The sequence below is a fragment of the Lampetra fluviatilis genome, chromosome 48 (genome assembly GCF_964198595.1).
Source record: "Lampetra fluviatilis chromosome 48, kcLamFluv1.1, whole genome shotgun sequence".
NCBI classification, from domain to species: domain Eukaryota; kingdom Metazoa; phylum Chordata; class Hyperoartia; order Petromyzontiformes; family Petromyzontidae; genus Lampetra; species Lampetra fluviatilis.
The window spans coordinates 8,830,892-8,902,980 of record NC_136322.1 but is presented as its reverse complement, the minus strand read 5'-3'; the positions used below and the strand labels follow the sequence as shown (position 1 = coordinate 8,902,980).

The following is a 72,089-nucleotide window of genomic DNA, read 5'->3' as shown; positions in this document are numbered from 1 at the left end:
GTCTCTGGGTCTCTGTGTGAGTCTCTGTATGTGTCTAAGGTCTTTGTGTGAGTCTACGGGTCTCTGTGTGAGTCTATGGGTCTCTGTGTGAGTCTATGTGTCTCTGTGTGAGTCTATGGGTCATACACACTACACTACTACACACATTACACACACTACACTACACCCACTGCAGGCCTTACACACACACTACACACATTACACACTACATACACACTACACACACACTACACTGCAAACTACACACTACACTACATACACACTACACTACACTGCACACTACACACATTACACACTACACTACACACATTACACACTACACTGCACACTACACACACTACACTACACACATTACACACTACACTGCACATTACACACTACACTACACACACATTACACAATACACACACACTACACACATTACACTGCACACTACACACAGACACTACACACACATTACACACTACACTACGCACAGACACACACTACACTGCACACTACACACACATTACTCTACATACACACACATTACACACTACACTGCACATTACACACACATTACACACTACACTACGCACAGACACACACTACACTGCACACTACACACACATTACTCTACATACACACTACACACACATTACACACTACACACACATTACACACTACACTGCACACAGACACACACTACACTACACACATTACACACTACACTGCACACTACACTGCACACTACACACAGACACTACACACACATTACACACTACACTACGCACAGACACACACTACACTGCACACTACACACACATTACTCTACATACACACACATTACACACTACACTGCACATTACACACACATTACACACTACACTACGCACAGACACACACTACACTGCACACTACACACACATTACTCTACATACACACTACACACACATTACACACTACACTGCACACTACACACACATTACACACTACACTGCACACAGACACACACTACACTACACACATTACACACTACATACACTACACACAGACACACACTACACTGCACACTACACACATACTACACGCTACACTACACACAGACACACACTACACAACTCCGAACAGTACGGTTGGATACGTACGGCACGAAAGAAGTTCCACGCAAAGATGACAAAGCTTCCCCCTATAGCCTCAACAGGCTGTTGGGTCAAGTGCTGTTAGCGAGCACCTATTAGGGGTGGGTGGCCAGCACCACGCCCGGCCGCCTTTGTCTCTCCGCCAGTGGCGATGTTCACTACGCCGCACCGGGTACTCGTTTGAGGCTGAGTCGATCTAGGGGAGACCCAGGACCGGTTCTGATAATCGTCATCACTACCAATACTACCACCACTACTACTACCTACACTATCACTACCACCACTACCACCACCACTACTACTACCACCACTACTACTACCACCACTACTACTACCACCACGACTACTACCACCACTACTACTACCTACACTATCACCACTACCACCACTACTACTACCACCACTACTACTACCTACACTATCACTACCACCACTACTACTACCACCACTACCTACACTATCGCTACTACTACCACCACTACTACTACCACTACTACCTACACTATCGCTACTACTACCACCACTACTACTACCACTACTACCTACACTATCGCTACTACTACAACTACTACTAACACCACTACTACTACCTACACTATCACTACCACCACTACCACTACTACCTACACTATCACTACTACTACTACTACCACCACTACTGCTGCTACCTTACACTATCACTACCTACACTACTACTACCTACACTATCACTACCTACACTACTACTACTACCTACACTATCACTACCTACACTACCACTACTACCTACACTATCACTACCTACACTACCACTACTACCTACACTATCACTACCTACACTACTACTACTACCTACACTACTACCACCACTACTACTACTACCTACACTATCACTACCTACACTACCACTACTACCTACACTATCACTACCACCACTACTACTACTACCACCACTACTGCTGCTACCTTACACTATCACTACCTACACTACCACTACTACCTACACTATCACTACCACCACTACTACTACCTACACTACTACCACCACTACTACTACCTACACTATCACTACCTACACTACCACTACTACCTACACTATCACTACCTACACTATCACTACCTACACTACCACTACTACCTACACTATCACTACTACTAACACCACTACTACCTACACTACCACTACTACCTACACTACCACTACTACTAACACCACTACTACCACTACTATTACCACCACCACTACTACACTACCACCACCACCACTCCCAACACCACCTCACCTGGTCGCGCCTTGTCCTCACATGAGATGTTTGTTGATTCTGTCTCTCTGTCTGTCTCACTGTGTGTCTCTCTGTGTGTTTGTCTCGCTGTGTGTCTGTGTGTGTGTCTGTCTCTGTGTGTGTCTGTCTCTGTGTATCTCTGTGTCTCTGTGTGTATCTCTGTGTCTCTGTGTGTATCTCTGTGTCTCTGGTGGCTGTGTGTGTGGAGTCGGCGTGGACTTTGCCCGCCCAAGGCAGTAAAATAGCAGCGGGAACATCGATTGATGACCAATCAAGACCACCACCACAACTACCACCACAACCACCACCACCACAACCACCACCACCACAACTACCATCACCACCACTACAATAACCACCACCATCACTAAAATCACCAACACCACCACAACAAACACAACTACCACCACAACTACCACCACTACTGCAACCACAACCACCACACCTACCACCACCACAACTACCATCACCACCACTACAATAACCACCACCATCACCACCACAACAAACACAACTACCACCACAACTACCACCACTACTGCAACCAGGACCACCACAACTAAAACTACAAGCACAGACACACTGCCTCTACCCCTACCACTCACCCCGCCTCTACCCCTACCACTCACCCCGCCTCTACCCCTACCACTCACCCTGCCTCTACCCCTACCACTCACCCTGCCTCTACCCCTACCACTCACCCCGTCTCTACCCCTACCACTCACCCTGCCTCTACCCCTACCACTCACCCTGCCTCTACCCCTACCACTCACCCCGCCTCTACCCCTACCACTCACCCCGCCTCTACCCCTACCACTCACCCTGCCTCTACCCCTACCACTCACCCTGCCTCTACCCCTACCACTCACCCCGCCTCTACCCCTACCACTCACCCCGCCTCTACCCCTACCACTCACACTGCCTCTACCCCTACCACTCACCCCGCCTCTACCCCTACCACTCACCCCGCCTCCACCCCTACCACTCACCCCGCCTCTACCCCTACCACTCACCCCGCCTCCAACCCTACCACCACTCACCCCGCCTCCACCCCTACCCCTCACCCCGCCTCCACCCCTACCACTCACCCCGCCTCACCCCTACACTCACCCCGCCTCCACCCCTACCACTCACCCCGCCTCTACCCCTACCACTCACCCCGCCTCTACCCCTACCACTCACCCGCCTCTACCCCTACCACTCACCCGCCTCTACCCCTACCACTCACCCCGCCTCTACCCCTACCACTCACCCCCGCCTCTACCCCTACCACTCACCCCGCTCTACCCCTACCACTCACCCCGCCTCTACCCCTACCACTCACCCGCCTCCGCCTCTACCCCTACCACTCACCCCGCCTCTACCCCTACCACTCACCCTGCCCTCTACCCACCTACCACTCACCCCTGCCTCTACCCCTACCACTCACCCTGCCTCTACCCCTACCACTCACCCGCCTCTACCCCTACCACTCACCCTGCCTCTACCCCTACCACCACCCCTGCCTCTACCCCTACCACTCACCCCGCCTCCACCCCTACCACTCACCCCGCCTCTACCCCACCCCCCTACCACACTCACCCCGCCTCTACCCCTACCACTCACCCCGCCTCTACCCCTACCACTCACCCCGCCTCTACCCCTACCACTCACCCCGCCTCTACCCCTACCACTCACCCCGCCTCTACCCCTACCACTCACCCCGCCTCTACCCCTACCACTCACCCGCCTCTACCCCTACCACTCACCCCGCCTCTACCCCTACCACTCACCCTGCCTCTACCCCTACCACTCACCCCGCCTCTACCCCTACCACTCACCCCGCCTCTACCCCTACCACTCACCCCGCCTCTACCCCTACCACTCACCCCGCCTCTACCCCTACCACTCACCCCGCCTCTACCCCTACCACTCACCCCGCCTCTACCCCTACCACTCACCCCGCCTCTACCCTACCTCACCCGCCTCTACCCCTACCACTCACCCCGCCTCTACCCCTACCACTCACCCCGCCTACCTCCTACCGCTCTACCCCTACCACTCACCCCGCCTCTACCCCTACCACTCACCCTGCCTCTACCCCTACCACTCACCCCGCCTCTACCCCTACCACTCACCCTGCCTCTACCCCTACCACTCACACTGCCTCCTCTACCCTACCACTCACTCTGCCTCTACCCCTACCACTCACCCGCCTCTACCCCTACCACTCACCCCTGCCTCTACCCCTACCACTCACCCTGCCTCTACCCCTACCACTCACCCCTGCCTCTACCCCTACCACTCACCCCTGCCTCTACCCCTACCACTCACCCTGCCTCTACCCCTACCACTCACCCTGCCTCTACCCCTACCACTCACCCTGCCTCTACCCCTACCACTCACCCTGCCTCTACCCCTACCTCACCTCACCCGCCTCTACCCCTACCACTCACCCGCCTCTACCCCTACCACTCACCCTGCCTCTACTACCTCACCCGCCTACCCCTACACTCACCTGCCTCTACCCCTACCACTCACACTGCCTCTACCCCTACCACTCACCCCGCCTCTACCCCTACCACTCACCCTGCCTCTACCCCTACCACTCACCCCGCCTCTACCCCTACCACTCACACTGCCCTACCCCTACCACTCACGCCGCCTCTACCCCTACCACTCACCCCGCCTCTACCCCTACCACTCACCCCGCCTCTACCCCTACCACTCACCCCGCCTCTACCCCTACCACTCACCCCGCCTCTACCCCTACCACTCACCCCGCCTCTACCCCTACCACTCACCCCGCCTCTACCCCTACCACTCACACTGCCTCTAGCCCTACCACTCACCCCGCCTCTACCCCTACCACTCACCCCGCCTCTACCCCTACCACTCACCCCGCCTCTACCCCTACCACTCACACTGCCTCTAGCCCTACCACTCACCCCGCCTCTACCCTACCTCACCCCGCCTCTACCCCTACCACTCACCCGCCTCTACCCCTACCACTCACCGCTCTACCCTACCACTCCCCCTACCTCTACCCCTCACTCACCGCTCTACCCCTACCACTCACCCGCCTCTACCCCTACCACTCACACTGCCTCTACCCCTACCACTCACCCTGCCTCTACCCCTACCACTCACCCCGCCTCTACCCTACCACTCACCCCGCCTCTACCCCTACCACTCACCCCGCCTCTACCCCTACCACTCACACCGCCTCTACCCCTACCACTCACCCCGCCTCTACCCCTACCACTCACACCGCCTCTACCCCTACCACTCACACCGCCTCTACCCCTACCAGCTCACCCCGCCTCTACCCCTACCACTCACCCCGCCTCTACCCCTACCACTCACCCTGCCTCTACCCCTACCACTCACCCTGCCTCTACCCCTACCACTTACACTGCTCTACCCTACCCTACCTCACACCGCCTCTACCCCTACACTCACCCTGCCTACCCCTACACTCACCTGCCTCTACCCCTACCACTCACACCGCCTCTACCCCTACCACTTACACTGCCTCTACCCTACCACTCACCCCGCCTCTACCCCTACCACTCACCCTGCCTCTACCCCTACCACTCACCCTGCCTCTACCCCTACCACTCACCCCGCCTCTACCCCTACCACTCACCCCGCCTCTACCCCTACCACTCACCCCGCCTCTACCCCTACCACTCACCCCGCCTCTACCCCTACCACTCACACTGCCTCTACCCCTACCACTCACCCTGCCTCTACCCCTACCACTCACCCCGCCTCTACCCCTACCACTCACCCCGCCTCTACCCCTACCACTCACACTGCCTCTACCCCTACCACTCACACTGCCTCTACCCCTACCACTCACCCCGCCTCTACCCCTACCACTCACACTGCCTCTACCCCTACCACTCACCCCGCCTCTACCCCTACCACTCACCCCGCCTCCACCCCTACCACTCACCCCGCCTCCACCCCTACCACTCACCCCGCCTCCACCCCTACCACTCACCCCGCCTCCACCCCTACCACTCACCCCGCCTCTACCCCTACCACTCACCCCGCCTCCACCCCTACCACTCACCCTGCCTCTACCACTACCACTCACCCTGCCTCTACCCCTACCACTCACCCTGCCTCTACCCCTACCACTCACCCTGCCTCTACCCCTACCACTCACCCCGCCTCCACCCCTACCACTCACCCCGCCTCCACCCCTACCACTCACCCCGCCTCTACCCCTACCACTCACCCTGCCTCTACCCCTACCACTCACCCTGCCTCTACCCCTACCACTCACCCCGCCTCTACCCCTACCACTCACCCCGCCTCCACCCCTACCACTCACCCCGCCTCCACCCCTACCACTCACCCCGCCTCTACCCCTACCACTCACCCCGCCTCTACCCCTACCACTCACCCCGCCTCTACCCCTACCACTCACCCCGCCTCCACCCCTACCACTCACCCCGCCTCTACCCCTACCACTCACCCCGCCTCTACCCCTACCACTCACCCCGCCTCTACCCCTACCACTCACCCCGCCTCTACCCCTACCACTCACCCCGCCTCCACCCCTACCACTCACCCTGCCTCTACCCCTACCACTCACCCTGCCTCTACCCCTACCACTCACCCCGCCTCCACCCCTACCACTCACCCTGCCTCTACCCCTACCACTCACCCCGCCTCTACCCCTACCACTCACCCTGCCTCTACCCCTACCACTCACCCCGCCTCTACCCCTACCACTCACCCCGCCTCTACCCCTACCACTCACCCCGCCTCCACCCCTACCACTCACCCCGCCTCCACCCCTACCACTCACCCCGCCTCTACCCCTACCACTCACCCCGCCTCTACCCCTACCACTCACACCGCCTCTACCCCTACCACTCACCCCGCCTCTACCCCTACCACTCACCCCGCCTCTACCCCTACCACTCACCCTCCCTCTACCCCTACCACTCACCCTGCCTCTACCCCTACCACCCACCCCGCCTCTACCCCTACCACTCACCCCGCCTCTACCCCTACCACTCACCCTCCCTCTACCCCTACCACTCACCCTCCCTCTACCCCTACCACTCACCCTGCCTCTACCCCTACCACTCACCCCGCCTCTACCCCTACCACTCACCCTCTACCCCTACCACTCACCCCGCCTCTACCCCTACCACTCACCCCGCCTCTACCCCTACCACTCACCCTCTACCCCTACCACTCACCCCGCCTCTACCCCTACCACTCACCCCGCCTCTACCCCTACCACTCACCCTCTACCCCTACCACTCACCCTCTACCCCTACCACTCACACCGCCTCTACCCCTACCGCCCACCCCGCCTCTACCCCTACCACTCACCCCGCCTCTACCCCTACCACTCACCCTCTACCCCTACCACTCACCCTCTACCCCTACCACTCACCCCGCCTCTACCCCTACCACTCACCCCACCTCTACCCCTACCACTCACCCCGCCTCTACCCCTACCACTCACACTGCCTCTACCCCTACCACTCACCCCACCTCTACCTCTACCACTCACACCGCCTCTACCCCTACCACTCACCCTGCCTCTACCCATACCACTCACCCCGCCTCTACCCCTACCACTCACCCCGCCTCTACCCCTACCACTCACCCCGCCTCTACCCCTACCACTCACGCTGCCTCTACCCCTACCACTCACCCCACCTCTACCCCTACCACTCACCCCACCTCTACCCCTACCACTCACACCGCCTCTACCCCTACCACTCACACTGCCTCTACCCCTACCACTCACCCCACCTCTACCCCTACCACTCACACCGCCTCTACCCCTACCTCTCACCCCGCCTCTACCCCTACCTCTCACCCCGCCTCTACCCCTACCACTCACCCTGCCTCTACCCCTACCACTCACACCGCCTCTACCCCTACCACTCACCCCGCCTCTACCCCTACCTCTCACCCCGCCTCTACCCCTACCTCTCACCCCGCCTCTACCCCTACCACTCACCCCGCCTCTACCCTACCTCTCACCCCGCCTCTACCCCTACCACTCACCCTGCCTCTACCCCTACCACTCACCCTGCCTCTACCCCTACCACTCACACCGCCTCTACCCCTACCACTCACACTGCCTCTACCCCTACCACTCACCCCGCCTCTACCCCTACCACTGCCTCTACCCCTACCACTCACCCCGCCTCTACCCCTACCACTCACCCCGCCTCTACCCCTACCACTCACACTGCCTCTACCCCTACCACTCACACCGCCTCTACCCCTACCACTCACCCCGCCTCTACCCCTACCACTCACCCCGCCTCCACCCCTACCACTCACCCCGCCTCTACCCCTACCACTCACACCGTGTGTGTGTGTAGAGGTGGTCGTTATCCTGTTCTGCGCTGTGAACGATGGAGTGCAATTATAGTGGAGATCTGTGGAAAAGAGCATCATGGCTCATCGGATTTCTCCAGGATAAGACTCTGAGTGTGTACATGATGAGTGTGTGATTGAGTGTGCAACGTTGGTCCGATCCACGCACCCGACCGACCCGCCTCACAGTTCCACACAACCAGTTCAAATCCACACGGCTGGTGCCCTCCCCCCCGACTCGAATCGGGTAACTTTTATTCACGCGCGCTCTCTAAAAGTCTGTCGCGATGAAAACAAACACGCGACAGACGGAGACGATTCGAGGAGGTGACATCGACGAAGAAAAACACTCGATAAACATTTACAAATGGAACGATCCCCGCAGAGGATCGCCAACGCAACAACAGGGCGGCCGGCAAAACATCCGCAAGGGCGAGCGAGGAGGAGGAGGGGGGGGACGTGGCGTCCATCACCGCCGGCGCTGGTCACTGCCACGCCCAGAGGTCGCAAGCGGGTTTTGATTCCTTACCCCCCGTACCCGGCCGCACCAGGGTCGCAAACGGGTACCCGTACCCGGCCGGGTAGGGTACGGGTATCGGGTACCCGATTGCGACCTCTGGGATGAAGCCACGTTGCAGGCGCGGGTGGGTTGATTCTAGGAACTTGAATTGTTCACTACGTACCCTACCCGAAATGAGTGACAAACGGTGACTCACCAGTGACTCACGGCCTACCCGTACCCGGCCGCACCAGGGTCGCAAACGGGTACCCGTACCTGGCCGGGTACGGGTAGCCGGGTATCGGGTAGGGTACGGGTATCGGGTAGGGTACGGGTATCGGGTATCGGGTACCCGGTTGCGACCTCTGGCCACGCCGCAGGAAAGACGCTCGCCCACCGAGACCCCGGTGAGCCGCCACCGTGGGCGGCAAAGGTCGGCGGATCGGGACGCGGAACCGGGGGGGGGGCCCCTCGTTACCCGCGGGTCTGGAGGAGGGGAGGAGGGGGGGAGGGGGGGGAGGGGGGAAGCCGTGACCTCGGAGAAAGAAAGAAAGTGATAAAGTTTTAGAATTAAAAAATCCGTCGGTGAAAAAACAAAAAAAACCCGCGGGTTTCGGGAGCCGCGCGTCGTCGTCGAATTCACAGGCCGCTGTCGCTCCCCCCCCCCTCGTGCCCCCCCCCTCGTGCTCCTGCCCCCCCCCCCCTCGTGCTCTCGCCCCCCCCCCCCCCGTGCCCCCCGCCGTGCCCGCCCGCGTGCATCGCGCAGTTTGCAATTCAACAACAACAACAACAACAACAAAAACGGGCTCTCTCTCCGTCACGGTTCGATGTCGCCGTGACCTTCGGTTGCCGATCACCGTAAAAGTGCCCGGGGCGTGTGCGGACGTCAAAGTGTGTGGGGGGGGGGGGTACGGTGAGCGACAGGCGGGCAGGCGGCCGGGTAGGCAGGCAGGCGGGTGTCTTGGTCGCCCCGTTGTGTTGGTGGCGCGCTAATCCCCGCCGCTGTGCTAAACCTCGCCACCCATCAAGGTGGCGGAGGCCGAGGCTTCAACTCCATCGGCGATGTTCACCACCGAGGCAAAGCTGGTTCCTCCCCCCCCCCCCGCCGCCAACACCCCTGCAGCCTGCACAGGCTGTTTGGGGAAAATTGTCGATTGAAAGCTTCTTTCGTGACTGCAGCAGGGATTCATCTTCTTGGTTCTTTCGGTAAAGTCATCACGTAGAAGGGAAATAATAAAATAAAATAAATAAAACATAATAAAATACAATTGTTTTTTGTTATGTTTAATTTTTATTATTTAATAATAAAATAAATAATAAAATAATACGAATAAAACAATTAAATACAATTCTCACGGCGTTTCGGCCACAACGCAAGCAGCCGTCCTCAGGTGAAGAACAGCGTCAGGTCTGTCTTCCCGACAGACCTGTTCTTCACCTGAGGACGGCTGCTTGCGTTGTGGCCGAAACGTCGTGAGAATTGTATTTGATTATGTTTTATTTTTATTATTTAATTATTTCCCTTTGTGAGAATTGTATTTTATCATGTTTTATTTTTATTATTTTATTACTTCCCTTCTACGTGACGACTTTACCGAAAGAACCAAGAAGCTGTTGGGGGAAAGTGCCGTTCCGTGGCGAGCTGCACCATCCGACAGATCCGACGGGGCAGTGTTTGGTGCACGACGCAGCACCCCGTACACCTCCTTTGAGGCCGAGTCGACCTAGGGGAGGCCCCACTGGACCTTTTGTTCGGATGACCGTCACCTGGGTTCGTTGTCCCACGAGCAGGGAATCGAACCCGGCTCCTCGGTGATTTCGTGGCACGCTAACCGCTGCACTAATCGCTGCACTAATCGCTGCACTAACCGCTGCACTAATCGCACCGCCTCACCACGGCGGCAGGGACCAGGGCTCGAACTCCAGGTAGGTAGGTGCCCGGTCACGGCAAGCCTCCGATGGGTTCGTGGCCGAGACCTCACCGGTGCCAAATAAAACATTTTTTACAACGCCGGAGTGAATCAGTGGACGCCCAGACCCAGGGCTCGAACCCAGGCTCTCAGCGACAGCGCTGGCTTTGTGAGACAGCTTCACACAGCATCGTGAACTCTGACAAACACAGACCCAGGGCTTGAACCCAGACTCTCAGCCACAGCGCTGGCTCTGTGTGACACAGCCATCGTGAACTCAGACAAACACAGACCCAGGGCTCGAACCCACGCTCTCAGCCACAGCGCTGGCTTTGTGAGACAGCGTCACACAGCCATCGTGAACTTTGACAAACACAGACCCAGGGCTTGAACCCAGACTCTCAGCCACAGCGCTGGCTCTGTGTGACACAGCCATCGTGAACTCAGACAAACACAGACCCAGGGCTCGAACCCACGCTCTCAGCCACAGCGCTGGCTTTGTGAGACAGCGTCACACAGCATCGTGAACTTTGACAAACACAGACCCAGGGCTTGAACCCAGACTCTCAGCCACAGCGCTGGCTCTGTGTGACACAGCCATCGTGAACTCAGACAAACACAGACCCAGGGCTTGAACCCAGGCTCTCAGCCACAGCGCTGGCTTTGTGTGATAGCGTCACACAGCCATCGTGAACTCTGACAAACACAGACCCAGGGCTCGAACCCAGGCTCTCAGCCACAGCACTGGCTGTGTGACACAGCCATCGTGAACTCTGACAAACACAGACCCAGAGATCGAACCCAGGCTCACAGCAAAAGCGCTAGCTCTGTGTGACACAGCCATCGTGAACTCAAAACAAACACAGACCCAGGGCTCGAACCCAGGCTCTCAGCCACAGCACTGGCTCTGTGTGACACAGCCATCGTGAACTCAAAACAAACACAGACCCAGGGCTCGAACCCAGTCAATAAGCAGTGCCGGCCCAATGCCTCACAAAACAGCTACTATCATCAACACCCCCCCCCCCCCGCCCCCCATCAACTCACGAAAACAGCCGGACAGAAAGTCGTGACCCCGTCCCTGGGCTCCAACTCAGGTTTACTCAAGCGGCAAACAAGAGGCCGGGAGCCCTTCAACCGAGGCCCCTTGCAACGTCGCCGTGATCCAGCGCCAGAGGTCGCAAACGGGTTTTGATTCCTTACCCGTACCCGGGCGCACCAGGGTCGCAAACGGGTACCCGTACCCGGCCGTACCCGTACCCGGCCTGATTGCGATCTCCGTCCAGCGTCTCGGCGCAAACGCAGAGGGCGTCAAACTGCAGCTCGGAACACGGCCGCGACGACGAACCCTCAGCACCACCAGCACCACCACCTCCTCACCGCCAACACCACCACCGCCAGCACCACCACCACCACCACCTCCTCACTGCCAACACCACCACCGCCAACACCACCACCACCACCACCACCTCCTCACTGCCAACACCACCACCGCCAACACCACCACCACCACCACCACCACCTCCTCACCGCCAACACCACCAGCAGCACCAGCAGCACCACCAACACCACCACCTCCACCACCTCCACCACACGTGGATTCCCAAACCCGGTCTCCTCCTCCTCACTGCCAACGCCACCACCAACACTGCCAGCTCCACCGCCACCACAACCGTCACCGCCACTACCGCCACCATCACCGCCACCACGCGTTGCCTCCCAAACCCGGTCTCCTCCTCCTCTACGAAAACGGCACATGGGCACCCTCCCCCCCCACCCCCTACCCACCCTCCCCCCCCCACCCCCTACCCACCCTCCCCCCCCCCCACCCCCCCACCCCCCCCTAGTGCTTCTTGCCAAAGACGTTGGCGAGACGGCCGCCGTAGCCCTGCGAGGTCGTCGCATTGCCGGTGCGACCGGTAGCGCCGGCGCCGGCAAGCGGGGGACTGTGCCAGACGGCGGAGCTGGTGCGCTTCAAGTAGTGCGCCTTGCGCTGGTAGAAGATCTCCTCCAGCATGGGGGCGGGGATGGGGCCAAAGAGGACGTCCAGGTTGGGCGGTGATCTGTACTGCACCTGCAGGGACTCCTTCAGCTGGGTGTCTGCGGCGCACGAGGCACGGGGGGGGGGGGGGGGGGGGGGGAGGGGGGGTGGTGAGGGTGGTGAGGAGCGGGGAGATGGTGAGGAACGGGGTGGTGAGGAGCGGGGTGGTGAGGGGAGGTGAGGGAAGGGTGGTGAAGGGTGGACGGGGAGAGTGAGGGGAGGTGAGGGGGGGAGATGGTGAGGAACGGGGTGGTGAGGAGCGGGGTGGTGAGGGGAGGTGAGGGAAGGGTGGTGAGGGGCGGGCGGGGAGCGTGAGGGGAGGTGAGGGGGGGGGGAGAGAGGGGGGGATGGTGAGGGGGGGGGGAGAGAGGGGGGGATGGTGAGGAGAGGATGGAGAACGAGAGGGGGGGAGAGGGTGAGCGTACGAGTGGGTGGACGGGTGAGCGAGCGAGAGAGCGGTCGAGTGAGAGCGAATTTGCAATGGGGCGGTTGAGTGAGTGAGTGGGTGGTTGAGTGAGTGAGTGGTTGAGTGAGTGAGTGGGTGGTTGAGCGAGTGGGTGGTTGAGTGAGTGAGTGAGTGGTTGAGTGAGTGAGTGGGTGGGTGGTTGAGTGAGTGAGTGAGTGGTTGAGCGAGTGAGTGAGTGGGTGGTTGCGTGAGTGAAGTGGGTGGTTGAGCGAGTGAGTGAGCGGGTGGTTGAGCGAGTGAGTGAGAGAGCGAACGGGCGTGTGAGTGGTTGAGTGAGCGAGCGAGCGGGCGAGTGAGTGGTTGAGTGATTGGGCGAGCGAGTACATGTTTGAGGGAGTGTGTGTGAGTGAGCGAGCGAGAGGATGAGCGAGCGAGTGTGCGAGCGAGTACGTGTGTATTTGAGCGAGTGGTTGAGCGAGGGAGCGAGCGGGCGAGTGAGTGGTTGAGTGAGGGAGCGAGCAGGCGAGCGAGCGAGTGGTTGAGTGATCGGGCGAGCGAGTTCATGTTTAAGTGAGTGTGTGATCGAGTGAGCGAGCGGTTGAGTGAGCGAGCGGGGGCGGGTGAGCGAGTGATCGGGCGTGTGGTTGAGCGAGCGAGCGTGTGAGCGTGTGTTTGAGCGAGCGGTTGGGCGAGCGAGAGGACGGGCGGGCGAGCGATTGAGCAATTGGTTTGAGCGAGTACATGTTTGAGCAAGCGTGTGAGCGAGTGAGTGAGCGAGCGAGCGAATCCGCGCGTGTCTGAGCGACCGAGCACCTCGTGCCCAGGAGGGGATGGGCTTGCGTGGCTTCGACTCGTCGTCCGTGGAGTCGTCGCTGTTCAGTTCCATGCCGTACGTCTCCAACGACTTGGCTCGCGGCTGCCTCTTCGTTGTCCTGGGGGCGGTGGCGGCGGCGGCGGCGGAGGTGCCGGGAGGGGTTGAGTTCTGCCCGACGTTCAAACACGTGCACACGCGCGCGTCAACGTACGTGCACACACACACACACACGCGCGTCACACACACGCGTCACACACACGTGCACACGCGCGCGTCAACGTACGTGCACACACACACACACACGCGTCACACACGTGCACACGCGCGCGTCAACGTACGTGCACACACACACACACACGCGTCACACACGTGCACACGCGCGCGTCAACGTACGTGCACACACACACACACACGCGTCACACACACGTGCACACGCGCGCGTCAACGTACGTGCACACACACACACACACACGCGTGTCAATACACGCATGCGTCACACGCACACACACGTCAATACACACACACAGACACACGTCAATACACGAACACAGACATGTCAAAACACGCATTCAATAACACGCGGATACACACACACGTCAACACACACAGACACGTCAACACACACAGACACATCAATGCGCACACACACGGACACGTCAATACACACACAAAGACAGACACGTAAACAACAACAACCGCCGTTCGTCACTAAGTGGCGGTGACGTCACCACGACGCTTGTGCCAGGCTAGGTGCACCTTGAGGCCACGTGAAGTGTGGAACGCCCGCTGGCAGGAGGTCACGGGGCAGACCCAGCAGGTGCCACGGGTCGACTGAGTGAGATGACCGAGATGACTGGCTGATGCACCACCCGTGCCCCCTACTGTGCCAACTTGCTGCGCTTTAGCCACCCGGCGCTCTGCTCATTGTTGTGAGCGTCGCTCCTCCGCCCTCCGTTGTTGTTGGAGGGCGACTGCCTCCAACTGCCCAGCAGCAGCGTCCTTCACGAGCCTCCTCCACAGAGGCCGATCTTGACACCGCTGGTACCAGTCATTGGCAAGTCCACTCAGCTCCACATCCTCCTGTACCACATCACTCCATCTCTTCTCCAGCCCGTGCCGCGCCCGTTTAGCCCCCTCTATCCGGCCGAACAAAAGCTGTTTAGGCATGCGGTGGCTGGGCATGCGGGCTACATGACCCAGCCAACGCAGCCTTGCCTGCCGGATAAGCTCACCGATGGGACTTTGCCCAGATTTTTCAAGTATTTGTGAGCTCCTCACACATTCCAGCCTGGTTAAACCCAGGATGGATCGTAGGCAGGCCAGCCTAAATGTTTCCCATCGGCGAAGATGCTCCATTAGGGGGGTCCACGTTTCGCAAGCCTAGAGAAGAGAGGGAATGACCGTGGCCGAGAAGACTTGAAGCTTCGTGCGGAGCGACAGACCAGGTAGCTTCCACACAGCGTTACGCAACCGATGAAAAGATAATGCCGCTCGACTGATTCTGAGTGAGACCTCTGCTGTCAAACCGGAGCACACTGCCCAGGTATGAGAAACTCTCCACTCTCTCCACAACTGCCCCATCACCGATTGGGAGTTGTGGAGGTGGACTGCCTGATGGTACAAAATACCCACCTCTTAGTGGCACGCTCCAGTTTCAGCAGCAGCGTCTCCAACTCCTCCACTGAGTGAGCGGCAATTACCAGATAATCGGCATACATAACGTGGTTGACCAATAGGGAGACATCCCTTGACCGCACCCGGGCATCGATCAGCCTCGCATTGTATCTGTCCCAGATGGAAATTCCTCTGGTACAGCTATTGAAGGCTTCACGAACTACGTGGTCGAAAAAGATGTTAAATAATGTGGGAGCCAGAGGACATCCCTGTCACACCCCAAGGTGAACAGGGAATGGCTCCAACTCCCGGCCACGTAGTTTTACCCTGGCCCGCTCACCATCATGAAGGTCCTGAATGATCGTGAGCAGAGGGTCAGGAACTCCGAAAGCACGAAGAACAACCCAGAGCCCAGGCCTACTGATGGTATCATAGGCCTTGACCAGGTCAATAAAGCAGAGATGTAGGTCTTGTTGGAATTCCCTACACCTCTGCTGTAGCAAACGGACAGAGAATATGGCATCTGTGCAGGACCGCCCTTTCCTGAAACCGCATTGAGACTCCACAAACCTCTCCTCAGCGTGCCTAGCAAGGCGATGTTGAATAATCCTTGCCAGGACCTTTCCCGGCACACTGAGGAGTGAGATGCCCCTGTAGTTGTTACAGTCTGTGCGGTCCCCTTTCTTAAAGAGGGGGACCACCAGGGCATCCTTCCAATCCTGCGGAACCCGTCCAGTGGCCCAGACTGTTGTTATGATGTCATGTAGGGCAGTCTGTGCACAAACGCCACCCTCCCTCAGCATTTACATTGGGAGATCATCTCTGCCCGGTGCCTTTCCTGGTCTCAGACTCTGGATCGCCTTCAGTACTTCCTCAACGGATGGCATCTCAACCAGCCACTCACAGGGGGTGACTTCTTCCAATATTTGAGGCACCGCAGCCTCGGCAGGGTCATCCCCACTTTGTCCCACGTTGTTATCCAGGCTGAGGGATTTCCCCTCCCCAAGGACTTCACAGAAATGCTCAGCAAATCTTGCAAACCTGTTCCTGGGGGTCGGAGATTGGATCACCGTTTTTTTCCTCTAATGATGGTAATAGGTGTGGCGCTGCAGGTTACTTTTTTGATGGAGTTAAACAGGGATTTGTGATCGCGGGCCACTGAGGCAGACTCCATCTCCTCAGCAACCCGCGACCACCACCCATCCTTGCAGCGCCTCACGGCTCTCCGAACCTCCCAGCGAAGGCTGCGGTAAGCCTCCTCATTCTCCGACGTGGGATGCTGTAGCCGATGAGAGTGGGCCTGTCGCTTTTTCTCAGCCAGCCTGAGGTCTGGACCGTGTACCCAAAGCAGCCATTGCAGCTGCATGAGCCACAGTCCTAAACCTCGCCCATTTCCGCTCGGCATCAGGAGGAGTGGGGGATGATGCCAACCCCAGCCGCGAGCGATGATGAAATTCTCGTCAACAAACACACACACACGTCAACACACGTCAACACACACACACACGTCAACACACACACACACGTCAACACACACACACACGTCAACACACACACACACGTCAACACGCACACACACGTCAACACACACACGTCAACACGCACACACACGTCAACACGCACACACACACACACGTCAACACGCACACACACACACACGTCAACACGCACACACACACACACGTCAACACGCACACGTCAACACACACACGTCAACACGCACACGTCAACACACACACGTCAACACGCACACACACGTCAACACGCACACACACGTCAACACGCACACGTCAACACGCACACGTCAACACGCACACACACGTCAACACGCACACACACGTCAACACGCACACACACGTCAACACACACACACACACGTCAACACACACACACACGTCAACACACACACGTCAACACGCACACACACGTCAACACGCACGCACACGTCAACACACACACGTCAACACGCACACACACGTCAACACGCACACACACGTCAACACGCACACACACGTCAACACGCACACACACGTCAACACACACACGTCAACACACACGTCAACATGCACACACACGTCAACACGCACACACACGTCAACACACACACGTCAACACACACACGTCAACACACACACACAGACACACGTCAACACACACACGTCAACACACACACACGTCAACACACACACGTCAACACGCACGCCGACATCGTCGCCGCTGTACGGCACACACCATGGTCATGGTGACGTTGAGGGGGTTTGTGTTGAGCACCCGGCCGTCGTTCTCCCTTTGCTGCTGCTTGCTGCTGCTGCTGCTTGCTGCTGCTGCTTGCTGCTGCTTGCTGCTGCTGCTTGCTGCTTGCTGCTGCTTGCTGCTGCTGCTACTTTCTGCTGCTGCTTGCTGCTTGCTGCTGCTGCTGCTGCTACTGCTGCTGCGAATCATGAGGAGGAAGAGAAATCATCACATGGAGGGAGGGAAGGGAGGGAGGGAGCGGAGGGACGGAAGAGAGGGAGGGGGGGGGGGAAGGGAGGGAAGGGAGGAAGGAAGGGTGGGAGGGGAGGAAGGGAGCGGAGGGGAGGGAGGCAAGAGAGTAGAGGGAGGGAAGGGGAGGGAGCGGAGAGAACGAGGGAGGGAGGGAAGAGAGAGAGGGAGGGGGGGGAATGGAGGGAAGGGAGGAAGGGTGGGAGGGGAGGAAGGGAGCGGAGGGGGGAGGCAAGAGAGTAGAGGGAGGGAAGGGGAGGGAGCGGAGAGAACGAGGGAGGGAGGGAAGGGAGGGAGGGAGTGGGGTAGAGAGAGAGGGGGGGGGGGGAAGGGAGGGAAGGGAGGAAGGAAGGGTGGGAGGGGAGGAAGGGAGCGGAGGGACGGAAGAGAGGGAGGGGGGGGGGAAGGGAGGGAAGGGAGGAAGGAAGGGTGGGAGGGGAGGAAGGGAGCGGAGGGGAGGGAGGCAAGAGAGTAGAGGGAGGGAAGGGGAGGGAGCGGAGAGAACGAGGGAGGGAGGGAAGAGAGAGAGGGAGGGGGGGGAATGGAGGGAAGGGAGGAAGGAAGGGTGGGAGGGGAGGAAGGGAGCGGAGGGGGGAGGCAAGAGAGTAGAGGGAGGGAAGGGGAGGGAGCGGAGAGAACGAGGGAGGGAGGGAAGGGAGGGAGGGAGTGGGGTAGAGAGAGAGGGGGGGGGGGAAGGGAGGGAAGGGAGGAAGGAAGGGTGGGAGGGGAGGAAGGGAGCGGAGGGACGGAAGAGAGGGAGGGGGGGGGGAAGGGAGGGAAGGGAGGAAGGAAGGGTGGGAGGGGAGGAAGGGAGCGGAGGGGGGAGGCAAGAGAGTAGAGGGAGGGAAGGGGAGGGAGCGGAGAGAACGAGGGAGGGAGGGAAGGGAGGGAGGGAGTGGGGTAGAGAGAGAGGGGGGGGGGGAAGGGAGGGAAGGGAGGAAGGAAGGGTGGGAGGGGAGGAAGGGAGCGGAGGGACGGAAGAGAGGGAGGGGGGGGGGAAGGGAGGGAAGGGAGGAAGGAAGGGTGGGAGGGGAGGAAGGGAGCGGAGGGGAGGGAGGCAAGAGAGTAGAGGGAGGGAAGGGGAGGGAGCGGAGAGAACGAGGGAGGGAGGGAAGGGAAGGGAGGGAGTGGGGTAGAGAGAGAGGGGGGGGGGAAGGGAGGGAAGGGAGGAAGGAAGGGTGGGAGGGGAGGAAGGGAGCGGAGGGACGGAAGAGAGGGAGGGGGGGAAGGGAGGGAAGGGAGGAAGGAAGGGTGGGAGGGGAGGAAGGGAGCGGAGGGGAGGGAGGCAAGAGAGTAGAGGGAGGGAAGGGGAGGGAGCGGAGAGAACGAGGGAGGGAGGGAAGGGAAGGGAAGGGAGTGGGGTAGAGAGAGAGGGAGGGGGGGAGAGGACACAGGGTGTACAGGTGCGCTCTTTCACAAGCAACCTGGCTACAACAAATGACGGGAGCCAGAGGTCGCAACCGGGTACCCGATACCCGTACCCTACCCGATACCCGGCTACCCGTACCCGGCCAGTAAGTGAGTGAGTGGGTGAGTGAGTGAGTGGGTGGGTGGGTGGGTGAGTGGGTGAGTGCGTGGGTGGGTGAGTGAGTGGGTGGGTGAGTGAGTGGGTGGGTGGGTGGGTGAGTGAGTGGGTGGGTGGTTGAGTGAGTGAGTGGGTGAGTCGGTGAGTGCGTGGGTGGGTGAGTGAGTGGGTGGGTGGTTGAGTGAGTGGGTGAGTGGGTGAGTGAGTGGGTGAGTGCGTGGGTGGGTGGGTGAGTGAGTGGGTGGGTGGTTGAGTGAGTGAGTGGGTGAGTGAGTGGGTGAGTGGGTGAGTCGGTGAGTGCGTGGGTGGGTGAGTGAGTGGGTGGGTGGGTGAGTGAGTGAGTGAGTGAGTGAGTGAGTGGGTGAGTGGGTAGGTGGTTGAGTGGGTGAGTGAGTGAGTTTGCAACCCTGGTGCGGCCGGGTACGGGTAAGGAATCAAAACCCGTTTGCGACCTCTGGTTGGTGGGTGCGTGAGTGGGTGAGTGGGTGAGTAGCTGAATTAGTGTGTGAGTGAGCGAGTGGGTGAGTGGGTGAGTGAGTAGCTGACTTGGTGGGTGGATGAGTGAGTGGGTGAGTGGGTGAGTGAGTAGCTGAATTAGTGTGTGAGTGAGTGCGTGGGTGGGTGAGTGAGTGGGTGGGTGGGTGAGTGAGTGAGTGAGTGGGTGGGTGGTTGAGTGAGTGAGTGGGAGAGTTTGCGACCCTGGTGCGGCCGGGTACGGGTAGGCCGTGAGTCACTGGTGAGTCACCGTTTGTCGCTCATTTCCCAACGTCTTGTCTCTTCTCACAATTCAAGTTCCTAGAATCAACCCACCCGCGCCTGCAACAACATGGCTTCATCCCAGAGGTCGCAATCGGGTACCCGACACCCGTACCCTACCCGGCCGGGTACGGGTGTCGGGTACGACCGGGTATGGGTACGGGTAAGGAATCAAAACCCGCGGGTCTCTCCGTGATCCTACAGGAATCTACGGGCCAGGGGGGGGGCGGTGGGCGTGGGGAAAGTTCCAAGGGGGTGTGCGCACGCAAGAGCGCGGTATTCTAACAAGGCGTGGCACGCAAGGAGCGTGCCAACCGAGGACCCCCCCCCCCCCCCCCCCGTACCTCGAGGCCTGCGGTCGCCCCTCATTCTTCAGCTCCTGCTGCCTCTGATCCAGTCGCCTCTGGAGCTCTTCCCGCTGCCTCAGCCGCCGCTTCTCTGCCTCCTCCGTCTCCCTCTGCCTCTGGGCCTCAGCCTCCCTCTGCCTTTGGGTCTCAGTCTGCCTCTGAGCCTCAGTCTGCCTCTGAGCCTCCGTTTCCTTCTGTCTCTGAGCCTCAGTCTGCCTCTGCCTCTGAGCCTCCGTTTCCCTCTGAGCCTCAGTCTGCCTCTGTCTCTGAGCCTCAGTCTCCCTCTGCCTCTGAGCCTCCGTTTCCTTCTGAGCCTCAGTCTTCATCTCTCTCTGAGCCTCAGTCTTCATCTCTCTCTGAGCCCCAGTCTCCCTCTGAGCCTCAGTCTTCATCTCTCTCTGAGCCTCAGTCTCCCTCTGCCTCTGAGCCTCCGTTTCCCTCTGTCTCTGAGCCTCAGCCTCCCTCTGCTTCTGGGTCTCAGTCTCCCTCTGCCTCTGAGCCTCCGTTTCCCTCTGAGACTCAGTCTCCCTCTGTCTCTGAGCCTCAGTCTCCCTCTGCCTCTGGGTCTCAGCCTCCCTCTGTCTCTGAGCCTCCGTTTCCCTCTGCCTCTGAGCCTCAGTCTCCCTCTGCCTCTGGGTCTCAGCCTCCCTTTGCCTCTGAGCCTCAGTCTCCCTCTGCCTCTGAGCCTCCAACTCCCGCTCTATCTGAGCCTCCACCTCCCTCTGTATCTTAGCCTCCACCTCCCTCTGTATCTGAGCCTCAGTCTCCCTCTGCCTGAGAGCCTCAATCTCCCTCTGAGCCTCAATCTCCCTCTGCCTCTCAGCCTCAGCCTCCCTCTGCCTCTCAGCCTCCCTCTGCCTCTGAGCCTCCGTCTCCCTGCATGCAGTCTCCTGCTCCTCCTGCCCGGGCAAGCACAAACACCCAAGGGGGAGGAGAGGGGGAGGGTTAGAACAAGCACGGTTAGAGAGCGCCTATCAACGCGGGAACGGCTTGTGAGTGCGAGCCTTGGGCTGCGAGTGAAGTAGCGCACACGCACGACATGCTTGTGCGGAGAGGTGGCGACCCGAATTAGATTATAATGATCTGAACCGTGGCCCCGGGGCCCTCCCCTAGGTCGGCTCGGCCTCAAACGAGTACCCGGTGCGGCGTGTGAAAACATCGCCACTGGGGAGACACCACGCCCGGCCGCCCACCGCTGCATGTGCCGTGCCGGCCTTCGTAGCTGCCCGCCAGCGGCACCTGCCCCAACAGTCCGTTGCGGCCGTACGGGAGATATCCTTGATTCTTTCGGTAAAGTCACGTAGAAGGGAAATAATACAATCATTAGAATTACATTCTCACGACGTTTCGGCCACAACGCGCGCAGAAGCCCCGCGTTGTGGCCGAAACGTCGTGAGAATTTTATGATGTTGCATTTTTATTATTTTATTATTTCCCTTCTACCCGACTTGACCGAAAGAACCAAGAACACGAATCCCTGCTGCAGTCACGAAAGCTTTCAGTCGAAATATTACGGGAGATGTTCATGTTTGTGGTCGGCAGTAGTGCTCAGAGTCCGACAGCCGCTCACGGTCACCTGGGCATGGTGACGATTATCTGAACAGGTCCTGGGCCTCCCCCTAGGTCGACTCGGCCTCAAATGAGCACCCGGTGCAGATGTGTAAACATCACCACTGGGGAGACCAAAGGCGGCCGGGCGTGGTGCTGGCCACCCACCCCCTCGCGTGCCACAGTGCCGGTAGCCTTCACAGGTTGCTGCTGCTACTCGCTAACAGCACTTGCCCCTACAAGTCTGTTCAGGCTACACGGGTGAATCTTTGTCCGCGCGTATAGGTGCGTGCGTGCGTGCGTGCGCAGCGTATCGCTGGGCCGTGCGTTGCCGGGTTACCGTGGGAGCGTGCCTCACTCTCTCAGCCGCCGCCGCCACCACCGGCATCTCCTCGTCGCCGCCCCCGTGTCTCCTGTTCACCTTCTTGGCCTTCTCATCCGCGGCCTTCCCCTCCTTGTTCTGCTGCGGGCAGCGCGCCAGGGGACACGCCGCGTCACACGGGGCAGGGCGGGAGCAGTACTCTGTGGTGCCGTGTTGCAGGAGTTTAACACGCAGTAGGCTTTCGCGACCAATATTATACGCGATAAAGGTGTCTTGGGTTGGGTCGCGTTGTGTATAAATGTGTCGGTGACCCTCCGACACGGCCAATCGGCAAAAAAAGTGTCACGTTTCGATTTAAAGCTTCTCTCGTGACTGCAGCAGAGATTCATCTTCTTGGTTCTTTCGGTAAAGTCGTCACGTAGAAGGGAAATAATAAAATAATAAAAATAAAATACAATTCTCACGACGTTTCGGCCACAACGCAAGCAGCCGTCCTCAGGTGAAGAACAAGTCCTTCAGACTCTGTCTTCTCAACAGACCTGTTGTAGTGGTTGTGCTGCTGTGTTGTAGTGGTGGTGCTGTGTTGTTGTTGTAGTGGTGGTTGTGCTGTGTTGTAGTAGTGGTGGTGCTGTGTTGTTGTAGTGGTGGTGCTGTGTTGTTGTAGTGGTGGTTGTGCTGTGTAGTAGTGGTTGTGCTGTTGTTGTAGTGGTGGTGCTGTGTTGTTGTAGTGGTGGCGCTGTGTTGTTGTAGTAGTGGTGGCGCTGTGTTGTTGTAGTAGTGGTGGTGCTGTGTTGTTGTAGTGGTGGTGCTGTTGTAGTTGTGGCGCTGTGTTGTTGTAGTAGTGGTGGTGCTGTTGTTGTTGTAGTGGTGGTGCTATGTAGTTGTTGTAGTTCTCCGCGTTGCGGTGCGGTATCGGCACCTTGCTTAGCTTGAGGTCCATCAGCGCGAGCTTTTGCTCCAAGCAACGTGTAGTGGTGGTTGTGCTGTGTAGTGGTGGTTGTGCTGTTGTTGTAGTGGTGGTGCTGTGTTGTTGTAGTGGTGGTGGTGTGTTGTTGTAGTGGTGGTGGTGTAGTAGTAGTAGTGGTGGTGCTGTTGTTGTAGTGGTTGTGCTGTGTAGTTGTAGTGGTGGTGGTGTAGTAGTAGTAGTGGTTGTGCTGTTGTTGTAGTAGTGGTTGTGCTGTGTAGTTGTTGTAGTTCTCCGCGCTGCGGTGCGGTATCGGCACCTTGCTCAGCTTGAGGTCCATCAGCGCGAGCTTCTGCTCCAAGCGACGCTTCTTCTCCTGGTCCTTCTGCTCCATCTTCCCGCGCGCCTCCACCGCGCGGCGCTCTCGCTCCTCGCGTTTCCTGCCAAGCGCCAAGACCACCGCCCACGCAAAGAAAGGCAAAGGTTCCGCGCCCCCTCAAAGCCTCCGCGGACCGGCGGGGCCAAGTGCTGTCGAACAGGCGACGGTTGTGGGTGGGCGGCCCGGCAGAGGTCGCAAACGGGTTTTGATTCCTTACCCCCCCCGTACCCGTACCCGGCCGCACCAGGGTCGCAAACTCTCCCACTCACTCCCTCACTCATCCACCCACCAATTCAGCTACTCACTCACCCACTCACCCACCCACTCACTCACCCACTCACGAACTCACTCACGAACTCACTCACTCACCCACTCACTCACCCACTCACGAACTCACTCACGAACTTACTCACCCACGCACCCACTTACTCACCCACCAACCAGAGGTCGCAAACGGGTTTTTATTCCTTACCCAGCTACCCGTACACGGCCGCACCAGGGTCGCAAACGGCTACCCGTACCTGGCCGGGTACGGGTAGCCGGGTATCGGGTAGGGTACGGGTATCGGGTACCCGGTTGCGACCTTTCATTTATTAGGTATAGCCCTGTGAGCCATTCGGCTCTTGAATCGGGTGCAACCGCAACAAACAAAAAACCAAAAACATGATCAAGAAAACATCTTAAAGTGAATATGTGACTGAGTGCAAACAGAAAATCCAAGAAAAGACAGCAAAATATTGCAGAAAAAGCACCGTACACCAACGCTGTGTGCAAAAATCCCAGTGGGATGCAAGTCAAACAACAACAACCACTCGATTTAAAGCTTTCGTGACTGCAGGGATTCATCTTCTTGGTTCTTTCGGTAAAGTCACGTAGAAGGGAAATAATAAAATAATAATAAAATTAAACATAATCAAATACAATTCTCACGACGTTTCGGCCACAACGCAAGCAGCCGTCCTCAGGTGAAGACCAGGTCTGTCGGAAAGACAGCGTCTGAATGAGCACCACCAGGCTTGGCATCGTATATGGTGTTCATTCAGACGCTGTCTCCCCGACAGACCTGTTCTTCACCTGAGGACGGCTGCTTGCGTTGTGGCCGAAACGTCGTGAGAATTATTTTCTTATGTTTAATTTTATTATTTCATTATTTCCCTTCTACGTGACTTTACCGACAGAACCAAGAAGAACAACAACCAACACAAGACAACTTGGATGATTGTGGACGCGAGCGGGAATCGAACTCAGCGTGCAAAACGCCGCTCCCCGTGGCGGTCCACACACAGACAGACGACACAAAGACAAAAATCCCCCGTGTAGCCTTCACAGACTGTAGGGGCAAGTGCTGTTAGCGAGCACCTATGAAGGCCGGCACGGCACACGAGGGGGTGGGTGGCTAAACACCACGACCGGCCGCCTTTGTCTCCCTAGCGGCGATGTTTACACACCGCACCAGGTACTCAATTTGAGGCTGAGTCGACCTAGGAGATGCCCAGGACAGGTTCAGATAATTGTCACCGGCGTTGGCCGTGAGCGGGAATCGAACCCGGGTCGCCAGGTTCGTAGCGCAGCGTAGCGCTCATCGCTACACACACGAACGCTCCCCCACTAAAGATCCCCTGTGTAGCCATAGCAGACTGAATTTCGATTTAAAGCTTTCGTGACTGCAGGGATTCATCTTCTTGGTTCTTTCGGTAAAGTCCCGTAGAATGGAAATAATAAAATAATAAAAATAAAACACAATTCATTTAGACTTTGTCTTCTCGACAGACCTGTTCTCCACCTGAGGACGGCTGCTTGCGTTGTGGCCGAAACGTCGTGAGAATTATTTTATTATGTTTTATTTTTATTATTTTATTACTTACCTTCTACGTGACTTTACCGAAAGAACCAAGAAGACATAACAGACTGCTTGGGCGAGCGCTGTTAGCGAGCACCTACAAAAGGCCCGGCACTGTGGCACGCGAGACGTGTGAGTAGCGGCAAGCGGCGATGTTTACCACACGCCGCGCAGGGTACTCGTTTGAGGCCGAGTCGACCTAGGGGAGGCCCAGGACCGGTGCCAGATAATCGCGAGCGGGAATCGAACCCGGGCGGCTGGGTTCGTAGCGCAGCGTATCGCTTGCCCGCCACCACCACCACCGTTCCTCACACAGGGACAGGCACGCACGCGACACACGCACGCACACACGCACGCACACACACACGCACACACACACGCACGCCACGCACACGCACGCACACACACACGCACGCACGCACACACGCACGCACGCACGCACGCACACACGCACGCACGCACACACGCACGCACGCACGCACGCACACACGCACACACGCACGCACGCACGCACGCACGCACGCACACACGCACGCACACACGCACGCACACACGCACGCACGCACGCACGCACGCACACACACGCACACACACACGCACGCACGCACGCACGCACGCACACACACACGCACGCGACACACACACGCACGCACGCCACGCACGCCACGCACGCCACGCACAGCAAGCCCTCACCGTTTCAAGTCCTCCTGCTTGAGGCGCTGCTTCTCCTCCTGCTTGAGTTTGCGCTGCTCCTCCTGCTGCTGCTTGTGCTGCTGCAGCAGCAGCTGCTCCTTCTCCTGCACAGGCGACAGCGGCAATCGGCAACAACCCCGGTGGCTACCTCCTCCTCCTCCTCCGCCACACACACACACACACGTGCGTGGTACGGACACACGTGCGTGGTACGGACACACGTGCGTGGTACGGACACACGTGCGTGGTACGGACACACGTGCGTGGTACAGACACACGTGCGTGGTACGGACACACGTGCGTGGTACGGACACACGTGCGTGGTACGGACACACGCGCGTGGTACGGACACACGTGCGTGGTACGGACACACGTGCGTGGTACGGACACACGCACGCACGCACGCACGCAAGGCGTCATACCATTTCTAACGGCGGTGCGATGCGTGGAACAATCCGTGCTCGGGCCAACGGACCAAACGCGAAAAATCCCAGCTCTTGAAAATTGTTTTTTTTACCCTTCTATCTGGCAACAAAACTGACGCCGTTTTTTACACAAGGAGTCATGTTTGCATTGACCACAATACCTGCAGTCATAATGCAAACACCCCTAGCTCTCATACTCTGATGGTGCGTTGTCTTTGAGTTGTGCGCCTTTTGGCGTCATCTGGTCCAACACCATGTGAGACTAGGCTCTAAGGAAAGCTGTCTCGGGTGTGGACCAATCAACTTCAAGGACGGTGCATATCATTATCAGAGTTGTGTTTTTTGTTTGCATTTTGACTGCAGGTATTGTGGTCTATGCAAACATGACTCCTCGTAAAAAAGGTGTCAGTTTTGTTGCCAAATAAAAGGGTAAAAAAACAATAATCATATTTTTTACTGCCAAATGAGGTACCAATGGTGTAAACCCAGCTCTTGATAATTGTTTTTTTACCCTTTTATCTGGCAACAAAACTGACGCCGTTTTTTACACAAGGAGTCATGTTTGCATTGACCACAATACCTGCGGTCGGAATGCAAACAAAAACACAACTCTGATAATGTATGCACCGTCCTTGAAATTGATTGGACCACACCCGAGACAGCTTTTCTTAGAGCCTAGTCTCACATGGTGTTGGACCAGATGACGCCAAAAGGCGCACAACTCAAAAACAATGCACCATCAGAGTATGAGAGCTCTGGGTGAAGCATTTACACCATTGGAACCTCCTTTGCCAGTAGCAGAATATGATGATTGTTTTTTTACCCTTTTATCTGGCAACAAAACTGACAGCTTTTTTTACACAATGAGTCGTGTTTGCATTGAGCACAATACCTGCGGTCGGAATGCAAACAAAAAACACACAACTCTGATAATGATATGCACCGTCCTTGAAGTTGATTGGTCCACACCCGAGACAGCTTTTCTTAGAACCCAGTCTCACCCTGGTGTTGGACCAGATGACACCTTCTGGCAAGTTTTGTTGCCAGATAAAAGGGTAAAAAAAAACAATCATCATATTTTGCTACTGGCAAAGGAGGTTCCGACCCAGCTCTTGTTGATGCGATGTCACGGCCGTGGTCGCGCACGTTTTAACGATGGAACGGCGTCACACCACCACCCCCCCCCCTCTTGCCGGTTGTCGTTACGACACGATGATGTCAGATCCTGGACTGACCTTGATGCCGACTTTGTTGGGCGTGTGGCTCTTGATGAAGGTGTGAGCAGAGATGATGTTGGAGTTGGGAGGAGAGAGGATGCCATGTGCCGGCCTCTTCAGAGAGGCGAGGAGCGCCTTGGGCCGAGGCACAGGTATCTGCGGGGAGACACGGGGAGATGCGGGGTGGGGGGAGATGGGAGGAGACACGGGGGGAGACACGGGGGGAGACACGGGGGGAGACACGGGGGGAGACACGGGGGGAGACACGGGGGGAGACACGGGGGGAGACACGGGGGGAGACACGGGGGGAGACACGGGGGGAGACACGGGGGGAGACACGGGGGGAGACACGGGGGGAGACACGGGGGAGACACGGGGGGGACACGTCGGTATGGAGATTCAGGGACACGGGGAGACACGGGGAGACACGGGGAGACACGGTGAGACACGGTGAGATGTGGGTACGGAGACACAAGGACACGTCGGTATGGAGATTCAGGGACACGGGGAGACACGGGGAGACACGGGGAGACACGGGAAGACACGGGGAGACACGGGGAGACACGGGGAGACACGGGGAGACACGGGGAGACACGGGGAGACACGGGGAGACACGGGGAGACACGGGGAGACACGGGGAGACACGGGGAGACACGGGGAGATGTGGGTACGGAGACACGGGGAGACGTGGGTACGGAGACATGGGAACACGTCGGTATGGAGATTCAGGGACACGGGGAGATACGGGGAGACACGGGGAGACGTGGAATGTAGATTCGGTGACAATTGTATATGGAGGCAAGGGGAGATGTTTGTACGGAGACACGGGGACACATCGGTATGGAGATTCAGGGACACGGGGAGACACGGGGAGACACGGGGAGACGTGGGGATACGTGGGTATGGAGACACAGGAACACGGGGAGACGTGGGTACGGAGACACGTCGGTATGGAGATTCAGGGACACGAGGAGACACGGGGAGACACGGGGAGACACGGGGAGACACGGGGAGACACGGGTACGGAGACACGGGAACACGGGGAGACACGGGGAGACACGGGGAGACACGGGGAGACACGGGGAGACGTGGGTACGGAGACACGGGAACACGGGGAGACGTGGGTACGGAGACACGTCGGTATGGAGATTCAGGGACACGAGGAGACACGCGGAGACACGGGGAGACACGCGGAGACACGGGGAGACACGGGGAGACACGGGGATACGTGGGTACGGAGACACGGGAACACGGGGAGACACACACGGGGAGAGACACGGGGAGAGACACGGGGAGAGACACGGGGAGAGACACGGGGAGAGACACGGGGAGAGACACGGGGAGAGACACGGGGAGAGACACGGGGAGAGACACGGGGAGAGACACGGGGAGAGACACGGGGAGAGACACGGGGAGAGACACGGGGAGAGACACGGGGAGAGACACGGGGAGAGACACGGGGAGACACGGGGAGACACGGGGAGACGTGGGTACGGAGACACGTCGGTATGGAGATTCAGGGACACGAGGAGACACGGGGAGACACGCTGAGACACGGGGAGACACGGGGAGACACGGGGAGACATGGGGAGACACGGGGATACGTGGGTACGGAGACACGGGAACACGGGGAGACACACACGGGGAGAGACACGGGGAGAGACACGGGGAGAGACACGGGGAGAGACACGGGGAGAGACACGGGGAGAGACACGGGGAGAGACACGGGGAGAGACACGGGGAGAGACACGGGGAGAGACACGGGGAGAGACACGGGGAGAGACACGGGGAGAGACACGGGGAGAGACACGGGGAGAGACACGGGGAGAGACACGGGGAGAGACACGGGGAGAGACACGGGGAGAGACACGGGGAGAGACACGGGGAGAGACACGGGGAGACTGCGAGCCTCAGGGTGCGCGCACGCAACGCGTACCTTGATCCTGCAATAGCGAGGCGTCAGCGGCTTCTTCTTGGCCGGGGGAAGCTCCTCTTCGGCGGAGGAGCGCGACTCTCCTTCCCCGCCGGGCGGATGTTCGCCCATCGACATGCTCCAGCTCCGCTTCCTGCACGGAGAGAGACGCACAAAGGCGACACCGTCGGGGAGCGGGGGGCGAGTGATGCTGGATGAGCGGCGGCGCCTTGGGAAGGCCCGGGGCGACGGTTGTTGGGTCGTCGCGAGCGGGAATCGAACTCCAGCTCGCCGGGGTTGGGAGCGGTTTTGCAGTTCTGAATGCAAAGTTCCACGGCTCACCAACCCCCCCCTTTCCCCTGACTTTCCTGTGTCCATACGGATGCATAAACACCGCACGCACAGACACACCGCACACGCCATACACACACCGCATACACACCGCATACACACACACAAACACACACACACACCGCACACGCCACACACACGCACACCGCATACACACCGCATACACACACACAAACACACACCGCACACGCCACACACACAAACACACACCGCACACGCCACACACACACCGCACACGCCACACACACACACACCGCATACACACACACAAACACCGCACACGCCACACACACACACACACCGCACAAGCCATACACACGCACACCGCATACACACCGCATACACACACACAAACACACACCGCACACGCCACACACACACACACACCGCACACGCCACACACACCATCACACCGCACACGCCACACAAACACACACCGCACACGCCACACACACACACACACCGCACAAGCCATACACACACACACCGCATACACACCGCATACACACACACAAACACACACAAACACCGCACACGCCACACACACACACACCGCATACACACAAACACAACGCACACGCCACACACACCGCTCACACGCCACTCACACCGCACACGCCACACACACCGCATACACACAAACACACACACACACACCGCATACACACAAACACACAACGCACACGCCACACACACCGCTCACACGCCACTCACACCGCACACGCCATACACACACACACCGCACACGCCATACACAAACACTGCACACACACACAAACACCGCACACGCCATACACACACACTACACACGCCATACACACACACACCGCACACGCCATACACACACACACCGCACACGCCATACACACACCGCACACGCCATACACACACACACCGCACACGCCATACACACACACACCGCACACGCCATACACACACACACCGCACACGCCATACACACACACCGCACACGCCACACACACACACACAACACCGCACACACCACACATACCATCACACACACCGCGCACACACAAACACCGCACACGCACAAACACTGCACACGCCATCACACAACACCGCTCAAACCGCGCACACACAAACCGCACACGCCACACACAGATCATCACACACATCATCATACACACCGCGAACACACACACACACCGCACACACGCACAAACACCGCGCGCACACAAACACCGCACAAACACCTCCAGCAGGATTGAGTGGCGACTGACAACATCCCTACCTCAGTTGCGTGGTCTCAGAGCCGGACGAAATGGATTCACCGTTTCTCACATCTGGTGTGGGTGTGGGGTGGGGGGAATGGGGGAAAATCACAATAGTTGTTATCGCACAACGCCGGGATTTCCGTTCGGTCAACTTACGAGACAATCTCACCACCACAGTTACATAGTGCGTACACAAAGACAAAGATCCCCTGTGTAGCCTTAACAGACTGTAGGGGCAAGTGCTGTTAGCGAGCATGACCTATGAAGGCCGGCACGGCACACGAGGGGGTGGGTGGCCAGCACCACGCCCGGCCGCCTTTGTCTCCCCAGTGGCGATGTTTACACACCGCACCAGGTGCTCATTTGAGGCCGAGTCGACCTAGGAGATCGGTTCAGATAATCGTCACCGGCGTTGGCCGTGAGCGGGAATCGAACCCGGGTCCCGAGGTTCGTAGCGCAGCGTAGCGCTAACCGCTGCACCGCCTCTCCCCACTCACACACGCCCTGACGCACGTGCACACACGCACGTGCACACACACGCACACACACACACGCACGCACACACACACACACGCACGCACGCACGCACGCACACGCACACACGCACACACACACCCACACACGCACACACACACGCACACACACACACGCACACACACACACTCACCTCGCTCCACCACCACCACCTCCTCCTCCTCCTCCACGGCGCACCTCAGCGCCATTGCCGCTGTGACCGCCGCGGCCGCGGCCAGGTTGCTCCGGCGAGCCCGCTCCCGCGCCAGGCTCGCGCGCTGCTTGCCCTGCGAGTAGCGGCTCGCCAGGATGGTCGACACCACGCCGGTGCCGGTGCCGGTGGTGCCGGCGGTGGCGCGGCTCTGCCGTGTCGGACGCTGCACCGCTCCGGGCGTGGACACGGCGACGACGACGGCGCTGCTGCTGCTGCTGCTGGTGGTGCTGCTGGTGGTGGTGTTGAGCGATTCGGAGAGACGCACCGGATCGGCTCCGTCGGCTCTTGCTGCTGCTGCCGCTGCTGCTGCTGGCGCCCATCCGGATCCTACAGCTTCCCCTCCTGCTGCTGCTGCTGCTGTGCTGCTGCTGTTGCTGCTGCCGCAGTTTCTGCTGCTGCTGATGTCCACGAGTCTCCGCTGGCCAGTGCCGAGTTGGCGGCGTCGCTGGCGTCGGCCTCCGTGGCGGCGTTAGGAGGCCAGGCCGTTGCCTGCAAAGCCAAGTTGGGGGTGTCAAAGTTGGATTTCGGTGAAGCCGGGTGAGAACTCACGGGATGTGGGGTCGTCGTTTGCGGGAGTGGGTGAATGATGAGCGGGTGGGCAGGTGGGTGAACGAATGAGTGAGTGGGTGAGCGAGTGGGTGAGCGAGCGAGTGGGTGAGTGAGTGGGTGAGCGAGAAAGTGGGTGAGTGAGCGGGTGGGGAAGCGATTGGGTGGGCAGGTGGGTGAACGAATGAGTGAGTGGGTGAGCGAGTTGCTGAGCGAGTGGGTGAGCGAGCAAGTGGGTGGGTGAGTGAGCGGGTGGTTAAGCGATGGGTGAGCGGGTGGTTGAGCGAGTGGTTGAGCGAGTGGGTGAGCGGGTGGGTGGGCGAGTGGGTGAGCGAGTGGGTGAGCGGGTGAATGAGTGGGTTAACAAATGAGTGAGTGGGTGAGCGAGTTGCTGAGCGAGTGGGTGAGCGAGTGGGTGAGCGAGTGGGTGAGCGAGTGGGTGAGCGAGTGGGTGAGCGAGCAAGTGGGTGGGTGAGTGAGCGGCTGGGTAAGCGATTGAGTGAGCGAGTGGTTGAGCGAGTGGCCGTGTCAGAGACATTGAACCACCAGCAATGCCGAGACTCTGGGTTCAAGCCCTTCGGGACGCCACGGTGGTGAGATGTTAACTACCTCGCCCGTTATACAGGAGGTTGTGGGTTCGATACCGAACCTGGGGCCTGCTGCTGTTTACTTGGAGTCTGCGTCTATCTTATTTGGAGTCTGCGTCTATCTTATTTGGAGCCTGCGTCTATCTTACTTGGAGCCTGCGTCTATCTTATTTGGAGTCTGCGTCTATCTTATTTGGAGCCTGCGTCTATCTTATTTGGAGTCTGCGTCTCTCTTATTTGGAGTCTGCGTCTCTCTTATTTGGAGTCTGCGTCTATCTTACTTGGAGTCTGCGTCTATCTTATTTGGAGTCTGCGTCTCTCTTATTTGGAGTCTGCGTCTCTCTTATTTGGAGTCTGCGTCTATCTTATTTGGAGTCTGCGTCTATCTTATTTGGAGTCTGCGTCTCTCTTATTTGGAGCCTGCGTCTATCTTATTTGGAGTCTGCGTCTATCTTATTTGGAGCCTGCGTCTATCTTATTTGGAGTCTGCGTCTATCTTATTTGGAGTCTGCGTCTATCTTATTTGGAGTCTGCGTCTATCTTATTTGGAGCCTGCATCTATCTTATTTGGAGTCTGCGTCTATCTTATTTGGAGTCTGCGTCTATCTTATTTGGAGTCTGCGTCTATCTTATTTGGAGTCTGCGTCTATCTTATTTGGAGTCTGCGTCTATCTTATTTGGAGTCTGCGTCTATCTTATTTGGAGTCTGCGTCTATCTTATTTGGAGTCTGCGTCTCTCTCTCTCTCTCTCCCCGTGGCCGCGTGGATTTTCTCTCCGGCTCCTCCGGTTTTTCCCCTCCGCGTTTAGAATCGATGTCACCACGCGGCTCAGAGGATTTGGCTGCTGCCGTTACATTTCCACGCAGATGATGAGCCCGCTCCGAGGGAGCTGTCGTCTGCGACAGGCCAGGTCGCTTCTGCAAGAAACATTGAGCTAAGAGTAGCTCAGTGGGGACATGCCTGGTAACGATTTAAAAAAAAAGTTCTAAAGTTTAAGTGCAAGGAGGGGCTGGGTGGGGAGGGAGGGGCTGGGTGGGTGGGGCTGGGTGGGGAGGGGAAGGTGGAGAGGGTGGTGGCTGGGTGGAGTGGGGAGGGTGGGGAGGGGCTGGGTGGGGAGGGTGAGTTCTAAAGTTTAAGTGCAAGGAGGGGCTGGGTGGGGAGGGAGGGGCTGGGTGGGGCTGGGTGGGGAGGGGAAGGTGGAGAGGGTGGTGGCTGGGTGGGGAGGGGCTGGGTGGGGAGGGTGAGTTCTAAAGTTTAAGTGCAAGGAGGGGCTGGGTGGGGAGGGAGGGGCTGGGTGGGGCTGGGTGGGGAGGGGAAGGTGGAGAGGGTGGTGGCTGGGTGGGGAGGGGCTGGGTGGGGAGGGTGAGTTCTAAAGTTTAAGTGCAAGGAGGGGCTGGGTGGGGAGGGAGGGGCTGGGTGGGGCTGGGTGGGGAGGGTGAGTTCTAAAGTTTAAGTGCAAGGAGGGGCTGGGTGGGGAGGGAGGGGCTGGGTGGGGCTGGGTGGGGCTGGGTGGGGAGGGTGAGTTCTAAAGTTTAATTTCTCTCTCAATGTCTCTCTCTGCGTGCCCTGACCTGCCCTTTCCGTGACCCCTTGCCTTGCCCTGCCCCTGCTTGTGCCCTACCTTCGATGTCGACGCAATCAGCTCCTCGTAGTGACCCACCATGTTCAGCACCGTCTTGCCCGCCGCACCCCGGGAGGTGTTAGCCCTTGTGCCGGCAGCGGCGGCAGTCCCGGTGCCGCTGGCGCCGGCGGTGACCGTGGCGGTGGAGTTAGCGGCCAACTGGCGCATGACCGAGCGCGTGAGCACGCCCGCCGAAAAGGTGGCCAGCGTGCTCTGCCGGCCAACGTGGTTGGAGCGAACTCTGGTGCTGCACGCGGTGAGGGGCAGGAGGAGTGACGGTGGGAAGGGAAGGGAAGGGGAGGAAGAGGTAACAAACGCAGGCCGAGCGAGTGACAGGCAGAGGTCGCAAATGGGTTTTGATTCCTTACCCGTACCCGGCCGCAGCAGGGTCGCAAACGGGTACCCGTACCCGGCCGTACCCGTACCCTACCCGTACCAGGCCGGGTAAGGTACGGGTATCGGGTACCCGGTTGCGACCTCTGGGGTGAAGCCGTGTTGCAGGCGCGGGTGGGTTGATTCTAGGAACTTGAATTGTGAGAAGAGACAAGACGTTGGGAAATGAGTGACAAACGGCGACTCACCAGTGACTCACGGCCTACCCGTACCCGTACCCAGCCGCACCAGGGTCGCAAACGGGTAGGGTACGGGTATCGACCCAATCAAAACCATCACCTTGCCACACATAGCAGGAGTCACCAAAAAGATTTCCAAAATCTTGAGCAAACACAAGCTCCAGGTTCAATTAAACACAGTACGTAAAATTAGTGATCTGATCCCATCTGTGAAGGATGTGATCCCTGACACGCAGTACCCCGGTGTCAACAAACTAAGCTGTGTCTGCGGCAGTAGCTACATTGGGGAAACTAAGCGACGTGTCTCGGACCGTGTTCCGGAACACAAGGCAGATCTGAAACACGGTAAGACCAATACCTCAGCCGTGGCTGATCATTGTTTTAATGCGGTGGGCTCGCACGAAATTGATTTCTCTAAGACGAAGGTACTTTGCAAACCCACTGGCGTTCAACAAAGATTCGTCCATGAAGCCATCCATCCATATATAGACACAGACACAATTTCAACCGAGAAGATGGGTACTAACTGAGCAATCATCGGAAGGACGTTATCAACCAGTTTAAGTGATAACTGGCTGTGATGTTCCCATCCTACCACCTGACGATGTTAGCTGTTATTTTCGGCTGTCCGATTTTACATTAACAGGTTAAATTTGATAATTGTTTTTTTTACCCTTTTATCTGCCAACAAAACTGACACCTTTTTTACAAAGAGTCATGTTTGCATTGACCACAATACCTGCGGTCGGAACGCAAACAAAAAACACACAACTCTGATAATGTATGTGCACTGTCCTTGAAATTGATTGGTCCACACCAGAGACAGCTTTTCTTAGAGCCTAGTCTCACATGGTGTTGGACCAGATGACGCCAAAAGGCGCACAACTCAAAAACAATGCACCATCAGAGTATGAGAGCTCGGGGTACCGCAGTTACACCATTGTAACCTCCTTTGCCAGTAGCAAAATATGATGATTGTTTTTTTACCCTTTTATCTGCCAACAAAACTGACACCTTTTTTACAAGGAGTCATGTTTGCATTGACCACAATACCTGCGGTCATAATGTAAACAAAAAACACACAACTCTGATAATGTATGCACCGTCCTTGAAGTTGATTGGTCCACACCCGAGACAGCTTTTCTTAGAGCCCAGTCTCACATGGTGTTGGACCAGATGACGCCAGAAGGCGCACGTTAAATTTCTCACACCAACACAACCACTTTCGCACGCCAACCTAGAGGTCGCGGCTCTGCGATCTTCCATGTAACATGCGAATCTCTCACATTCACATAGCCACCTCAGCACGCTCACAGTGGAGGCCGTTCAACGATCTTACATTATAACATGCACATTTTTTTTACCTGGCATCCCTTTAATTGGTGGAAAACCCACCACCGTCACGATCGCTGCCCACCACTCACATCAACATTGGCTGCCCCGTCCGTGCTGCTGACATTTGGGCTACCGCCTATTTCAAACCTTTATAAACAGTTTGCCTTTAGATTTTAGAAGCTATCCCACCATTTCCTGATGACGACCGCTTGTGTTGCGATCGAAACGTCGTCGTTTTTTTGTTATTTTCTTTTAACCTATCTACGTGACTTTACGAACGATCCATGGAATATGAAACCTGCAGTCACGACAGCTTTAAGTCATGAGTTAGATAGACTATCTGTTTGCTGAAACACGTTAATATTATTAATCCTTGATCGTTTCTGCATGGATTAACTATCGGCCGTTCTATAGGATTCGGAGGGAAGGGAGGGGGGTGCGTCAAGCGTACGTACGCAGGTGGGGAGGTGTAAGAAGTACACGTGCGTACAGGAAGGGGTCAAGTTGACAGATTTTTTGCGTACGTACTAAATGGAAGGTCCCTTATCTGGTAAAATAAAAAGTAAATTGAGGGTGGGTCTCTATGGTTCTCTCTGAGTCTATACGAGTCTCTGGATATCCGTGGGTCTATGGGTGTCTCTACGAGTCTGTTGAAAAATGCGTTGGGATATCATTTGGCCTTAACCTGGTAGAATGAAAATAGTTGATTGAGTATGGGTCTCTATGGGTCTCTATACGAGTCGCGAGATCTCTGTGGGTCTATCTATGGATCTCTATACGAGTCTGGAGAAACTTGCGCTTGGATATCATTTGCGATAGACAGAGTCGCTTCTGAAAAAGCTCTACACAGCTCAGCAGTGTGGGGACCTAACCTGCTAAAGAAAACATAAATAAAATATTTCAAAAACAGCTTCACAGTTTACACTATGAGATCTCCTTTACCAGTGGCAAAATATAGTAGTAGGTTTTTACCCTTTAAACTGGTACAAAAACTGACACCTTTATACAAGGCATCATGTTTGCAATAACCACAACACAAGCAGTCAAAATGCAGAACAAAAAGAAAACAACTCTGATAATGGTAATGATATGCACTGTCATTATCAGAGTTGTTTCTTTTTGTTTGCATTTTGACTGCTTGTGTTGAGGTTATTGCAAACATGATGCCTTGTATAAAGGTGTCAGTTTTTGTACCAGTTTAAAGGGTAAAAACCTACTACTATATTTTGCATTTTGACTTCTTGTGTTGAGGTTATTGCAAACACGATGCCTCGTATAAAGGTGTCAGTTTTTGTACCAGTTGAAAGGGTGATAAACCTACTACTATAGCTTCACAGTTTGTCGTGCGTGACCTCAGCCGGTCGTACCGTGGCGGGGTGTTGTACTGGCTCGAGTTGTAGGCGACCGAGCTTTTGCGTAGACGCCTCCGATTCTTGGCCGACGGAGTCTTGGGGAGCATCTCCGGTGCTTTTCTGGAAAGCGGAGCGCGGATTGATAAAAGTATCCTTCTCGGAAGACAGCACCCAACAGGTCAAATCCCTTCGCTGGCCGCCAACCCAGTCAGTCTTCTTGGTTCTTTCGGTAAAGTCGTCACGTAGAAGGGAAGTAATAAAATAATAAAAATAAAACGTAATAAAATAATTCTCACGACGTTTCGGCCACAACGCAAGCAGCCGTCCTCAGGTGAAGAATGAAACACCACCAAGCTTGGAGCGTATATTTAAGCTGGGTTATTTTTATTATTTTATTACTTCACTTCTACGTGATGACTTTACCGAAAGAACCAAGAAGATGAATCCCTGCAGTCACGAAAGAAGCTTTAAATCGAAACCCAGTCAATGTCAACAAACTTTAAATGTCACACCCACCAGCCCTGCCCCTCTCCCCTCTCAGCTCACTCTACACCCCTCCACACACTCTCCTACCACTCCCCACTTCCACGCACTCTCCTACCTCTCTCCCCCCCTCCACGCACTCTCCTACCTCTCTCCTGTCACTCTCCCCCCCCTGCCACGCACTCTCCTACCTCTCACTCTACTCCCTTCCACGCACTCTCCTCCCCCTCCACACTCTCCTACCTCCCTCCACCCCCCTCCACACACTCTCCTACCACTCCCCACTTCCACGCACTCTCCTACTTCTCCCCACTCTCTTCTCCCCTCCACTCACTCTCTTACCTCTCCCCTCTCTCGGCTCCCCTCCACTCCCTCTCCCCTCTCTCTATTCCCCTCCACTCACTCTCCTACCTTTTCACTATCCTACCTCTTCACTCTCTCTACTCCCCTCCACGCACTCTCCTACCTCTCCCCTCTCACCTCACTCAACTCACTCTTCTCCCCACTCTCTTCTCCCCTCCACGCACTCTCCTACCTCTCCTCTCTCACTCAACTCCCCTCCACGCACTCTCCTACCTCTCCCCTCTCATTCTGTTCCCCTCCACTCACTCTCCTACCTCTCCCCTCTCATTCTGTTCCCCTCCACTCACTCTCCTACCTCTCCCCTCTCACTCTACTCCCCTCCATGCACTCTCCTACCACTCCCCACTTCCACGCACTCTCCTACTTCTCCCCACTCTCTTCTCCCCTCCACTTACTCTCCTACCTCTCCTCTCTCATTCTACTCCCCTCCACACACTCTCCTACCACTCCCCACTTCCACGCACTCTCCTACCTCTCTCCCCCCCTCCACTCACTCTCCTACCTCTCTTCTGTCACTCTCCCCCCCTGCCACGCACTCTCCTACCTCCCTCCACCCCCCTCCACGCACTCTCCTACCACTCCCCACTTCCACGCACTCTCCTACTTCTCCCCACTCTCTTCTCCCCTCCACGCACTCTCCTACCTCTTCACTCTCTCTTCTCCCCTCCCCTCCACTCACTCTCTTACCTCTCCCCTCTCTCGGCTCCCCTCCACTCCCTCTCCCCTCTCTCTACTCCCCTCCACGCACTCTCCTACCTCTCCCCTCTCACCTCACTCAACTCACTCTTCTCCCCACTCTCTTCTCCCCTCCACTCTCTCTCCTACCTCTCCTCTCTCATTCTACTCCCCTCCACTCACTCTCCTACCTCTCCCCTCTCATTCTACTCCCCTCCACTCACTCTCCTACCTCTCCCCTCTCATTCTGTTCCCCTCCACTCACTCTCCTACCTCTCCCCTCTCATTCTACTCCCCTCCACTCACTCTCCTACCTCTCCCCTCTCATTCTACTCCCCTCCACTCACTCTCCTACCTCTCCCCTCTCATTCTGTTCCCCTCCACTCACTCTCCTACCTCTCCCCTCTCATTCTACTCCCCTCCACTCACTCTCCTACCTCTCCCCTCTCATTCTGTTCCCCTCCACTCACTCTCCTACCTCTCCCCTCTCATTCTACTCCCCTCCACTCACTCTCCTACCTCTCCCCTCTCATTCTACTCACCTCCACTCACTCTCCTAACTCTCCCCTCTCATTCTGTTCCCCTCCACTCACTCTCCTACCTCTCCCCTCTCATTCTACTCCCCTCCACGCACTCTCCTACCTCTCCCCTCTCATTCTACTCCCCTCCACTCACTCTCCTACCTCTCCCCTCTCATTCTACTCACCTCCACTCACTCTCCTAACTCTCCCCTCTCTCTCTACTCCCCTCCACTCACTCTCCTACCTCTCCCCTCTCATTCTACTCCCCTCCACTCACTCTCCTACTTCTCCCCTCTCATTCTACTCACCTCCACTCACTCTCCTACCTCTCCCCTCTCATTCTACTCCCCTCCACTCACTCTCCTACCTCTCCCCTCTCATTCTGTTCCCCTCCACTCACTCTCCTACCTCTCCCCTCTCATTCTACTCCCCTCCACGCACTCTCCTACCTCTCCCCTCTCATTCTACTCCCCTCCACGCACTCTCCTACCTCTCCCCTCTCATTCTACTCCCCTCCACGCACTCTCCTACTTCTCCCCTCTCATTCTACTCACCTCCACTCACTCTCCTAACTCTCCCCTCTCTCTCTACTCCCCTCCACGCACTCTCCTACTTCTCCCCTCTCATTCTACTCCCCTCCACTCACTCTCCTAACTCTCCCCTCTCACTCTACTCCCCTCCACTCACTCTCCTACTTCTCCCCTCTCATTCTACTCACCTCCACTCACTCTCCTACCTCTCCCCTCTCATTCTACTCCCCTCCACGCACTCTCCTACCTCTCCCCTCTCATTCTACTCCCCTCCACTCACTCTCCTACCTCTCCCCTCTCATTCTACTCACCTCCACTCACTCTCCTAACTCTCCCCTCTCTCTCTACTCCCCTCCACTCACTCTCCTACCTCTCCCCTCTCATTCTACTCCCCTCCACTCACTCTCCTACTTCTCCCCTCTCATTCTACTCACCTCCACTCACTCTCCTACCTCTCCCCTCTCATTCTACTCCCCTCCACTCACTCTCCTACCTCTCCCCTCTCATTCTGTTCCCCTCCACTCACTCTCCTACCTCTCCCCTCTCATTCTACTCCCCTCCACGCACTCTCCTACCTCTCCCCTCTCATTCTACTCCCCTCCACGCACTCTCCTACCTCTCCCCTCTCATTCTACTCCCCTCCACGCACTCTCCTACTTCTCCCCTCTCATTCTACTCACCTCCACTCACTCTCCTAACTCTCCCCTCTCTCTCTACTCCCCTCCACGCACTCTCCTACTTCTCCCCTCTCATTCTACTCCCCTCCACTCACTCTCCTAACTCTCCCCTCTCACTCTACTCCCCTCCACTCACTCTCCTACTTCTCCCCTCTCATTCTACTCACCTCCACTCACTCTCCTACCTCTCCCCTCTCATTCTACTCCCCTCCACTCACTCTCCTACCTCTCCCCTCTCATTCTACTCACCTCCACGCACTCTCCTACCTCTCCCCTCACTACCCCCCCCCGCCCCTTCCGCATGCTTTCAGACTCACGTGGCGGAGAAGTGCAACTGGGCCTCGTTCAAGATCTCCTGTAGCCACTGTGTCTTTGGCCTCATCACCGTCTCGTCGAAATCCAGCAGGAGGCTATGCACCGTGTCCCCGCATCGTGAGCCTGATGTCGCCAATCTCCATCTTGGTCACGTTGGCCTCCTGTGCGAGAGAAACGCGCAGCAGAGGTCGCAAACTCTCCCACTCACTCACCCACTCACTCACCCACCCACTTACTCACCCACTCACTCACCCACTCACTCACCCACTCACTCACCCACTCACCCACCCACTCACCCACCCACTTACTCACCCACTCACCCACTCACTCACTCACCCACCCACTTACTCACCCACTCACTCACCCACTCACTCACCCACTCACTCACCCACTCACCCACCCACTCACCCACCCACTTACTCACCCACTCACTCACTCACCCACCCACTTACTCACCCACTCACCCACCCACTTACTCACCCACCCACTTACTCACCCACTCACTCACTCACCCACCCACTTACTCACCCACTCACCCACCCACTTACTCACCCACTCACTCACCCACTCACCCACCCACTCACCCACTCACCCACTCACGAACTCACTCACTCACCCACTCACTCACCCACCCACGAACTCACTCACTCACCCACCCACTCACTCACCCACTCACTCACTCACCCACTCACGAACTCACCCACTCACTCACCCACTCACGAACTCACTCACTCACCCACCCACTTACCCACTCACCCACTCACGAACTCACTCACCCACCCACTCACTCACCCACTCACTCACCCACTCACCCACTCACGAACTCACTCACCCACGCACTCACCCACGCACTCACCCACGCACTCACCCACGCACCCCACTTACTCACCCACCAACCAGAGGTCGCAAACGGGTTTTGATTCCTTACCCGTACCCGGCCGCACCAGGGTCGCAAACTCTCCCACTCACTCATCCACCCACTAATTCAGCTACTCACTCACTCACCCACCCACTCACCCACCCATTCACTCACCCACTCACTCACGAACTCACAAACTCACTCACTCACTCACTCACCCACTCACTCACTCACCCACTCACCCACTCACCCACGCACCCACTTACTCACCCACCAACCAGAGGTCGCAAACGGGTTTTGATTCCTTACCCGTACCCGGCCGCACCAAGGGTCGCAAATGGGTACCCATACCCGGCCGGGTACGGGTAGCCGGGTATCAGGTAGGGTACGGGTATCGGGTACCCGGTTGCGACCTCTGACGCGCAGCGGCAGGCAATGTCAAGCCGGGCACCTGACGTTTATCGTCACCGGGGTAGGGCCCTCATGAGCCGTAGGGGCAAGTCTTCGACTAGCGAACACAATTTGTCGCCACCATTGGAACCTCCTTTGCCAGTAGCAAAATATGATAATTGTTTTTTTTACCCCTTTTATCTGGCAACAAAAATGAGACCGTTTTTTACAAGGAGTCATGTTTGCATTGACCACAATACCTGCGGTCGGAATGCAAACAAAAACCACACAACTCTGATAATGTACGCACCGTCCTTGAAATTGATTGGTCCACACCCGAGACAGCTTTTCTTAGAGCCCAGTCTCACATGGTGTTGGACCAGATGACGCCAAAAAGCGCAACACCATGTGATAGTGTAGTGTATAGTGTAGTGTATAATAATGTAGTAGTGTATAGTGTAGTGTATAGTATAGTGTATAATAGTGTAGTGTATAATAGTGTAGTAGTGTATAGTGTAGTGTATAATAGTGTAGTGTATAATAGTGTAGTGTATAATAGTGTAGTAATGTATAGTGCATAATAGTGTAGTGTATAATAGTGTAGTAGTGTATAGTGTAGTGTATAATAGTGTAGTGTATAATAGTGTAGTGTATAATAGTGTAGTAGTGTATAGTGTAGTGTATAATAGTGTAGTAGTGTATAGTGTAGTGTATAGTAGTGTAGTGTATAGTATAGTGTATAATAGTGTAGAGTATAGTAGTGTAGTGTATAGTGTAGTGTATAGTGTAGTGTATAATAGTGTAGTGTATAATAGTGTAGTAGTGTATAGTGTAGAATAGTGTAGTAGTGTATAGTGTAGTGTATAGTAGTGTAGTGTATAGTGTATAATAGTGTAGTGTATAGTAGTGTAGTGTAGTAGTGTAGTGTATAGTAGTGTAGTGGTGTGGTAGTGTATAGTAGTGTATAGTAGTGTATAGTGTAGTGTATAGTAGTGTAGTGTATAGTGTATTGTGTGTATAGTATATTATATACATTGTGTGTGCATAGAACGTGAACAACGTTATATATAACATTACGTGTGTATAGAATGTTAAAGTTATATAATCGATAATCTATCTGGGATTGATAACAGCCTGAGGCCTAGGGGGGTTGGAGTCGCTGCGATGTTCTCCGGCTAACAAACTAAACAACAACGTTGCACACATTTTAAAGTGTGTAATTAGAATCTTGACTTAAAGCTTTCGTGACGGTAAAAATTATTATTCTTTGGGTCTTTAGCTAAAGTCAAGTAGATGGATTCGAAGTAAAATAACTACAACAAAATAACCTCACACGACGTTTCGATCGCAACGCAACCTCGGGTGTCCCGTCTTCTTCACGTCCGTCGATTAGTTTAATAGAAAATAACGAAATAACAAGAAACACCTCACGACGTTTCGATCGCGACGCAAGCGGCCTTCTTCAGGAAGAAAAAAAAAACAAAAAAAGACGACGACCCGCGTTTGGGTAGCGATCGAAACGTCGTGAGGTGCCGGTTTTTTTTCGTTATTTTCCCTTGAACCGAATCTACGGTACGTGAATTTAGCGAAAGACCCGCGGAAGATGCCTTGTAGAATGTTAAAGTTGTTTAAATCGACGCTGTTTTCTGTATCGGTGCGGAAATGTGTCGCGTTGTTGTCAACGGCCCCGAGGCCTCAAGGGGGAATTTCTCTCGCTAACAAACAAACAAACGACGGCAAAGTTGGCTCGATCAGCCGACAGAGTCGGCGCACATTTTAGAATGATTACTGTTTGCGTGTGTTGTTAACAAGTAATTTATATCTCTCTTTCTCTCGCTTTTAATTCGAACTTTTTCCTCACCTCCATAGCGTCGGCTCCGTTCCCGCCTTTGCAATCTCCTCAGCAAATTTGAAATTTCTCGCTCCTCTGTCACGCCCCCCCCCCGGCGTTTGGAGCCAATGGGAGAGCGGCTTACTCAGAGGTGCACGCCCCCTTCTACGTCACTTTCTCACCCAGTGGGGCCGCCGCCTCTCATTGGTCAGTTTTCTCTTCCCCCCTCCCTCTCTCTCTCCCCACCCCCTCTCACCCCGCCCCTCTCACCCCCCCCTCTCACCCCGCCCCTCTCACCCCCCTCACCCCCCCCCTCTCACCTCCCCCCCTCACCCCCCCACTCTCACCCCCCCCACTCACCCCCCCCTCACACCCCCCCCACTCACCCCCCCCCTCACCCCCCCCCACACCCCCCCTCTCACCCCCCCTCACCCCCCCCTCTCACCCCCCCATCTCACCCCCCCTCTCACCCCCCCTCTCACCCCCCCTCTCACCCCCCCCCTCTCACCCCCCCCTCTCACCCCCCCTCACCCCCCCTCTCACCCCCCCCTCACCCCCCCTCACCCCCCCCTCTCACCCCCCCATCTCACCCCCCCTCTCACCCCCCCTCTCACCCCCCCCTCACCCCCCCTCTCACCCCCCCTCTCACCCCCCCCTCACCCCCCCCTCTCACCCCCCCTCTCACCCCCACTCTCACCCCCCCCTCTCACCCCCCCCCCTCTCACACCCCCCCTCTCACCCCGCCCCTCTCACCCCCCCCTCTCACCCCGCCCCTCTCACCCCCCTCTCACCCCCCCCTCTCACCTCCCCCCTCACCCCCACTCTCACCCCCCCTCTCACCCCCCCCTCTCACCCCCCCCTCTCACCCCCCCCTCTCACCCCCCCCTCTCACCCCCCCCCTCACCCCCCTCTCACCCCCCCCTCACCCCCCCCTCTCACCCCCCATCTCACCCCCCCTCTCACCCCCCCTCTCACCCCCCCTCTCACCCCCCCTCTCACCCCCCCCCTCTCACCCCCCCCTCTCACCCCCCCCTCTCACCCCCCCCCTCTCACCCCCCCCTCTCACCCCCCCCTCTCACCCCCCCCTCACCCCCCCCTCTCACCCCCCCCTCTCACCCCCCCCTCACCCCCCCCCCTCTCACCCCCCCCTCACCCCCCCTCTCACCCCCCCCTCACCCCCCCCTCTCACCCCCCCATCTCACCCCCCCTCTCACCCCCCCTCTCACCCCCCCCTCTCACCCCCCCCTCTCACCCCCCCCTCACCCCCCCCTCTCACCCCCCCTCTCACCCCCCCTCTCACCCCCACTCTCACCCCCCCCCTCTCACCCCCCCCCTCTCACCCCCCCCCTCTCACCCCCCCCTCTCACCCCCCCCTCTCACCCCCCCCTCTCACCCCCCCCTCTCACCCCCCCCTCACCCCCCCTCTCACCCCCCCCTCTCACCCCCCCCCCTCACCCCCCCCTCTCACCCCCCCCCTCACCCCCCCCTCCCCCCCCTCTCACCCCCCCCCCTCTCACCCCCCCCTCACCCCCCCTCTCACCCCTCACCCCCCCCCTCACCCCCCCCCTCACCCCCCCCCTCACCCCCCCCCTCACCCCCCCCCTCACCCCCCCCCTCTCACCCCCCCCCTCTCACCCCCCCCTCTCACCCCCCCCTCTCACCCCCCCTCACCCCCCCCTCTCACCCCCCCCTCACCCCCCCCCCCTCACCCCCCCCTCTCACCCCCCCCCTCACCTCCCCCTCACCCCTCTCTCACCCCTCTCTCACCCCCCCGCTCACCCCCCCCTCACCCCCCCTCCCCCCCCCCTCACCCCCCCTCCCCCTCTTACCCCCCCCTCACCCCCCCCCCTCTCACCTCCCCCTCTCACCTCCCCCTCACCCCCCCCTCACCCCCCCCTCACCCCTCCCCCCCTCACCCCCCTCCTCTCACCCCCCCCCCTCACCCCCCCTCTCACCCCCCCACCCTCACCCCCCCCTCTCTATCCCCCCTCTCCCCCCAGTAACGTTGACGGTGGCAGCCAATGAGAAAGGAGTTTGCTGGGAAATTTAAACTGTCGTGGGGGGGGGGGGGAGTGGCCGTGGGTGTGGTTCGTTTGCTCATTTGCATATTAACGGACGTCACGCGCCGGGGAATCGATTCCTTAGAAGTCGATTCCGCTGTAGGTTTGTAGTTTTGGATTAACGCTTTAGTTTATATATGTAACACAACATAAATATCCCGTAAGTGCACGCAGCAGTGGATCGATCGATCATGGCTAGCGCCGATGCTGGCATCCGTCGCTCGATGCATTTCTCAGCGCCTGTTAGAATAAATCGATAGCCGGAATCGATTCCCAGGCGACGTATTCGCACGTGAAGGAAATCGTGATTCGATTAACGCGGTCACGATTTGTGCGGAATCGCGATTCCTTTATTTTGGTATCTATGCAAAGAAGGTTCATTGTCCGAAACGTCGTCACAACCGCAGCCGGTTGCTATGGACACGGAACGTGTTGTGTGTGTTAATTTACACTTTGGCTCGAAGCTTACATAGAGACCCACAGACTCACAGAGACCCATAGAGTGCATAGAGACCCATAGACTTACATAGAGACCCATAGACTCACATAGAGACCCACAGACTCACAGAGACCCATAGAGTGCATAGAGACCCATAGACTTACATAGAGACCCATAGACTCACAGAGACCCATAGACTCACATAGAGACCCATAGACTCACATAGAGACCCATAGACTCACATAGAGACCCATAGACTCACAGAGACCCATAGACTTACATAGAGACCCACAGACTCACAGAGACCCATAGACTCACAGAGACCCATAGACTTACATAGAGACACATAGGCTCACATAGAGACCCATAGACTCACATAGAGACCCATAGACTCACATAGAGACCCATAGACTCACAGAGACCTATAGACTTACATAGAGACCCATAGACTCACAGAGACCCATAGACTCACAGAGACCCATAGACGCACACAGAGACCCATAGACTTACATAGAGACCCACAGACTCACATAGACCCACAGACTCACATAGAGACCCATAGACTTATACAGAGACCCATAGACTCACATAGAGACCCATAGACTTACATAGAGACCCATAGACTCACAGAGACCCATAGACTTACATAGAGACACATAGACTCACATAGAGACCCATAGACTCACATAGAGACCCATAGACTCACATAGAGACCCATAGACTCACAGAGACCCATAGACTTACATAGAGACCCATAGACTGACAGAGACCCATAGACTCACAGAGACCCATAGACTCACATAGAGACCCATAGACTCACATAGAGACCCATAGACTCACATAGAGACCCATAGACTCACAGAGACCCATAGACTTACATAGAGACCCACAGACTCACAGAGACCCATAGACTCACAGAGACCCATAGACTTACATAGAGACACATAGACTCACATAGAGACCCATAGACTCACATAGAGACCCATAGACTCACATAGAGACCCATAGACTCACAGAGACCCATAGACTTACATAGAGACCCATAGACTCACAGAGACCCATAGACTCACATAGAGACCCATAGACTCACATAGAGACCCATAGACTCACATAGAGACCCATAGACTCACAGAGACCCATAGACTTACATAGAGACCCACAGACTCACAGAGACCCATAGACTCACAGAGACCCATAGACTTACATAGAGACACATAGACTCACATAGAGACCCATAGACTTACATAGAGACCCATAGACTCACAGAGACCCATAGAGTGCATAGACTCACATAGAGACCCATAGACTCACAGAGACCCATAGACTCACAGAGACCCATAGACTCACATAGAGACCCATAGACTCACATAGAGACCCATAGACTCACATAGAGACCCATAGACTCACATAGAGACCCATAGACTCACATAGAGACCCACAGACTCACACAGAGACCCATAGACTCACATAGAGACCCATAGACTCACATAGAGACCCATAGACTCACATAGACCCATAGACTCACATAGAGACCCATAGACTCACACAGAGACCCATAGACTCACATAGAGACCCATAGACTCACATAGAGACCCATAGACTCACATAGACCCATAGACTCACATAGAGACCCATAGACTCACACAGAGACCCATAGACTCACATAGAGACCCATAGACTCACATAGAGACTCACACAGAGACCCACAGACTCACACAGAGACCCATAGACTCACATAGAGACCCATAGACTCACAGAGACCCATAGACTTACATAGAGACCCACAGACTCACAGAGACCCATAGACTCACAGAGACCCATAGACTTACATAGAGACACATAGACTCACATAGAGACCCATAGACTCACATAGAGACCCATAGACTCACATAGAGACCCATAGACTCACAGAGACCCATAGACTTACATAGAGACCCATAGACTCACAGAGACCCATAGACTCACAGAGACCCATAGACGCACACAGAGACCCATAGACTTACATAGAGACCCACAGACTCACATAGACCCACAGACTCACATAGAGACCCATAGACTTATACAGAGACCCATAGACTCACATAGAGACCCATAGACTTACATAGAGACCCATAGACTCACAGAGACCCATAGACTTACATAGAGACACATAGACTCACATAGAGACCCATAGACTCACATAGAGACCCATAGACTCACATAGAGACCCATAGACTCACAGAGACCCATAGACTTACATAGAGACCCATAGACTCACAGAGACCCATAGACTCACAGAGACCCATAGACTCACATAGAGACCCATAGACTCACATAGAGACCCATAGACTCACATAGAGACCCATAGACTCACAGAGACCCATAGACTTACATAGAGACCCACAGACTCACAGAGACCCATAGACTCACAGAGACCCATAGACTTACATAGAGACACATAGACTCACATAGAGACCCATAGACTCACATAGAGACCCATAGACTCACATAGAGACCCATAGACTCACAGAGACCCATAGACTTACATAGAGACCCATAGACTCACAGAGACCCATAGACTCACAGAGACCCATAGACTCACATAGAGACCCATAGACTCACATAGAGACCCATAGACTCACATAGAGACCCATAGACTCACAGAGACCCATAGACTTACATAGAGACCCACAGACTCACAGAGACCCATAGACTCACAGAGACCCATAGACTTACATAGAGACACATAGACTCACATAGAGACCCATAGACTTACATAGAGACCCATAGACTCACAGAGACCCATAGAGTGCATAGACTCACATAGAGACCCATAGACTCACAGAGACCCATAGACTCACAGAGACCCATAGACTCACATAGAGACCCATAGACTCACATAGAGACCCATAGACTCACATAGAGACCCACAGACTCACACAGAGACCCATAGACTCACATAGAGACCCATAGACTCACATAGAGACCCATAGACTCACATAGACCCATAGACTCACATAGAGACCCATAGACTCACACAGAGACCCATAGACTCACATAGAGACCCATAGACTCACATAGAGACCCATAGACTCACATAGACCCATAGACTCACATAGAGACCCATAGACTCACACAGAGACCCATAGACTCACATAGAGACCCATAGACTCACATAGAGACTCACACAGAGACCCACAGACTCACACAGAGACCCATAGACTCACATAGAGACCCATAGACTCACATAGAGACCCATAGACTCACATAGACCCATAGACTCACATAGAGACCCATAGACTCACACAGAGACCCATAGACTCACATAGAGACCCATAGACTCACAGAGACCCATAGACTCACATAGACCCATAGACTCACATAGAGACCCATAGACTCACACAGAGACCCATAGACTCACATAGAGACCCATAGACTCACATAGAGACTCACACAGAGACCCACAGACTCACACAGAGACCCATAGACTCACATAGAGACCCATAGACTCACATAGAGACCCATAGACTCACATAGACCCATAGACTCACATAGAGACCCATAGACTCACACAGAGACCCATAGACTCACATAGAGACCCATAGACTCACATAGAGACTCACATAGAGACCCATAGACTTGCATAGAGACCCATAGACTTATACAGAGACCCACAGACTTACATAGAGACCCACATACTCACATAGACCCACAGACTCACATAGAGACCCATAGACTTATACAGAGACCCATAGACTCACATAGAGACCCATAGACTTGCATAGAGACCCATAGACATACACAAAGACCCACAGACTTACATAGAGACCCACAGACTCACATAGACCCACAGACTCACATAGAGACCCATAGACTTATACAGAGACCCATAGACTCACATAGAGACTCACATAGAGACCCATAGACTTGCATAGAGACCCATAGACTTACATAGAGACCCACAGACTCGCATAGACCCACAGACTCACATAGAGACCCATAGACTTACACAGAGACCCACAGACTCACATAGAGACCCATAGACTTACATAGAGACCCAGAGACTCACAGAGACCCACAGACTCACATAGAGACCCATAGACTCACAGAGACACATAGACTCACATAGAGACCCATAGACTCACATAGAGACCCATAGACTTACACAAAGACCCATAGACTCACATAGAGACCCATAGACTCACACAGAGACCCACAAACTTACACAGAGACACGGACTCACATAGAGACCCATAGACTCACATAGAGACCCATAGACTCACAAAGAGACCCATAGACTCACATAGAGACCCATAGACTTACACAGAGACCCATAGACTCACATAGAGACCCATAGACTCACACAGAGACCCACAAACTTACACAGAGACACATAGACTCACATAGAGACCCATAGACTCACATAGAGACCCACAGACTCACACAGAGACCCACAAACTTACACAGAGACACATAGACTCACATAGAGACCCATAGACTCACATAGAGACCCATAGACTCACATAGAGACCCATAGACTCACATAGAGACCCATAGACTTACACAGAGACCCATAGACTCACATAGAGACCCATAGACTCACACAGAGACCCACAAACTTACACAGAGACACATAGACTCACATAAAGACCCATAGACTCACATAGAGACCCATAGACTCACATAGAGACCCATAGACTTACACAGAGACACATAGACTCACATAGAGACCCATAGACTCACATAGAGACCCATAGACTCACATAGAGACCCATAGACTCACATAGACCCACAGACTCACATAGAGACCCATAGACTCACATAGAGACCCATAGACTCACATAGACCCATAGACTCACATAGAGACCCACAGACTCACAGAGACCCACAGACTTATATAGAGACCCATAGACTTACATAGACATCCATACACTCACAGAGACTCACATAGAAACCCATATATATACAGAGACCCATATACTTGCATAGAAACCCATAGACTTACATAGAGACCCATAGACTCACAGAGACCCACAGACTCACATAGAGACCCACAGACTCACACAGAGACTCACAGACTTACACCGAGACCCATAGACTTACACAGAGACCCATAGACTCACATAGAAACCCACAGACTCACACAGAGATCCATAGACTCATACAGAGACTCACACAGAGACCCATAGACTCACACAGAGACCCATAGACTCACACAGAGACCCACAGACTTATATAGAGACCCATAGACTTACATAGACATCCATACACTCACAGAGACTCACATAGAAACCCATATATATACAGAGACCCATAGACTTGCATAGAAACCCATAGACTTACATAGAGACCCATAGACTCACAGAGACCCACAGACTCACATAGAGACCCACAGACTCACACAGAGACCCACAGACTTACACCGAGACCCATAGACTTACACAGAGACCCATAGACTCACATAGAAACCCACAGACTTACACAGAGACCCATAGACTTATATAGAGACCCACATACTTACATAGAGACCCACAGACTCACATAGAGACCCATACACTTACATAGAGACCCACAGACTCACATAAAGACCCACTGACTTACATAGAGACCCATAGACTTATAGAGACCCATAGACTCACATAGAGATCCACAGACTTACACAGAGACCCATAGACTTACACAGACCCATATGCTTACATAGAGACCCATAGACTTACACAGAAACCCATAGACTCACATAGAGACCCACAGACTCACATAGAGACCTATAGACTTACACAGACTTACATAGAAACCCATAGACTCACATAGAGACCCATAGATTTACACAGAGACCCATAGACTAACATACAGACCCACACACTTACATAGAGACCCATAGACTTACAGAGACCCACCGACTCAAACAGAGACCCATAGATTTACACAGAGACCCATAGACTCACATAGAGACCCACAGACTTACATAGAGACCCATAGACTTACATAGACATCCATAGCCTCACAGAGACCCATAGACTCACATAGAAACCCATAGACATACATAGAGACCTGATCCTTGTTTGTCGCGAGGTGGTCAAGCGGCGAATTCCCGCTCGAATGCGGTGGCGAGACTCTTTAAAAGCCAGCGGAGATCCGGAGTCTTTGACCACCAAAGCTGATCCTTGTTTTTCACGAGGTAGTCAAGCTACGAGTTTCCGCTCGAATGCGGTGCCGAGACTCTTTAAAAGCCAGCGGAGATTCGGAGTCTGTGACCACCAAAGTTGATTCCTCGTTTTTCAAAAGATAGTCAAGCTACGAGTTTCCACTCGAATGCGGTGCCGAGACTCTTTAAAAGCCAGCGGAGATTTGGAGTCTTTGACGACCAAAGTTGATTCCTCGTTTTTCAAAAGGTAGTCAAGTTACGAGTTTCCGCTCGAATGCGGAGCCGAGACTCTTTAAAAGCCAGCAGAGATTTGGAGTCTTTGACCACCAAAGTTGATTCCTCGTTTTTCAAAAGGTGGTCAAGCTACGAGTTTCCGCTCGAATGCCGTGCCGAGGCTCTTTAAAAGCCAGCGGAGATCCGGAGTCTTTGACCACCAAAGCTGACCCTTGTTTTTCGCGAGGTGGTCAAGCTACGAGTTTCTGCTCGAATGCCGTGCCGAGGCTCTTTAAAAGCCAGCGGAGATCTGGAGTCTTTGACCACCAAATCTGATCCTTGTTTTTCACGAGGTGGTCAAGCTACGAGTTTCTGCTCGAATGCCGTGCCGAGGCTCTTTAAAAGCCAGCGGAGATCCGGAGTCTTTGACCACCAAATCTGATCCTTGTTTTTCACGAGGTGGTCAAGCTACGAGTTTCCGCTCGAATGCGGTGGCGAGACTCTTTAAAAGCCAGCGGAGATCCGGAGTCTTTGACAACCAAAGTTGATCCTCGTTTTTCAAGAGGTAGTCAAGCTACGAGTTTCTGCTCGAATGCGGTGGCGAGACTCTTTAAAAGCCAGCGGAGATCCGGAGTCTTTGACCACCAAAGTTGATCCTTGTTTTTCAAGAGGTAGTCAAGCTACGAGTTTCCGCTCGAATGCGGTGCCGAGGCTCTTTAAAAGCCAGCAGAGATCCGGAGTCTTTGACCACCAAAAGTTGATCCTCGCGGAGATCCGGAGTCTTTGACCACCAAAGCTGACCCTTGTTTTTCGCGAGGTGGTCAATCGACGAATTCCCACTCGAGTGCCGTGGCGAGGCTATTTAAAAGCCAGCGGAGATCCGGAGACTTTGACCACCAAAGTTGATCCTTGTTTGTCGCGAGGTGGTCAATCGACGAATTCCTGCTCGAGTGCCGTGCCGAGGCTCTTGAAATGCGAGCGGAGGACCAAATCCCAGGGTCCATGACCACCACACCTGATCCTCCATGCACATGTTTTTGTTTCGCTTGAGCCCGAGTGCCAGCCAACAAAACCTTCGATTGTTCTCGATGATGAGATGGTGATAATGATGATGATGGTGGTGGTGATAATGGTGATGAGATGGTGATGGTGATGAGAGGGTGATGATGATCACGATAATGAGAGGGTGATGGTGATGATGGTGATATCGTGATGATGAGAGGGTGATGGTGATGGTGAGAGGGTGATGATGGTGATATAGTGATGATGAGTGGGTGACAGTGATGATGAGAGGGTGATGATGGTGATGATGAGAGGGTGATGGTGATGAGAGGGTGATGATGGTGAAAGGGTGATGGTGATGATGATGATGAGAGGGTGACGATGATGATGATGAGAGGGTGATGATGGTGATATAGTAATGATGAGTGGGTGACAGTGATGATGAGAGGGTGATGGTGATGATGATATAGTGATATGGTGATGATGAGAGGGTGATGGTGATGATGAGAGGGTGATGATGGTGATGACGATATGGCGATGATGAGAGGGTGACGGTGATGATGATGACGATGAGAGAGGAGGATGGGGGGGGGGCTAGCGAAGGAGTGAGCGACAGAAGCGAGCTGCGCGTAGCATGACGAGTGAGCGGAGTCTGTTTTCTCAGTGGGCGGCGCCATCGAGAAAGGGGGGAGGGGCTCCGAGTAGCGAGTTGCGTGGCCGGCTGCGTGTGGTGCCGAAAGAAAGTTCGACACACGCACAGGGAGGGGATCACGTGGTGTACGGGAGGCTTCGGCTGGCTGGGAGCGAGCGAGGGACGAGAGGCCGTGACACATCCGGACACCGATGTGTAATAAAGGTCGTTGAGGCGACTTCTGGAATCCGGTCTTTTATTCAACTTTGCATTACAGCTTTCCTTCACGCTGCTGACAGGCAGTGTGAGAGGGATAGATAGAGAGAGAGACACACCGCCACGTGGCAACCCGGAGCCTCGCTCCCGCGTGGCCCCCTTCCTCCAGTTCGTTCCCGTTCTGACCACGTGTCGTTCGTCTCCACCCCTATTTAATACCCGGGTCACGTGGTACGTTTCCACCAATCCTGGTTAGCCTCTATGGAATCTTCCAGAGGCTCCCGGGACCACGCCCCTGACTCGTCTCCCCATTGGCTGTGGCTAAAGCCAGCAGAACCAATCATCTACAAACAGCTGTCACCTTTCCATTACGTCAGGGCCACGCCCCTAGGCTTCTCCCCATTGGCTATGGACCAGGACCGGCAGAGCCAATCGTCGTGACGAGTTGTAATCCGTCAACGACCCGGATATAACCTCACATTACAGATGTAACCTGTTTATTGTTAACAATCACGGTACAATCAACGACTGTAACAGATTCCCCCCCGGACATCAATACACACGCGTGTCCGCATCCGCACGTCATCTTTGCGTCGCAACGTGAAACGATCTATAGACAAAGATCCCCCGTGAAGCCTTAAAAGACCGTAGGGGCAAGTGCTGTTAGCGAGCAGCACCTATGAAGGCCGGAACGGTACACGAGGGGGTGGGTGGCCAGCACCACGCCCGGCCGCCTTTGTCTCCCCAGTGGCGATGTTTACACACCGCACCAGGTACTCATTTGAGGCTGAGTCGACCTAGGGGAGGCCCGGGACCAGTTCAGATAATCGTAACCGGTGTTGGCCATGTGCGGGAATCGAACCCGGGTCGCCGGGTTTATAGCGCAGCGTAGCGCTAAGCGCTGCACTACCGCTCCCCACAACTATCTATACACTCACGCACACACACGCACACAACGACAAGAGCGCACGTGTGGATTCGAACCCAGGTTCTCAGCTTTGGCTGTCTCAGTGTGTCTGACACGGCCATTATGAACCCCCTGAGAGAGACAGACACACACACAGAGGCCCATGCCTTGAACCCAGGCCTCAGGAGTTACTGGGTCAGTGACTCTGACACGGCCATTATGAACCCCCTGAGAGAGACAGACACACACACAGAGACCCAGGGCTTGAACCCAGGTCTCAGGAGTGACTGGCTCAGTGAGTCTGACACGGCCATTACGAACCCCCTGAGAGAGACAGACACACACAGAGGCCCAGAGCTTGAACCCGGGTCTCAGGAGTGACTGGCTCAGTGAATCTGACACGGCCATTACGAACCCCCTGAGAGAGACAGACACACACAGAGGCCCAGGGCTTGAACCCGGGTCTCAGGAGTGACTGGCTCAGTGAGTCTGACACGGCCATTACGAACCCCCTGAGAGAGAGAGACACACACAGAGACCCAGGGCTTGAACCCAGGCCTCAGGTGACACGGCCATTACGAACATCCTGAGAGAGAGAGACACACACACAGAGGCCCAGAGCTTGAACCCAGGCCTCAGGAGACACAGCCATTATGAACCCCCTGAGAGAGACAGACACACCCACACAGACCCAGGGCTTGAACCCAGGCCTCAGGAGTGACTGGCTCAGCGTATGTGACACGGCCATTACAAACCCCCCTGAGAGAGACATACACACCCACACAGACCCAGGGCTTGAACCCAGGCCTCAGGAGTGACTGGGTCAGTGAGTCTGACACAGCCATTATGAACCCCCTGAGAGAGACAGACAGACAGACACACACACACACAGACCCAGAGAACGAACCCACAATCCAGCACTATTGACTCAGCGTCTCTGACACGGCCATTACGAACCCCCTGAGAGAGACAGACACACACAGAGACCCAGGGCTTGAACCCAGGCCTCATGAGTGACTGGCTCAGTGTGTCTGACACGGCCATTATGAACCCCCTGAGAGAGACAGACACACACACACACAGAGACCCAGGGCTTGAACCCAGGCCTCATGAGTGACTGGCTCAGTGTGTCTGACACGGCCATTATGAACCCCCTGAGAGAGACAGACACACACACACACAGAGACCCAGGGCTTGAACCCAGGCCTCATGAGTGACTGGCTCAGTGTGTCTGACACGGCCATTATGAACCCCCTGAGAGAGACAGACACACACACACAGAGACCCAGGGCTTGAACCCAGGCCTCAGGAGTGACTGGCTCAGTGTGTCTGACACGGCCATTATGAACCCCCTGAGAGAGACAGACACACACACACAGAGACCCAGGGCTTGAACCCAGGCCTCAGGAGTGACTGGGTCAGTGAGTCTGACACAGCCATTATGAACCCCCTGAGAGAGACAGACAGACAGACACACACACAGACGTAGAGAACGAACCCACAATCCCAGCACTATTGACTCAGTGTCTCTGACACGACCATTATGAACCCCCTGAGAGAGACAGACACACACAGAGGCCCAGGGCTTGAACCCAGGTCTCAGGAGTGACTGGCTCAGTGAGTCTGACACGGCCATTACGAACCCCCCTGAGAGAGACAGACACACACACAGAGACCCAGGGCTTGAACCCAGGTCTCAGGAGTGACTGGCTCAGTGAGTCTGACACAGCCATTATGAACCCCCTGAGAGAGACAGACAGACAGACACACACACAGACCCAGAGAACGAACCCACAATCCAGCACTATTGACTCAGCGTCTCTGACACGACCATTATGAACCCCCTGAGAGAGACAGACACACACACACAGAGACCCAGGGCTTGAACCCAGGCCTCATGAGTGACTGGCTCAGTGTGTCTGACACGGCCATTATGAACCCCCTGAGAGAGACAGACACACACACACACAGAGACCCAGGGCTTGAACCCAGGCCTCAGGAGTGACTGGGTCAGTGAGTCTGACACAGCCATTATGAACCCCCTGAGAGAGACAGACACACACACACACAGAGACCCAGGGCTTGAACCCAGGCCTCAGGAGTGACTGGGTCAGTGAGTCTGACACAGCCATTATGAACCCCCTGAGACAGACACACACACACACACAAAGACCCAGGGCTTGAACCCAGGCCTCATGAGTGACTGGGTCAGTGAGTCTGACACAGCCATTATGAACCCCCTGAGAGAGACAGACACACACACACAAAGGCCCAGGGCTTGAACCCAGGCCTCAGGAGTGACTGGCTCAGTGTGTCTGACACGGCCATTATGAACCCCCTGAGAGAGACAGACACACACACACACACAGAGACCCAGGGCTTGAACCCAGGCCTCAGGAGTGACTGGGTCAGCGTCTCTTGACACGGCCATTACGAACCCCCCAATAAATAAACCCACCTAGACCCAGGGCTCGAACCGTCGTTCTTTTCAAACCTAAGAGGTGGTGTAGGCACATGGCCCTAATGAAAGCACGCATGGCGATTAATCTTATTTACCTATCCCTTTACTTTGTAGTGGTACACAGGAGGTCGTGGGTTCCATCCTGGCCTTGTAGGATGAATACAAAAATCAGCAGGAGTTGTTTACACCATTGGAACCTCATACTGGCAAATGAGGTTCCAATGGTGTAAATGCTCAACCCCGAGCTCTCGTACTCTGATGGTGCATTGTCTTTGAGTTGTGCGCCTTTTGGCGTCATCTGGTCCAACGCCATGTGAGACTAGGCTCTAAGGAAAGCTGTCTCGGGTGTGGACCAATCAACTTCAAGGACAGTGCATACATTATCAGAGTTATGTGTTTTGTTTGCATTACGACTGCAGGTATTGTGGTCTATGCAAACATGATTCCTTGTAAAAAAAAGGTGTCAGTTTTGTTGCCAGATGGAAGGGTAAAAAACAATTATCAGCAGGAGTTGCGTTAAGACGTTCAAACGCCAAACAGATGAAACCTTTCCGCAAGGAATCAAGTTGCCGCATTAGCCGCAACACGCGCCGTACTGGCGGTGGACATTCAAACACAAACGCGGCTCTGACAATAACGTGACGTGACGTTGTCTGCGAAACTGATTGACCTTCACCAGAGACAGAAGCCTGGCTTGGGGCCTAGTCCAGAGGTGTGGACTCGAGTCATGTGACTTGGACTCGAGTCAGACTCGAGTCATGAATTTGATGACTTGCGACTCGACTTGGACTTGCATAACAATGACTTTGTCCCACCTCTGAGATGTGGACTCGAGTCATGTGACTTGGACTCGAGTCAGACTCGAGTCATGAATTTGATGACTTGCGACTCGACTTGGACTTGCATAACAATGACTTTGTCCCACCTCTGAGATGTGGACTCGAGTCATGTGACTTGGACTCGAGTCAGACTCGAGTCATGAATTTGATGACTTGCGACTCGACTTGGACTTGCATAACAATGAGTTTGTCCCACCTCTGGCCTAGTCCCACCAGCAGTGTCAGAGCAGAGAACGACGCCAGAAAATGAACAGCACAAGGGCAAGGCACCGTCGTGGGCATTGAGAGCTCGGCGTGAGCGGCGATGATATATGGGGACACATTTTTACAGGTAGGAACAATCTTCTTAGGTTTTTTCGGTAAAGTCACGTAGGTAAAACATCAAAATGAATGAAAATAAAATAAAATAAAATCAAAAATCACGACGTTTCGGAGGCAACGTCGTGATTTTTGATTTTATTTTATTTTATTTTCATTCATTTTGATGTTTTACCTACGTGACTTTACCGAAAAAACCTAAGAAGATGATTCCTTGCAGTCACGAAAGCTTCAAATCTAGGTAGGAACAACATGTTCCACACTGCCCACCAGGGATTATAACACTGGTCAACAAAAAAAACACATTTTTTTCTGGCCTGGACTTTTGCAGCTGTTCTAGAGTAATTTCACAGGGTGCCGATTCCAAATCTGATCTCAGATTTGCTCTATCGCATCTCATTTTAATGCTATCGGCATACCCCATTTTCATTGATTTTACCCGAAATTAACTCTGTCACTTATGATTGCAAGTTGTTGCGAGTCAGTGACTGCTTTAGTGTTAAAATACGGTGCTGTATTTTTAAGATAGTGTGTTTATAATATAATTTTATGTAGATATCCACATTTATTTAATATTTTTCTTCCGCAGTATTTATTGAAAATGCAATCTTTGATATCTCAAAAACCTGATGTGATAGACAAAAACTGATGCCAGATTTGGAATCAGCACCCCAAAATTATACCTTACAACCGTTGGAATACCTTATGCCAGAAAAAGTGTGTTGACCAGTGTTATTTGTCTGTCTGTCTGTCATGCATAGCCACGCCTTCGATTTGTATTTTTCATAGAGCGCTTCGGGCGGGCTAAGCATCGCGTGACACGGATCGCACGAATGCGCTGTCCAACCAAGTTGGACAGCGCAAACTACACGAGAGAGAATATTTATTGAGACGAGGCTCAAAAGAAAGCCGTCTCTGGTGTGGACCAATCAGTTTCAAGGACAATGCAAATATTATCAGTGTGTTAAATTTCGATTTAAAGCTTTCGTGACTGCAGGGATTCATCTTCTTGGTTCTTTCGGTAAAGTCACGTAGAAGGGAAATAATAAAATAACAAAAATAAAACATTATAAAATACAATTTAAAGTTTTCGTGACTGCAGGGATTCATCTTCTTGGTTCTTTCGGTAAAGTCACGTAGAAGGGAAATAATAAAATAACAAAAATAAAACATAATAAAATACAATTCTCATTCAGACGCTGTCTTTCCGACAGACCTGTTCTTCACCTGAGGACGGCTGCTTGCTTACGTTGTTGCCGAAACGTCGTGAGAATTGTAATTTTTTATTTTATTTGATTATTTGATTATTTCCCTTCTACATGGTGACTTTACCGAAAGAACCAAGAAGATGAATCCCTGCTGCAGTCACGAAAGCTTTAAATCGAAATTCAAGTTCCTACCTGCCCACTCCGAAGGAACGTGTTGCCAGTGTCAGAGTATGAAAAAAATTGGCTTTTAGCCCTTTCTGGCCACAATAAAACCGGAATTGCGTTAAGATATCCAAACACCCAATAGATTAAAACAAACTTTTGCGAGAAATCAAGTTACTGCATTAATAAGTATAACCCGTAAAAACTAAGTTTTTCAGTATAAATCCTTTATATGCGTGGCGGCTAGAGTCCTCTCGTCCTCTGGCTTGAGATGGCTGCCACCTATGGGTCAGATGATTGCCTGCCACCATTAAGCAATTGGTAATTACATATAATATTTTTGTCCTAAAAAGTGTAACATTTTGGAAAAATTGTCACGCACAACGAGTCTGTGTGCAAAATGTCAGCTCGATTGGATCACGGGAAGTGGGTTAAAAAAACGACCGAAAGATTTGCACGGTCCTAAGCAAGCAAGCAAGCGAACTTAATATAAAGGATTTAAAAAAGGAACTAAACGCGTCACATCACCGTTGGCGTAATGCCCCTCCGCTGAGTTGGCCCCTCCCCTAAGGCCCTTTTTTTTCGGGAAGGTATTTGGCCTACTCTTCCACGCTGGTCAGGTGTATTGTATGAGGTCCCACCGCTGAGGTACGCGGCTGTAGAATCTCGCTTTCAGAAGCTGTGAGCTGGACCATCGCAGATGATAGCAGCTCAACAGAGTGGCTGATATCATCATCATCACCATCACTATCATCACCATCATCACCATCATCACTATCACTATCATCACAATCACCACCATCATCACCATCACCACCATAATCACAACCATCGCCACCATCATCACCATCACCACCATCATCACCATCATCACTATCACTATCATCACCATCATCACCATCATCACCATCACCATCACCACCATAATCACCACCATCATCACCATCACCACCATCATAACCATCATCACCACTATCATCACCATCACCATCATCACCATCACCATCATCACCATCACCATCATCACCATCATCACCATCACCACCATCATCACTACCACCACTACCACCACCACCAACACCACCAACACCACCACTACTACCACCAACACCACCACTACCACCACCAACACCACCACTACCACCAACACCACCACTACTACCAACACCACCAACACCAAGAGACAAAGATCCCCCGTATAGCCTGTGGCAGATTGTAGGGGCAAGTGCTGTTAGCTAGCACCTATGAAGGCTGGCACAGCACACGAGGGGGTGGGTGGCCAGCACCACGCCCGACCGCCTTTCTCTCTCCAACACCACCAACACCACCACTACCAACACTACCAACACCACCACAACCAACACCACCACACCAACACCACCAACACCACCACTACCACCACCACCACCACTATCACCACACCAACACCACCACACCAACACCACCAACACCACCACTATCACCACACCAACACCACCACTACCAACACCACCACTATCACCACACCATACCACCACTACCACCACTAACAACACCACCACTACCACCACTACCAACACCACCACTACCACCACTACCAACACCACCACTACCACCACCACTATCACCACACCAACACCACCACCAACACCACCACTACCACCAACACCACCACTACCAACACCACCACTACCACCACCACCAACACCACCACTACCACCAACACCACCACTACCAACACCACCACTACCACCACCAGCCCGTAAAGAGCCACCGACGCACCGCGTTCACAATTCAATTTAACTAAAAGAGCTAAACGGCTAAACGGCTTAAATACAGACACTCGCTAGCACGTGAAGAACACCCCCGTAGGGCTTGACGTAGCGATGGGGGGAGATGGGGAGGGAGGGAGGGAGAGGGGTAGAAGGAGGGAGGGGGGAGAGAGGGGGATGGAGAGGGGGGTGGGGGGAACGAGGGAGGGAGGGATGGAGAGGGGGGCAGGGAGGGGGAGGGTGGGGGGACAGGGAAGGGAGGGTGCAAGAGGGGAGGGAAGGAGGGAGGGAGGGAGAGGGGGAGGGGAGGAGGGGGGAGGGAGTGAGTGAGGGAGGGAGGGGGGAGAGGGGAGGAGGGGAGGGGGGGAGGAGTGGGGAGGGGGGAGGGAGGGGGGAGGGAGGGGGAAAGGGAGGAGAGGGAGGGAGAGGGGAGGGAGGGGGGGAGGAAAGGAGAGGAGGGAACGGGGGAGGGGGAGGGAGAGGGGGGTGGGGAGAAGGAGAGAGGGGAGGGAGGGAGATGGGAGGAGGGGAGGGAGAGGGGGGGGAGGGAGGGAGTGGAGGGGAGGGAGGGGGGGAGGAAGGGAGAGGAGGGAACGGGGGAGGGGGATGGAGAGGGGGGTGGGGGGAAGGAGAGAGGGGAGGGAGGGAGAGGGGAGGAGGGGAGGGAGAGGGGGGGAGGGAGGGAGGGGAGGGAGGGAGAGGGGAGGAGGGGGGGGGGAGAGGAGTGGAGGGGAGGGAGAGGGGAGAGGGGAGGAGGGGGAGGGAGTGGAGGGGAGGGGAGGGAGAGGGGAGGAGGGGGGGGGGAGGGAGTGGAGGGGAGGGAGAGGGGAGGAGGGGGGGGGAGAGGAGTGGAGGGGAGGGAGGGGGGGAGGAAGGGAGAGGAGTGGAGGGGAGGGATGGGGGAGGAAGGGAGGGGAGGGAGGGGGGAGGTGGCTGGGCGGGCGACGAGGTGGGTGGGCATCGTGAGGTCGCCACTGCTGCTGTTGCGGCTCACGCACGGCTGAATCCCGGCGAGTGAGAGAAGTCCATGGAGTCGGCGCTGGGGTTGTAGAACGCCGTGGGTGACATCTCGTCCAGACGGAGCTCTGCTCCACCAACACGCACATCAACACACATCAACACACCAACACACACACACACATCAACACACACACACATCAACACCCACACACATCAACACCCACACACCCACAAACACCCACACACACATCAACACATCAACACACCAACACACACACACATCAACACACACACACACACACATCAACACACCAACACACACACACACATCAACACACACACATCAACACACAACAACCGCCATTCGCCACTAAGTGGCGGTGACGTCACCACGACGCTTGTGCCAGGCCATGTGCACCTTGAGGCCACGTGAAGTGTCGAACGCCCGCTGGCAGGAGGTCACGGGGCAGACCCAGGTGCCACGGGTCGACTGACTGAGATGACCGAGATGACTGGCTGATGCACCACCTGTGCCCCCTACTGTGCTTTAGCCACCCAGCGCTCCGCTCGTTGTTGTGAGCGTCGCTCCTCCGCCCTCCGTTGTTGTTGGAGGGCGACTGCCTCCAACTGCCCAGCAGCGTCCTTCACGAGCCTCCTCCACAGAGGCCGATCTTGACACCGCTGGTACCAGTCATCGGCAAGTCCACTCAGCTCCACGTCCTCCTGTACCACATCACTCCATCTCTTCTCTAGCCCGTGCCGCGCCCGTTTAGCCCCCTCGATCCGGCCGAACAAAAGCTGTTTCGGCATGCGGTGGCTGGGCATGCGGGCTACATGGCCCAGCCAACGCAGCCTTGCCTGCCGGAGGAGCTCACCGATGGGACTTTGCCCAGATATTTCAAGGATTTCTGAGCTCCTCACACAATCCAGCCTGCAGGTTAAATCCAGGATGGATCGTAGGCAGGCCAGCCTAAATGTTTCCATCCGGTGAAGATGCTCCATTAGGGGGGGTCCACGTTTCGCAAGCGTAGAGAAGGGAGGGAATGACCGTGTTCGAGAAGACCTGAAGCTTCTTGCGGAGCGACAGACCAGGAAGCTTCCACACAGCGTCACGCAACCGGGTACAAGCGCGGCACGATGCTTCTGCAGACGCGTCGCCGTGAGCCCCGGCATGACTCCAGCGCCTGGTGTGGCTCCAGCGCGCGGTGTGACGCGTGCGGTGTGACGAGTGCGGTGTGACGAGTGTGGTGTGTGACGTGTGTGGTGTGACGAGTGCGGTGTGACGAGTGTGGTGTGTGACGCGTGCGGTGTGACGAGTGCGGTGTGATGAGTGTGGTGTGTGACGTGTTTGGTGTGACGCGTGCGGTGTGATGAGTGTGGTGTGTGACGCGTGCGGTGTGACGCGTGAGGTGTGACGAGTGCGGTGTGATGAGTGTGGTGTGTGACGCGTGCGGTGTGACGAGTGCGGTGTGACGAGTGCGGTGTGACGAGTGTGGTGTGTGACGTGTGTGGTGTGACGCGTGCGGTGTGACGCGTGAGGTATGACGAGTGCGGTGTGATGAGTGTGGTGTGTGACGCGTGTGGTGTGACGCGTGCGGTGTGACGCATGTGCAGTGTGACGCGTGCGGTGTGACGCGTGTGCGGTGTGACGCGTGCGGTGTGACGAGTGCGGTGTGACTCCAGCGTGCGGTGTGACGCGTGCGGTGTGACGCGTGCGGTGTGACGCGTGCAGTGTGACGCGTGTGCGGTGTGACGCGTGCGGTGTGACGAGTGCGGTGTGACTCCAGCGTGCGGTGTGACGCGTGCGGTGTGACGCGTGCGGTGTGACGCGTGTGCGGTGTGACGCGTGCGGTGTGACGCGTGCGGTGTGACGCGTGCGGTGTGACGCGTGTGCGGTGTGACGCGTGCGGTGTGACGAGTGCGGTGTGACTCCAGCGTGCGGTGTGACGCGCGTGCGGTGTGACGCGTGTGGTGTGACGCGTGCGGTGTGACGCGTGCGGTGTGACGCGTGCGGTGTGACGCGTGCGGTGTGACGCGTGTGCGGTGTGACGCCGTTACCGGGCTCCCCCGCGCTGTCGTAGAGGCGGCGGTGACGGAAGCGTGTCCCGTACTTGCGCTGCGTCCCGCGCACGTAGCACGCCACGGCCGCCAGCACCGCCACGCCCAGCAGCACCCCCACCGTCACGCCCAGCGCCCCCCGCAGCGACGACACGTCCCTGGGCATCACTGAGCGCGGGAGGGGAGGGAGGGGGGCGGAAGGGAGTTTTAATAACTGCAGCGGCGGTGGCTGGGAGATGTTGACTGCCTCGCCTGGTACGCAGGAGGTCGTGGGTTCGATCCTGATCCCTTCTGTATATGTGGAGTCTGCGTCTCTCTCTCTCTCATCATCATCACGGTGGCTGGGAGATGTTGACTACCTCGCCTGGTACGCAGGAGGTCGTGGGTTCGATCCTGATCCCTTCTGTATATATGGAGTCTGCGTCTCTCTCTCTCATCATCATCACGGTGGCTGGGAGATGTTGACTGCCTCGCCTGGTACGCAGGAGGTCGTGGGTTCTATCCTGACCCCTGACTCCTGCTGTATAATTGGAGTCTGTGTCTCTCGCTCTCTCATCATCATCACGGTGGCTGGGAGATGTTGACTACCTCGCCTGGTGTGCAGGAGGTCGTGGGTTCGATCCCGACCCTGACGACGCCTGCTGCTGCTGCTGCTGTATATTTGGAGTCTGCGTCTCTCTCTCATCATCATCATCACGGTGGCTAGGAGATGTTGACTACCTCGCCTGGTGTGCAGGAGGTCGTGGGTTCGATCCCGACCTTGACGACTGCTGCTGCTGTATATTTGGAGTCTGCGTCTCTCTCTCTCATCATCATCACGGTGGCTGGGAGATGTTGACTACCTCGCCTGGTGTGCAGGAGGTCGTGGGTTCTATCCTGACCCCTGACTCCTGTTGCCACGGTTTTGTGCAGAGCCGCGACGTAGCGCGGCGGGGAGCTTGACTCCCGCTCACAAAATAAAACGAAAAATTCTCATTTTCATTCGTTAACAAAGTCGTTTGCGGGGTATGAAAAGCTCTGCAACGAAAAAAAAATCCACCACCTGAACAGCGGCGTTCTTCACCCGTTTTCCTGGCAATTTATATTTTATTTTATGCCTAAGTGATCTTCTTGGTTCGTTCGGTAAAGTCACGTAGAATGGAAATAATAAAATAATAAAAATAAAACATGCAATGTGATATTTTTATTATTTTATTATTTTTTATTATTTTCATAAAATAAAACATGTAATGTGTTATTTTTATTATTTTATCATTTTCATTCTACGTGGACATAATAAATTAATGGGAAGTAGACATTGCAGGGACAATTTTTATAATTTTATTATTTCCACGTAGAATGAAAATAATAAAATAAAGAAAAGAAAATTCCAATTGTTTACTTTTAATATTTTATTATTTTCATTCTACGTGGAAATAATAAAATAATAACATTCACCATTTTATGTTGTATTTATTTTATTATCTCCCTTCTACGTGACTTTACCGAAAGAACCAACAAGATGAATCCCTGCTGCAGTCACGAAAGCGCAGTCCGCGGCAAGAATGAAAATTTGGTGTAGATTTTTTTTTAAAAACAATTTTTTATAAAAAAAATTAAACCGTTTGAACAACGCCAGTTCGGTGAACGTCTCCAGCTCGGACGCGTCGCTACCCCCCCCCTCCCCCCCCACACGGCTGGGTCAGCGCGCCGGTCGGTTACACGACATTGGCCATCAGGAACCCCGGCGCCGTGTCTCACCGGGAAGTTCCTCGCCACTCGCCGTACTGTTCTTCACCGTCGTGGGCGCCGTCGTGGTGGCGGTGGCGGCGGTGGCGGCGGTGGTGGCGGTGGCGGCGGTGCCAGTAGTGGCGTTGGTGCCGATGGCGGTGGTGGCGTTGGTGGTGGCGGGGGTGGCGGTGGTGGCGGTTGTGGCGGTTGTGGCGTTGGTAGCGTTGGTGGTGGCATTGGTGCCGATGGTGGTGGTGGTGGCGTTCGTGCCAGTAGTGGTGGTGGCGTTCGTGCCAGCAGTGGTGGTGGCGTTCGTGCCAGTAGTGGTGGTGGCGTTGGTGCCAGTGGTGGTGGTGGCGTTCGTGCCAGTAGTGGTGGTGGCGTTGGTGCCAGCAGTGGTGGTGGCGTTCGTGCCAGCAGTGGTGGTGGCGTTGGTGCCAGTGGTGGTGGTGGCGTTCGTGCCAGTAGTGGTGGTGGCGTTGGTGCCAGTAGTGGTGGTGGCGTTCGTGCCAGTAGTGGTGGTGGCGTTGGTGCCAGTGGTGGCGGTGGTGCCGGCGGTGGTGGTGGTGGCGGTAGCGTTGGCGCCCGCCGTCGTAGCGTTGACGCCGGCGGGAGGACTTGCCGAAGGCCCGGGCGCAGTTGCCGTAGAATTCCCCACCGGATCTGCGCCGACCGACACTACCGCCGGCACCGGCACCGGCACCGTGACATTCCCGCCCGCGGTAGAATTCCCGGCGGGCGCGCCGAGGTCGGCTTGGGCGATCGTCGCCGCCGGATTAGCCGGGCTGCTGGGGAGAGGCGTTGCCGGAGCTGACGGTGGTGCTGGTGGTGGCGGCGATGATGCTGGTGGTGGTGGTGGCGACGACGATGGTGGTGGTGGTGGTGGTGACGACGATGGTGGTGGCGTTGGTGGCGTTGACGATGGTGGTGGTGGTGGTGAGGAGGTGGTGGTGGTGGAGGTGGAGGTTGCTGATGACGTCAGCAGGAGGAGGAGGAAGAGGGGTGACGAGGTGAGGTTGAGCAGCCGTGGAGCCATGTTGTGTTCCTGCGGAGGACGGAGGTCCGCACAGCAATCAACAACAACAACAACTACAATCACATCGTTGACAACAACAACAACATCAATTTGAAGAACATCATCAACGTTTTATATCGATAGCAAATCACATCATCAACAACAGCAACGACGACAACAACAACTACAATCACACCGTTGACAACAACATCAACAGCAACAACATCTTCAACGACAACATGAAGAACAGCATCCACATTTGATTTCAACAAGAACAATCACACCATCAACCACGACCACCACTCCTCGCCTCCGGTTGATAGGAAGGCGAGCCCAAAGTAGCCTGGGGCCTACAGCTTCCCACACCTCACCGCCACGCTCCCACGCCCCCTTCATTCTTGTGTTCAGAAGAAGAGCCACTCCCTGTTGTTTGGCAGTCTCCTGCCCCGAGTAGAGGACTGTCCACCCCTCATGGTGGCAGGAGCCAGAGCCGGTCCACCGGACCTCCTGCATACTACAGAGATCCAGGCGGTACCGGTCCAGCTCCCGACAGAGGAGTGGCAGCCTCTCCTCCGCAGTGAGCGTTCGAGCATTCCACGTGGCCACACGTAGTGGCTTTTTGTTGTTTCTGGAGGAGCCCCGAGGGTGAAGATTCAGTCTCCTGGCTCCGCCAATTGGGGTTTGGCCAGGTGACGTCATAGACGTCTGGCCCCCCGGGGCCTCCGGCACAAGCTTATTAAGTATATATTTAAGTCGTGGTTTAGTGGTAATTTATTGAAGGTGGAGGGGTTACCAGCCCCTCGCACCCGTCCAGAGCTCCCATTTATCCACTGTGGTGGTCACGGACGCCATGAGGGGAGAGGGCCAATCAGAATTGGCCCTCCCCCCCACAGCACTGTCCATGACAGCGTTGCCCATCCGGCACCGCGAGGAGGTAGGGGGTTGTTTTTGCCACCACCACCCTCACCACCATCACCCTCACCACCATCACCACCACCCCCACCACCCTCACCATCACCCTCACCACCCCCACCAACCATCACCCTCACCCTCACCACCATCACCACCATCACCCACACCATCACCCTCACTACCATCACTCTCACCACACCCACCACCACAACCCCCACCACCACCATCACCCTCACCACCCCCACCATCATCACCACCACCACCCCCACCACCATCACCCTCACCCTCACCACCATCACCCTCACCACCATCACCCTCACCACCATCACCCTCACCACCCCACCACCCCCCTCCCACCACCCCACCACCCCCCTCCCACCACCTCCACCACCATCGCCCTCACAACCCCCACCCCCACCACCACCCCACGACCCTCACCATCACCCTCACCACCCCCACCACCATCACCCCCACACCCCGTCCACCACCCCCCACACCATCACCCTCACCACCATCACCACCCCCACCACCATCACCCTCACCACCCCCACCACCACCACCCCCACACCCCGTCCACCACCCCCCACACCATCACCCTCACCACCATCACCACCCCCACCACCATAACCTCCACCATCACCCTCACCACCATCACTACCCCCACCATCATCACCACCACCATCACCCTCACCACCCCCACCACCACCCTCACCACCGTCACCCTCACCACCGTCACCCTCACCAACCCCCACCACCACCCCCACCCCCCACACCAACCCCCACCACCACCCCCACCCCCCACACCAACCCCCACCACCACCCCCACCCCCCACACCATCAGCCCCCCCCCCACCACCCCCACCACCCCTCCCCCCACCACCCCCACCACGTCTGTCTGGTTAACTCATCAGACATGTATATTTCATGCACATATTCAATCACGCGGCCAGGAAAACCGGTTCTACCAGAGCCCCCCTCCAATTCAACTCTCCCTGTCTCTCTCTCTCTCTTCAAAATCAACCCCGTGATCCAGACGACGACAACAACAACAACCGCGGTGACGTCACCACGACGCTTGTGCCAGGCTAGGTGCACGTTGAGGCCACGTGAAGTGTCGAACGCCCTCCGGCAGGAGGTCACGAGGCAGACCCAGCAGGTGCCACGGGTCCACTGACTGAGATGACGACTGACCGATGCACTACCTGTGCCCCCCTACTGTGCCAGGCTAGGTGCAGGAGGAGGTCACGGGGCAGACCCAGCAGGTGCCACGAGTCGACTGACTGAGATGACGACTGGCCGATGCACCACCTGTGCCCCCTACTGTGCCAGGCTAGGTGCAGGAGGAGGTCACGGGGCAGACCCAGCAGGTGCCACGAGTCGACTGACTGAGATGACGACTGGCCGATGCACCACCTGTGCCCCCTACTGTGCCAGGCTAGGTGCAGGAGGAGGTCACGGGGCAGACCCAGCAGGTGCCATGAGTCTACTGACTGAGATTACTACTGGCCGATGCACCACCTGTGCCAGGCTAGGTGCAGGAGGAGGCCACGTGGCAGGCAATTATAAAGGTCCCCCGTGTAGCCTCTAACTGACTGCTGGGGCAAGCGCTGTTAGCGAGCAGCACCACCATCCCCTAGATCGACTCAGACGTGAATGGGCACTTTTTCCTTGGTGCGCTGTGTAAAATGCCAGCATCAGACGCCAGGCTCTGAATGAATCAATGCTGGCGATGCGATAACGAAATGGGCGCGTGGTGGAGGTGGGAAGGGTGG

The 72,089-nt window shown here is 55.6% G+C and overlaps 2 protein-coding genes across 3 annotated transcripts; both read right to left on the bottom strand.

The window, feature by feature from the left end:
- Positions 1 to 12,980: 12,980 nt before the first annotated feature.
- On the bottom strand, positions 12,981 to 32,999 carry LOC144947977 (uncharacterized). The gene is made up of 11 exons (XM_078877407.1): positions 32,615 to 32,999; positions 31,965 to 32,016; positions 30,386 to 30,515; positions 28,468 to 28,605; positions 26,808 to 26,911; positions 24,215 to 24,335; positions 23,010 to 23,132; positions 21,119 to 22,020; positions 18,245 to 18,443; positions 14,398 to 14,566; positions 12,981 to 13,237 (listed from the first exon to the last, which is right to left on the bottom strand). The coding sequence occupies exons 1-11, from the start codon at positions 32,667 to 32,669 to the stop codon at positions 12,981 to 12,983; spliced, it is 2,250 nt and encodes a 749-aa protein (XP_078733533.1). The 5' UTR covers positions 32,670 to 32,999.
- LOC144948318 (uncharacterized) lies at positions 32,999 to 45,516 on the bottom strand. Of its 2 annotated transcripts, none has more exons than XM_078877758.1 (5): positions 45,362 to 45,516; positions 42,254 to 42,412; positions 38,703 to 38,807; positions 35,468 to 35,675; positions 32,999 to 33,163 (listed from the first exon to the last, which is right to left on the bottom strand). In XM_078877758.1, the coding sequence occupies exons 2-5, from the start codon at positions 42,316 to 42,318 to the stop codon at positions 33,002 to 33,004; spliced, it is 540 nt and encodes a 179-aa protein (XP_078733884.1). In that variant the 5' UTR covers positions 42,319 to 42,412; positions 45,362 to 45,516; the 3' UTR covers positions 32,999 to 33,001. The 2 variants fall into 2 exon arrangements, with proteins under 2 accessions (XP_078733884.1, XP_078733883.1); XM_078877757.1 differs by having other exon boundaries at positions 35,429 to 35,675; positions 45,362 to 45,511.
- Between the last annotated feature and the right edge of the window lie 26,573 nt (positions 45,517 to 72,089).

What these genes read in the sequence shown, in the direction of transcription:
- LOC144947977 (XM_078877407.1), bottom strand. Translation starts at nt 32,669, where the DNA reads ATGGCGCTGAGGTGCGCCGTGGAGGAGGAGGAGGAGGTGGTGGTGGTG. An exon ending in CTCGCTATTGCAGGATCAAG is followed by an intron (nt 28,606 to 30,385) that starts GTACGCGTTGCG and finishes GTCTCCCCGCAG; the next exon opens with ATACCTGTGCCTCGGCCCAA. An exon ending in GAGTGAGGCACGCTCCCACG is followed by an intron (nt 22,021 to 23,009) that starts GTAACCCGGCAA and finishes TTGCCCGGGCAG; the next exon opens with GAGGAGCAGGAGACTGCATG.
- LOC144948318 (XM_078877757.1), bottom strand. Translation starts at nt 42,318, where the DNA reads ATGAGGCCAAAGACACAGTGGCTACAGGAGATCTTGAACGAGGCCCAG. An exon ending in CAGTACAACACCCCGCCACG is followed by an intron (nt 35,676 to 38,702) that starts GTACGACCGGCT and finishes CACCGCGTGCAG; the next exon opens with CACCAGAGTTCGCTCCAACC. An exon ending in TGATTGCGTCGACATCGAAG is followed by an intron (nt 33,164 to 35,428) that starts GTAGGGCACAAG and finishes TTGGCTTTGCAG; the next exon opens with GCAACGGCCTGGCCTCCTAA.